Here is a 53040-nt window from a genome sequence, read left to right as displayed (position 1 = left end):
CCTTCCTGTCCTTGTGTCACCTCTGGGCAGTGACTCAGAGCAGCAGCAAGGCCGGGCAGCTGGCTGGGAACTCTGCAGTGCTCTCTGCCCTCTCCAGTGCCCACGCACAAAAGCACAAAAGCCACAGTTCAGGTGCACATGAACTCACAGTTTCCTCCAGACTCCTGCTAAACACAGAAATACACTGCAGGTGCACAGGCCAGCAGTTCACCAGTACCTCCAGGATACACCACTCTCTTCCCCAGCACCTGTCTGGTACTCACTGCATTGACCAAGTCACTCTACAAACCAGCAGAAAAAACCACTCAAGCCAACTGGAACTGTTTTAAGTGGAAAAACTCATGATGTGATCCAAAGAGTAAAGCTGGAGTCAGGAATAAGCACAAGAGAGAGTCCCTTTTCAGCACTGCCACACACCTAGAAGGTGTCAAGTGAAGCATGAAACTGTACCCTGGAGATTCACCCACCATGTTTGGCAGAGTCCATCCATCCACATCACACTCAGTTTATATTTATCCCAGTCTCTTCCAGCTCAACTGCTCCTCCTTGGGTTTTCTCCATAGTTAGCTGTGTGTTAAGCACGGACAGCTCTTAATTTCACATTAACTGCATTCCTAAATTTAGAGCTTCTGGGAAGCAAGGACAGGCTCTATAAAATGGATTGCCAGCAAGCCACATACTTAAAATGCTGAGCAAAGGTATTTTAAATCAGCCAACCCACACTAGTCTCTTATTTTATCCTGTCCTCCTTGGAGCTGTGTAGTTACCATTGATATCCCTAAAAAAACCTTACAAACAATTGTTTTTAGTAATCAAAGTTTTAAAAGACTTCTGGAGAACTCCACAATCATATCTGAGGGAATGTGAATATAAGACTCCTTATCTATAGGGGAAAAGGATGATTTTTAAGACTGTGAAATGGCTATGGCCTAAGTTTTTTATCATCTATAAAATAAAACAGTTTCAGTATCCCCTTGACTGTTCTAATGGGTCACTGGTAAAAAGAAAAATCAGCTTTTTACTACATTTAGGTGTCCAGTGACTAGAAAGTGTTCAAGGCATTGTTCCAGGCTCTTTCTGACCTCAGAAAGACTTTCCTCTCAAAATTCACTGAATGCTGCTCTTAGCTTATCTAAGATCCTTGGGTCAGGAGGCTGAGAGTAAGTGCAAACTTCATTAACATACAACCAAGCTGTCCTTAATTTTGACAGCATCACCTGGAGGTGCACAAGCAAGAGATAAAGACCATATCCTAAAAGCAAATAAGAACACCAAAGAAATGCTTCCTATTTCTCAGCTAACAATCAGCAGAGTAGAGCAACTTTCTGAAGCCCAACCTGGGATGACTGCTCACTGAAATGCAGCAATCTGTGACTTCAGGAGTGAGTCTGAGCACAGAGATGTTTATTGGAGTACAAACAACTCAGGAACTATCAGGGGTCACTAAGGTAGACAGGCTTGTTTCCTGGTGACACAAAACAGCACATGGCTTAAAGATTCACAGGGGAGGAGAGGATAACTGCAACACTGCATAACATGCCTGGCTAGAGAAGCATGCAACTCTGGGTTTTCCTTTGATTCCAAGAAGTGTTTTTGTCTCAGTCACTCTCTCTGCTCTGGAGGTGAAAATAGCAAGGTTCTGGGTAAGTCTGCTCTTGCTTAGCATCTCAGGTTGTGTCCCTGGAGGCACCTATGTGTGTGAAGCAAGAGCAGCTCCCATAGTGCTGGACACAGAACTGCAGCAGTCAAGCAGAGAGAACTTGCAGTTCTTGGGCTTTACTCAAACCAGAACTGCTTTGAGTGCTGGTAGGGCTCCCAGGTTCCCCCCTCTACCCTCTGTTTTCCCCCCTGCTGTCTTGGTTTGAAGACACCTGAGTACACCTGCACTGCCACAAAAGGAACAGATTGTTCAGAGAAGATGCTGTCAGGAACTAAAAGGACACATGTGTGTAAATATGCTGATCAAGGACACAGCAAGCACTGAGGCAAACAGAAAGACAACCAACCAGAAAAGAAATGAAGCTTATCTGAAGGCAAGATGCCTCCATACTGTGTTGTATGAGATCTCTCTCTCTATGCATATACACACACACTGAATACCACTCAAAAGATATTTTTAGGATTGCAATAAAATTCCTTCAAATCCTATAAATTCTTTCAGTAGGTTGGTGAGGTTTTCAACTAAAGTTGTTGTATCACTACATAAAATAATTCTTAAAACTTTATGCATATCTTTAAAGAACCATTGACCTTGCTTCCAGACCTGTTCAATTCCTGTACAGTTTCATAGGATTTAAGTCAAAATATATCCCCTATGAAATACAAAAACTTCAGCTATATTAAGGCATATCAGTGCTTGGGTAAAATGAGGGCATATCCAAGGAAACAAAAACAGGAAAGGAAGTCTGAGATTCCATGAATAGAGATTCCATGAATACCCACAATGAGTGCAACTTGGGGAATCACTTCTGAAATACACTTGCATGACCTTAGCAGGAGATTACACTCCAAATTCCAGGGGAAGGTAGAATCTGACAGAGGACATTCCTCCCCTGCCCTGCATTCAGTTGCACATTGCCTGGAGCGAGGGATCAGCCAGGAATCCAGAAATGACACTTTCTGGACACATGCCTGAGCACATGTTCACAGGAATGAGAGGCAAGTACTTCCGAGGGTAACTGGCTCCACCATCCGTGGGAAGTCAGGTCAAATTACAGAGCCTAAGCACCAAGAACTAAACTATTGTCTTCATGCAGCACTGCACACATTGCCAGCACCTCCAGGCATCTTCATTCCATCACCTCCTCCTGCTCAGCCCAACCATTCATCCAAGCTAGATGCAGGCATATCTCAGTGATTAGGAACAGATCACCACGTGGCTGTCTGCACAAGCCCTTCTGTTGTTGGAATTCTTAGCAGCTGTCTCAGGACCAATGTCTAGCCACTGAGTATTTGCTTTCTTCTGCCAGTAAGTGAAACAGATCTGAATTGTCTTCCATTATCAGTGTGCAGCTATGCATAGTAATCAGGTTACTGCTTTGTTTACTGAGAAACACTGAGGAGATTTAAGTTGGGTCCATATATTAGAAGTGCCTTCCTAATTCTTTGTTGCACATCTTCAAGTACAGGCACCAGAAACTGAATTCAGGACTCAAACAAGAATAACCTCCCTGTTTCCACTGATAGTGAAGGATCACATTCACTGCTGATAGCTCCAACAGCAGCTTTCTGTATATTGCTGTAACTTTAACACTCTTCCTCACTTCTCTTTAGGTATTTTGAGACATTGTGTGCCATAAAACCCCTGGTTTCTGTTTGACAGGTGTATATCCCAGCTTATTAGGAATAAAAAAATACACTGTGTTAGAAAACAAAAAAATCTCCCCACACAGAAAATTACCTCACTACAAATCCAACAAAACATAAAGCTCTGTGCTTACATAGAAGGAGAATTTACTAATAGTTCCAGGGCCTTTCCTGATCAGCACACACATATAACTAACCTGCAAATGAATCAGCATGAGAAACTCTTCAGAGCTTGTTACAAATACAAGTATTTGTACAGCAAGCCACCCTCCTATGTAAGGGAATTTCCAATAAATAGCAATTGTAATTTTCCTCCCCCTGCAATCTCCCATACCTAACATCCAGATTCTCAGGCTTCAAGTATTATTTGCTGGGCTTTAAAACTGATGCAAGTTCTTGGAGTTCTAGAGACCTCTAAGATCAGCTGAGCAGATGTGTTTAAAGGAGGAACATTTTTTTCAGCTGTAGTAGGGCTAATCTCACAGACAGCTGAGCCTCAGGCCAGAGCAGGGCTTTCCCACTCTGAACACCACATGACTTATGAGAAAAGTTTGTTTCCCAGCATGGAAATGTCTTGTAATTTCTGAGTTGTTTTGGAAAGGCACCATCCAAGGTTTCCACCAACATATTGGTCAATAAGAGCAAGAAAAACACATTCATTATGCAGGATAAAAAAACCTCTTTGACCTCCAAGTCTCTCTTTTTTTTTTTTTTTTTTCCCATTAAATACAGAGGTTTTTGTGGTAAAGAACTGATCTATGGCTTTAATGAAAAAAACCCAACTGACCACAAGGAGTTCAGCTCTTCAATCTGACAGAAAGCACACACAGCAGCAGGCCAGGCACCTCCTTCTGGACCATTCAACAAGCTGTAGCTACAGGTACAGATATGCCTGTGTGCACACAGTTGAATATATACACACTCACCCCAAACTATGGGCATGGAACCACAAAAGTGGGACAGAAACCACCACTTTGCTCAGTCAGTTTGGAAGGCAGTGGCACTTTGTGTCTCCTGCTCAAATGGAAAATCATTTATGGAGGATGCTGCTCAACTTTTCACCAATTTTCTGTCTTCTGTTTCAACCTTGCCTCCCAGTTACCATCACTGGGTAACAAACTTCCAGTTTGTTTGGGTTTTTTTGGATAGTCTCCAGCCAAGAGGTACTGTGGGAAAACACAGCAAAAAATTCTTCATCCTGCTATGCAAAGAAGCCTCAGTTTACAGCAATTCGTTATCATATTCTCTGCACTTGAAGCAAGCAAAACCTGTAAACTCCATTCAGCTCTAGAATGAAATCAGATTGAAGAAATAACAGGATCATGGGATTTTGCTGAGAAAACAACAAAAATTTCTGCTCCAAGAGAGGGATTAACAAGCTGAAGTATGTAAGAAGTGCCAACCCTCCTCCTCCTCACTCAAGTGGGTCCTGCTTTGCTACAGAGTGATAAGCAGAGACTATTTATGCAGACCAAGTGAAGGTCATGTTATGTGATCTACTGCCTGTGAGTCTGGATACAGTTCAGCCTTTTATATCACAAAGGAACTGTGAAAATGATGTATGAAGCAGTGTATTTCCAAAATTATTCTGGATCAATTTCTAGAATTGGCAAAATTCTATTTAAAGTTCTTGTAAAATTAACAATTAAGCTTTGCAAGTTGGTCAAAGAACACATAAGACTACAAAGTTTTGGTATAAAGGATTCCTTTTAAAAAACAGAGCTGTTTACTTGCAAGCAGTCATTCATTTTAATTTCCCTCTAAAAAGAGCAAATAAAAAAACCCTACAAAAGAAAAGGTTTCAGAAATACAGATGCATGAAGATTTAAAAACAACATGGTAATACCTTCCATATCATCTGAGAGACGGTGATTATTCCCACCTGTAAAACTCTGCCTCTTGCAGACAGCAACCCCTCAAGCAGTCTCCTCCCTCTGCAGTGACTGGGTATCACAAGTGAACTGCAATTTTTTTCTTCCAGCTGCATGCATTAAGTAGTGCTGAAGAATTTTAATAACATACATACACCACCCAAATACTGGAACTTGCTATTAAAATGTCAGAAAAAGAATCTCTGGACATTCCTGCCAATTGCTTCACATTGAAAGATACACACTTGGTATTACACTCATTTCTGTATAACCAACCAAAGTGAAGTGTTTCCCAATGTCCTGTAAGCCTGACATTAGAACCTATGTGCTTCAAAAAACATAATGGAATGTACCAGTCAACAAGTTTAGTGTCCCCTGCTACTGCACTTTGTGGAGCCTGCTGGAACAGGTTTGTAAACAGAAGTTAGAGATCAGGTAGACATTCTTACAGTAAGAGCACAACTCCAGATTTGAACAGCTGCCTCTGCTGAATCAGGTTCGAATTTACTCCAGATAATGTAAGAAGCAACAAACTGGCATCTGAGACTTTCTAGGAGAAGGCTGCAATAAAAAAATCTTCAAAAAAACCTTTAAAAAGAAGTGTCCAGAAGAGCTGCAGCCCCAGCAGAGCAGGCTGGGGTGACTGCTGCAGCCCCAGCAGAGCAGGCTGTGCACTCAGAAGCGCGAGTACGCCGTTCTCTGCTGCTGCTGCTGCGCTGGGGCCGGGCCCTGCTGCTGCTGCTGCTGCAGGCGAACCTGCTGCGAGTAGGGATCCTCCAGAGACTTGACAAAAATCGTTGTTTTAGGCCCAGTTTTCCAGACAATGCCGTTTGAGTCTATCACAGAGGACTCCACGGTGATGTTGTGGGTGCCAAGGATGACAAAGTTGAGCAGGAACTGGGTGCTGAAGTAGTCGTTGTGCGGTTCCACCCTCTGCTCCATTTCATTGGTCATGCTGTCAAGAGGAATCTGAGAACACAGATGGAAGGTTAGAACACCATAAACCTGCCAAAAATAAGTTTTCAGGTCTCCACTTGAAGGGGAGAGGAGAAAAAAAGGGAAAAATCTGTTTGCAATTCTCCTAAACCAATACATGTGCATACTTGGGACAGCTTGACAAGCTAACAAATCCTCTTCCACCTGAGGTTCTACTTTTCCACAAAGTAATGTGAGTCAAACATCACACACTTCCTAGCCCTGTTCTTTTACAAGTCATTGACTTTCTCCTATTCTCCCTCAAAAAACCCCAAAGAACAAAACAAACAAAAAGCTGACCCCACAACCCACCAAAACAGACCTTTCACTAAATATCACATGCTAGCAGAACCTAAACCTCAGCCATGCAGCCTTTGATAAAACTGTTGACTTAAGTTTAATATGTGTCTCCTCAGATGCTATTTGTTTTGGACAGCCTGTCCTCATGATTTCCACAAACAAAATAAAAGAACTATAAATTGACTATAAAAAATTCTAGTGACTCTGTGGCAGAGAGTAATATACTCCTGGTTTGCTTGTTTTGCCCTGTGGTGTTTTATATTGATATATAACTAGGCTATTTTCCTCATCTCAGGCAGATTCCTAATGACTTGTTCTGAACATCACAAAGCCTCTTTGTTTGGAAGAAGAGCTGTTACAAAAAGGTATTGACATCTTGCAGACTTAAAAATCCCAGATCCCCTCCAGAAGTTATGCTTGGCTCTGGCCAGAGCTTGGAAGTCAACTGGCAGGAGTGAAAGGATTACAGAAACACCCCCATTCCTCTCATCCTGGGAATTCTGCTACCCAGAGACAAACAAAAGAACATCAAAACAGCTTAAGGCTCCTCCTGGCTCTGTTCTATCCACACCTTATAGTCCTGTCCAGATTTGCTCTGCAGCACTGAAGAGACATTGAGACAGACAGACTGGATTTTACGGAAAAGGCCTGGTTTGGATCCGTGCTGAACCACTCCCTCCACCTTGAGGGCCAGCTGCTGGTTGTTCTGTACTGCTATAGGCTCTGCTGGGTTCCTTGGAGATGGGGACAGAGCAAGCTGGAACACAATAAACAGAGCAAAATGTAATTATAAACCTCCAGAAAAGCAAACAAAATTCAAGGATGAAACAGGACACCTTCTTATAGAAACATTTCCAAAAGAGGTTGGGTAGGAAAATCAGCAAATGGAAACACAGACATTATCAGGGACTCATGACTATATTATTTAATAAACATCATCAGCAATACCAGATATTATCAGTTTCATTTATTTCTTCAAAATATGTGGAAAAAAAATCTTCCATAGGTATATTAAGCTGAACAAAGAAGCAAAATGCAGTAAGAGTAAATATTAAAAACTTAAGGCTTTCACTTTTCCCAGAAAAAAGGAGCACTTGAGTAAAACAAAAAAAAGAAAACCTATGACCTTAGTCATATTTAGTCATTCTTAGTTAGTGAGCTGATATATAGGGCAATTTTCTTCCAAGATAGTGAACATTGCTTTTTAAAGGGAAAGGAAAAAAAACAAATACCAATCTATAAAAGCTGCCATTCCAGACTAGAATTATTTAGCTTTGCAGACTCAGAATCAATGAAAAATCCAGGTACATTTTACTTTTAAGACTTTGCAATCAAAGAACTGAATCGTACTTGCCTAAGTGACAGTCTAGTGGTTCTGAACAACCACGCACACATGCTATTCAAGTTACTCCAAACACATTAACCCAAATGCCATTTGCAGTTATGTATCTTCACTAAAAATCCTTAAACTTTGTGCCTTCAGTAGGGCTTTTCTCATGAAGTAAAGACTTTCTAAAATTTGAGGCCATATTTGAGCAATACTTACCTTAATACTTGTAGACTGCAGCTTTTGGAAAAAGTACCTTTGAAATGAAAGGGGCACCTTCAACAAGGCAATGACAGCATTGCACAAACAAGCTGTGTGCTGCAAGAAACAAGAGCCAAAACAACTGAGAAAAAATATCATTCATGACACAGGAGAAATACATGTACCTGAGCTACTGAAAAAGCAGGAATTTCCATTTTAAGTCCAAAAATATATTAATACAGTCATAGAATTATAGCCACTAAGATTACAATGACTATATTCAGCCTCTCTATGTTCTGCCCCTTATTGAAGGAGGCAATCTGCTATGGAAAAAAACAAGGAGGTCAAGCAAAAGAAAAATACAGATCTTTCCAGTCCTAGTGTTAGAGTTCACAGAGCAGGATCTGCTTGAAACACTCCTACACACAAACTCTCAAAAAACAACTCCCCTCCAAGCAAAAAGCCTGGCATCTCTCACGACTTCATGCAATAATTAAGTTTTAAGGCTCTTGTCTACTCTCCCTTTCCCTGCTGCTCCATGCCTCTGGCTCAGATGAACACAAGCAGTGCCACTGGAGTCACCAAGCTGCCCTGGTGTGCAGCCAGCCACAGCTAAGTGTACAGGCTTTACCTTTGCTGTGGTTTACATGATTTACTCCTCTGTTCTATTTGGAATTGGTGAGGACTGTTGGATTTAGAAACCAGGCAAACAGATGCCAACCATGCCAAATCACCTTGCTCTCACTAACATGCACTTCAGCTTCAGGATGCTCAAGAGCAGCAAGAGCCAAAGGCACCAGCCCTGTAAGGAGAGTGTTATCAGCTCACTGTTTGCACCAGCACACTCACTCTGTGCTCCCTGATGCCCTGCACTGATAAGAGAAACACAACACTCCCAAAGCACAGGGCTCACCCCCAGCAGCTCAGGGAGCAAAGCCAGGCTGCTCTGGGCAGGGGGACAATTCCTTCACAGCATGAACATGAACGAGGAGAATGTGCTGCAGGGTTTGCATGTGAGTGTGCTGAGGGGTCTGACAGCTCTTGCAGTGACCTTATCAGCACCTGCTGTGCTCTTAGGATGGGAACTTTAAAAATATTACTTTTCAGCAGACCAGCAAGGCTACAAATGTTTTAGCAAAATGATTTTTGAAGTATTGTTAAACAAGTGTGTCTCTGTAGAGACCATTTGAGTCAGTAATGTTAATCAACTGAGAATGCTTCCCAGTTTCTTGCCAACCACAGATATATGGAGCTCTGGGGTTTTGGCCCCTTTTCTCTAGACAATATACATTTAAAACTGTTACTTGCCAAGTAAGACACAGGAGCATACTTCCTGTTGAGGGATTCCACTTCCTCTAGCACATGATTAAATACAGACATCATTCTTCTTTCGTATTCACTTTCAACATGAGCTGTTCCATTTGAGCTATATTCCTGGAAACTAAAAAAAAAGAAAAAAATGAAACTTTTCATTATGTCTAACTTACTTTACTCATCATAACCTGGAAGGCACACTACCAAACAGATGTGACAAGACATTACAACATGAAATCCATTAAGAAATGTCTTTCAGAGTGTTTACTCTTACTTTATTTTTTTTCCACTAAAACACTTGCCCTTTACATTTAAATCTTTCTTACCTACCATTTATTCACCACTTCTTGTCCCCACCCTCTCAGCTGAAGCAGTGACAGGTCTAACAGACTCAGCATACTTACTTCCCCTGGCTTTTTTAACCCTGCAGTGCTTGTAACAGGCATGAAAATCTCACAACACAAAACAAGAAAGCTAGTCAGAATTAAAAATAAATCTCCAGGTTTATAATCTCCTATTTGAATAGAATTTCATCTCATTGACTAATACACCTTCTAAGCAATGCTTAATTCGTAATGAGTACTACAGTCACTTAGTTCACTTTTATTACCAGCTATAAAATCACTGAGAGATTTAGAGATTTTATCCATTTAATCTCAGCCTGGAAGTTTTAAAACAGTGATTCAATTCATCAGTACTTCAACATTTTTTTGTAGTGGATTTAAGTTCATTGTTAGAAAAAGAGCCAGAGATGATGGCTTTACATTAAAAATTTGACCTATCTTATTGCATGTGTTTTCACAACTTTGAAGGAAGCTAAGGTGCACTTACAAGTGCAAGCAACAGGCACGGGATCTAACACACAACAACACAAACTGAAACAAGTGGCTAAAGGAGAGATTAGAAATTCAAGTATATATTTAAGATAACTCCAGTATAGTGCTCTCAAGAACAAAATCAGTATGAAATGCAGAACCCAAGAGAGTTCTAGGTACATATGCCAGGTACAGCACAGCAGCAAAAGATCCTCAAGCCTGCTCAGAATACAATTAGGAATATCTACTGAGAAACTTTCTGAACATTCCTTGAATTCCTAGGTTTAAAGCTCCAAGGATTTATTAACAAGCAGAAAAGGAGTATGCAGTTAACTATCAAACCTACCTTGCAGATTCTGGGTCCAGAATCAGAGCTTCTATTGCATGTGAAATCAACAGGCAGCTCTGCTGTTGTCTGATATTAATATTAAGGAATTAAAAGACTTTCAAAGTTGGCACCTAAAGCAAGAAATGCAGTGTATTTGGTGGCACTTTTTCTTGCTTCTGTGAAGTAATCCTACAGTCATTACTCATTTAGTGAACAGAGAGCAGGAACTGTGAAAATACCAAGTTACAAGCTGCTCCAATTTTTGTGTCATAACTTGTTTATCAAGTAATTCCAAACAATAATATGGCGATGTTTATTTTCAAACAGGTTTTAAACAATTGGCAGCCAATTTTTACATTATTAACTTTCAAAATTACTTTGTGGCAGTCTTCAAAGAAAAGAGGATTCTTATGCTTTATGCTGTGCACATGAGAAGGAAAGTAGACAAACCCTAGTATTTTTAAAGGATACAGTTCTACATTCCTTAGAGTTGCTGAATCGGCATCAAAAGATGACTGATAGAGATCTCCATATCGTGTAGCCAAGTTTCGGAATTCCTCCATTGAGTGTTTCATCTGCAGAGACAATGTTACTAGGCAAAAACACAAAACAAAGCAAAACAAAACCCCACAAATCCAGAAAACCACTACACAGTAACATACAACACTGAAGGAATAAGGTGGCATATTGGAGAAAAGTTTATGAAGTTCCTGCTTCTTCACTCTGATAATGATTACCAAAGTGACAGACTGTTATCCATGCATTAAACAGGTATTTTTCCTGCACCAACAAAATCTCCTTGGGTTAAAAAGAAAGCAAAAGAAAAAACCTCCATCCCCCACTGGTAAATCAAACTGCTCTGTCTTTCAGTGACCACCCACTGGCTGGATTTAGAAGCAAACCTCCTTGGTGCTCCAAGGAGGTACAAGGCAAGTTTTGTACAGTACCAAGGCAGTTGCCAACTCCCAGCAAAAGGAGTTGCAGAATTATCCTCAGGGGTACACAATACTCTTCCTTAGTGTACTCAGAGTGTCTGAGGTGTTTCAAAGCAAGGTGTGAAAAGCCTTGCTGCAAGTTTGAGTGTACCAAGTCACTTGCTACGTGCATATCCCTGGAAGCTGTGTGTGTGACTGGGGGAGAAAACACACGTGCACATTCACCTTCAAAACACAGCCTGCTACAGGCAGGTGTTTTCAGAGCTACAGGTGAAAACCAAAACCCACTTCACAACTACTTTTCATTTCTTTTCTCAAAAATGTTTGCTGAGAAGCAGAATTCATACCAGAGTCACAAACACAACTGCACAAGAGTGGAATAGGACCACATGCCTGATTGGAGATGCGGCCACACCTCTGGAGATCATTTCCTGATGTCATAGCAATGGTTGTGGCAATAGCTGGGGGTGGACTCGTTTTTAGGCTGTTGCAGGTACAAATAAGTTGAGAAAAAGCTTGCAGAAGGTCAATCCTGAGTTTCACAAATCCACACTGAAAGCTCAGAGGATTAAGTGGTGTACTAGCAGCCTGAAACACAGTAATAGGAATGTTGGCAAACTGGGTCAAAAGCAAAAATGATAAAATTACACTGCAGTGTCACTGAACAGTCTCATCAGAAAAAACTGAACCCTCAAGTTCAATTCTAAAAGCTGTTTTTTTAAAAATTACATTTAACAAGTTTGCTCAATTTCAATCACACTAAATATAAATGACATAGAAGTTACATAATTGCTAAGTCATATTCCAAGCATGTCACCCTTGTAACAAATATGACTTAAGCAGTTAAAATAAATACTGTTAGGGCACATATTTCCTTTTTCCAAGGCCAAGCCATTAGGCTTCAAATGACATCAGGCCAGATAGTCTTTATCACAAGAAGAAGTACACTGAACTGGATGGCAAACAAGAAACACAAGGACTGAAAAAGTGATTCTCTGCATCAGCCACAAGAGAAGGAATTGGCTCAAGTTACCCCCAGCACAAGGAAAGGGTGACTTTTTGGAACTGTGAAATGGTGACTTTTTGGAACTGTGAAACATGATGAAGGCACTGAACCTTGCATTTGATGAAGGCAAGAGACACAGCCTAGTGGTAACTAAGAACAGTAAATAACAGAATTCCAGGAGGGTAGATAAGCTGCTATTGTTCAGAAAATACAGTTCTATGAAGCTTTGCTCCCTAAAAGCTTATCTGACTTGTAGAAGCATCTATGACAGCTTAGGACACCCAGGAGGGGGTAAACTGCAGTACTCGAGGTTTGATACTAGTTAAGCCAAAACCCCACTACTTATTTTTCTTAAACTGTTGGATTTTGAGAAGAACAAGCCCTCTCCAAAAACAAAGCACCAGTACTTCCTCTTGGACTCATGCCTGTCTTTGCCACTGCTTCTTATTCCTTACCAGGTCACTTCTCAAAGCAAAAAGTTATAATCTACCCCAAAACCTTACTAAGACCCATTTCTTTGCTGGCAGAAAACCAGCTAAGTGGCTTCACACAAAGCATCACATCCTCTGAGAACTGGCCCACTACTGACTAAAGTGAGGAAGTATCAGCCCACTGCAACCACTTTAAACTACTGAACTAGATTTCAACTGAAAAAGTAATATTATTTCATATTTAAACCATTAAGCCTCTCTTATCTATCACTTTGCTTTTCCTTCTCCAAGGGCACAAAAAAAAAACCCCTTTTGAATGGTAATTGTTCACTTTATTTTGCAAGGATGGTTTCAGAAAAGCCTCTGTGGAAGAGGGCTATACTGCACTGTAATTGCTCTACAGAGACTACATGCTTTTAAAGAGTAAAGTACTCATATCAGAATATACAGACTTTTTAGTAGCACAAATTGGTCTTGAATCTTGTAAATGGAAATACAAGCTTGTCTCATTAATACTGCAATTCACCTTATCTGCCATGGGCAGTGAGTGAGTTACAATTCTTTCTGAAAGTGACAGAAGTATTTCTTTGGCTCAGCCAAGTCCTTCCAACACCACCACTTGACATATTTGGAACTGGTGCTTTTTAACCAATGGCTGTATAAGTGCTTTGTTCAAGTTTTGTATCTTCTTTAGATAGATTACCAGCAGTGGAAAACTAAGCCAAATACATCCAACGAGACATAGGATCTGTGCCAGAAAGAGCAGGACCCATTCAAAACCTTTGCTAAGTGTACAACCAAGCACACAGCGAGACCGATGAGGACTGTGCTCAATGTGCTCCCTGACAAGTCCCTGCTCTCCCACAGGGAGAAGCTCTTATCCATAAAGCAGAGGGACTTTTTCCCTCAAGTGCATTAATTCCAATGAAAGAACACTCTGCAGTGCAAGACAGAGTTTTATGTTTATCAAGGAGGAATTGAGAAATTTTCCGACAAGGCACTGTCTGAACATTTCATCCTTGGTAAACTGGGCTGGCTGAACATCTGCAAGAGATTTACTGACACAGTGTTTCCCAGCTGCAGAGTAAAGCAGCTACACCAGGCTCATCACATGCACCACTGCTCTGTGGTACCAGCAGGGCTGAGCCATGCTCTGCACTCAAACAGCAGCAACAGGAGAGCTCCAGTCAGAGGAAAGAGAGCAAAAGCCTACAGCAGCAAGGTTGTCACATGCATTTTTTGGCACTTTGCTCCCCTTGGAGAGGCTGAGTTCTATAGACAAGCAGTCAGTGGCTCCTTTTCCAGCTGGTACACTCAAGCATGGCTGGGAAATTGTCCAGAGTGATGCAACAAGTCAGCAACAACCAGCAGTAAAACCCAATTTCCTCCCCTCTAACCTACAAATCCTGTACTCACTCCTCTGGACCACAACCACCCATAAGGAGGGCACTGGGCCCAGAAAAGCACTATGTGCAACGGGAACTGAAGTCAGCAGAAGAGATGAAGACAGGAATCCTTCAACAGAAAAAAAGCCCCAAACTCCATGGAAGGGGTAATTAAATTACTGGATCACAGTATGACCTATTTAAGTATGTTATTTTCCTGCCTGTATTAAATATTAACATCTAATTAGATGAGGTCCTTCTCTCAATGTCTTCTTGATGTAAGAGAAATCTTGAAGTGTTGAATTAAAAGCCTGATTCACTCAGCCAACACTTAAAGACAAACACTTCAGGATTGATGGGTCTTTCAGAGGACAAAAGTGGAAAATTATGTCATTGCAGCTTATTCAGGGACATTTTATTAATAAATACTAATATCTGAACTTTATTAAATGCTAATGTCTGAATTTTCATGACCCTAACTGTCCAGAAACTAAAGCAACGATGCAGCTTCACTGAAAAGGCATACAGAAACTGTATGTAAAGATTGCTTCATGGAAACTAAAATTTGAAAGAAAGTATTGTGTGAAGCTGGAACATTTTTGCTTAAGAAGCAACTTTACAGCAGGAACTGAAGGTCCCTAATCATTAATGCTTTTTTTTGTTTACGGTCACAGACATCACACAGCTTCTTGGTATTTTTACCACTTCAGAGAAGCAGAAAGTATTTGCATAAAAGCAGGTACCAGTTGGATTTGATGAAACTGAATTGTCTTTCCTTTTCTTACTAGATTGCTTTTAGGATTCCATGAGATCACATTGTCAAATAGAAGGCAACATGAACTCAGCAGGAGGGAGGAAGACAATTGAATCCTTCTCTATATTTCAAGAAGACAGCAGCCAATTCAGGCCAATTCTCAGGCTTGACTATTACAATACCTTTTATTCACCCAAAGCAAGGAGTGGAAAACTATAAGTATTGTCACTTTAATTAAACAAGATCTTTCACATTTCATTTGATCTGATCAAGGCAGGAAATGAGGGGTGGAGGGAGAAGAAAAAGCAAAGAGAAATCTAGCTAATCACACTTGGCTGAGTTACAGATGTTTCTCTCAAGATGCAGTGTATGATGCCTGCAGAGGAGAACCAAACAGAGTCTGGCAGATGCCAGAGATACTGAAGAACTTCTCAGAGAGCTACAACAGAACCCAAGGAGCCACCCTGCAGCAGCAGAAGCATCAGCAGAGGTGTGTGCTGACCGTGAGCGAGGCGATCCCTTTGTGGTAGGACTTGAGGGCCTCGGCGATGCAGGAGAGCGCGGAGCTGGAGCTCTCCTCCTGCAGCCCTGCCAGGCACTGCTCGGCCTGGGAGAACTCCTTCAGGCTGTTCAGCCAGAAGTAGAAGTGCTCTGAGGCCACCTGGGTCAGCAGGCTCTGGTACAGCTCTCTGGCCATGTCGTGGTTGCCCTGTAATGACAAGAATGATTCTGAAAGGGGATGTGAAAGAAGGCTGGGGATTTCTACAGAACTTACACAAGGAAGAAAACAGGAACATCTCCAGCTTTCAAACAGAAATACTGAAACTTTTTCCAATTATTTGATTGTGGCAATGCTAATAATAAATAAAAGAACGAGTGCTTACTTTATAAAAATACCAGCCTGTAAAAAAGTACAGTATTTATTTACACAAGATAATTCAATAAGATGAGAAAAAACCATGGAAATTTACCTCAGCATCTCATACTAGTGTTTCTGTGTAATTCTAACCCCAACTGTGAATTTACTTAAGGGAAAAGGGAAACAGTATATTTTTCTTCCTTTCTTCACACTGAAGAAAGAGAACCCATACATCAGGATGACCTGCACATTCTGAAGAGCAGTCAGACAATACAGATTAGGTACGTGCTCAAGAAAGCGCCATGACATCACTTACTTCCTTCTCAAATACTTCAAAAGGGTAAGTAAAAAAACATTTTGATGGGATGAATGTCCCAAATGATATATATCTGAATCTGCATTCCAGAGAATTAAGAGGCAAAGTGGTTTTTATTTCTTTTTCCCCCATTCACTTCTTTCTCCCAAGTCCTACAACTTTCTTTATTCCCTTATCCAATTTAAAGAATTCTCTGGCAATTCCTTTAATCACAGAAACCATTTTTCTGCAGGTATTTTCACTTACCATCCTGGAAGCTTGCCTGGCTATCCTGTAGGCTGTCCATCCATTGGAGGCATTCTCAAGCTGCTGTTTGATAACAGTTTTGATTTCTGTGGACAAAGCTTTCTGACTGGAAACAAATATCACTGTGGCAAGAGAAACCTAGTAGAGAGTGGAGGAGTGAGAAAGAAAGTTATAATTCAGTAACTAAAGAAGAAAAAAAAGCCATTTCTGTTTTATTTTGGGCTCAAAACTACATAGAAGATGACATATATATTTTTTAACTGCAAAACTTCTCAGTCATTTATCTTTTAAATAGTTACAGCAATCCAAGTATTTCTTGTAGATAAAAGTAACTTTCATTTAAAGAATCTCAACTCTGCCTTTTAGCTGAAATATTTCAAATGCTCCAAGTAAATTAACAGAAATCTTGTAATTTCTTTTTTAAAATTCAAATTCTTTTCCAAATATATGTGATGAAAGCATTTTTCTCTCTTACAGTATATTAAGTCATTTGCCTCAGAGCACCCTATATAAATGGAGCGAGCTGCCATTTGGCCTTTAAACACTACTTTAGAGACACCCCAACAATTTCAATAGCCAGGTTTGCCTAAGCAGTGCCATCTGCTGGAAAATCTAATGGAATACACTGCATAGCACAGCTCCATCTAGGAGATATTTCTACACTCAACACCGACATAATGAGTCAGAAGTTGAAAGAAAATCGAAACCAGTGGCTACAGACTGGCACATCAACCTGGACACATAACAAACGCCTTAGCTGCCTTTTAAAATACAGTCCATCCCCAATTGTTAATAAAGACTTTATCCATCAAGAGAGGTCTTACCAAGAGTTCCTGCTTTTTATCTGTGGCAGATTGTCCAATCAATTTATAGAGGTCCATGAGGTCTCCCAGCATGCCATCTGCCAGGACAGGCAGCTGCATGGCAATGGCTGCCAGGCAGTGGCACATGAGGATCCTGGCATTGTCCTGGGCACTGTGCAGCTGTGCCAGCAGGGATTCCACCACGGACTGGCTCAGGTGGGGGCGGCACTTCACCAGCTTCACCATGCAGGTCAGCGTGATCTGCAACTCACACAGCCCACAGGAACATCACCACAATGGCCTCAAAGCAACAAAGCCTGGCACAGCTACTTGGCTGCAAGCAGGACTGCACAAACACTCATCTGGTATTTTTACAACTATGTACTCTACAAAAGATTTTTCCAAGTCTTTGTCCCCGAGCTAGCAGCACTAAAACACATCACAAATTCAAGAAACATTAATAGTCTCTCACGCCACCAGCCTGTAAGGTAAATAACTAGAAAAACTACTGATGGTTTCTGAAGTGGGAAAATAATAATCATTTATAAAAATGCATCTCCATCTCCAAAAAGCAAGTTGTCTCCAAGATTCTCTTTGTCCTCCAGAGACACCTCAATCCAATGTTCATGTTTTATTACAGCTGTTCCTCTGAGAGGAATGCTCCCTGCCACCTGCAACAATCCTCTTATCCCAGAGCTGAGAGGAGTTGTACTGTGGCTATGCTCAGTTTCTCTACTGCTCTGAACTCTGATTATGGGCAAACCAGAAAAAATCATCTTTTACCTCCAGTCTGTTGTGCTTCCACCAGAAAGGATCTGGTGCACACCAGCCTCTCTGTCACACAAGCTGTTATTATAACTTACAGCTGTGAAGGGGAAGACAACAGTAATGTCACCTTTAAGGTTGCCTGAGCTCCTGGGCTGTCATCTTGACTACAGAGAACAAGTAGAGCTTCTAAGCCAAAAACTGCATCTTGCTCCAAAGGCAGAAGATCTACAAAAGGAAAAAGAGTTAGTTTTCTGACCATAGCTGGTGTAATGCTTGCACTGCTGTTGCAGTCATGACAATTAAGAATCTTCCTAACACTTCAGCTTTGCCTTACTCTGATGAGAAACAATTCTGCCATTCCACGTCTTGGGTAACTATTCAGCAGCCCCACTGACACTTGCAAAGCATGCATAAATCCTGGGACTAAGACTTCTAAATGCCCTGTTATTATTTTGCAACAGGCTCTGTGCAAAGGGCTTTCAAAGGTTGACCAACAATTCACTAATCTTACAGCAAAGGTAAAACAAGCATTCATTTAGCACCAGTTCTATTGTGGGCAGTAATTTTCTCTAAGTGAGACAAAGATGGAACCTTCCCAACCATTCATCATAAGGCCATACTAGATGACAGTCCCCATTCTCCCTAACCAGCCTAAGGGATCAGACAGACTTACAGCCAGGTTCACAGACAGGATGAGTTAATCTGTGCTAAGAGCATAAGCCTGGCTGCAAACAGAGCCACTGCACTGCCCCTGCTTTCCCTTACCTTTCTCCTGGCAAGAGGCTGAAATATTGGTCAGAATTCTCACTCCATGGGCTGCAATGCCACGGTTATTATGGTAACAGCACTCCTGTGCTAGTTTTACCAAATCAAATGACCTGGCAGTTGTAGCTGCTGCTCCTAAATAAAAGCAAGGCAAATAGAACATGAAACTGCAGTCCATAAATATACCACAGAACTTTAAGTACATTTCTGCAAAACTATTATATTGATTTAGGGTTTTTTCTTATGTTTAAACAATAGGATGAAAATATTGCTCTCTCTTCAGAAAAACCCAGAGACTCTCTCATTCTTGAGCACTACACAAGTTAGACACGTAAGAAATCAACCTTTAGCTCCAAATGTTCTGTTTCAGGACTCAGAGAAATACTGCCTTAAGAAATATTATGTCTGATTAAAAAAAGCTGGTGAGCCTATTAATTATTAAGCCATGCCAAAATGACTGAAGAGGATGTACTATTTTTTTTCCACTTCTGCAGCCCATGTATTTGAGCTCATAGCACTCATTTGGACAGTCTGGCTTTCAAGAAGAGTGAGATCATAATTTTGAGAACAAGATACCTTGAATCACTTTTAAATGTCTACTTTTTCTAAAATTTCTCCAGAATATTGTCACAATATTTTGGTGACACCTGGTACTACTGTCAAGCCCACAAGGGTGGAAGAGTAACATGCCAGTCCACTCTTACACCATGAAGCCTCCCCACTACTCAAAAATTATGCAAATCCATGGTTTCAAAGCACCTTAAGCAGAATGCAGGTCAGCCATCTGAGAGGCAATATGTTCCTTCACAAACTGAAGAAAACTTGAAGACCCAAAGGCACACAAAACACAACAAAACCATCATCATTCATGACTATACAGTGTCCCATTTTCAGCTTACATACGTGATGAACACAGTCTGACTCTCAGGGTTCTGAAGTTCAAAAACAGTTTTAGAAAATGCCACAAAGTGCTGAGATGAAACTGATCAGCAGCAGAAAACCAATCCATTAGAATGCCAAAGGTAACCATCTCATCCAGTTTTCTTACCTGGAGCACTGCTGAAGTACTGTTTAATGGCAATGGTCCCTGATAACGTGGAAAGAACAGATAACATGCCCATTTTCAAGCTGTCATAAGGAGTGTTTAGAGCAGATTCACAGAGTGCCTAAAAATCAGCAGGAAAAAAAAAATAGAGGTAAGAAGTAGCATGAGCTATCTGTATGAAGAATTTAGTTGCACTTCTCTGAGAAGTTTTAAGAATCAATATTCTCCCACAGAAAATACTGTACTAAAATCAAAAGCCAAGTCCTCAACATCTAGTTTAGAGGACTGAGGATGTGGCTTGCAGAAAAGTGACAGTGGGTCCCATATGCTAGAAAACATCAATTATAAGCCATTCATTTTTCATTAATTAAAAATTGGTGGCAAAAATATTATCTGGTCTCATTGATCCAATATTATAAAAGATTTTAAGACAGTTTCAGGCATGCTGATTATCTTGCATTGTAACAATGTGCAAGGTTTTATAAAAATACACATCTCTGAAGAGCAAGGTTTCAACTGTAATTTCCTTTAGCAGCATTGGTGTCCAATAGGAGTTTAAGATTCTTGATAAATAAATTAAAGTGTATTTTATGTTTTAACTCATTTGTAGTAGAGTTAAAACATAAACTCATATCTTACTTTTGTGGCTTTTGCCAGATTTTTATCACAGGTCTTATCACAATTTGGTTTGAATAACTCTGCAAATGCACGTTGTTCTCAATTCCTTGTGCCAACATTGCTCACAATTTAGTCATTCAGTGATTTTGGATGCTTTTTTAGTCAACAGAAGGGACAGTAGTATGAGACATAAATAGAAAATATAACTATATTCTGCTTTAGAGTGTGTCAAAACTGAATGCCAAAGAGCCAGTAATGCAATAAAGAAAAAGAACACAATTAGTTCCATAGAACATTAAAAAAACCCCACAGTGTTCTTATCAGGTATATGTAGTGTGTAAGGGTTAAATTCTAAACATATCTGTGATTTGTACCAATTAGTATTTTTCTAATCCACTGACTAGAATGGCATCAACAGACAGAGAGGATCTAATGGCTGGAGTAGAAAATGAGTCTTGATGTCTCCCAAGACACTGATGCTTTACTCCAGTGCTCTCAGATAAGCTCTCAGGGAATATCTGAAACACTGACTGAACACTGCCAGGACACAGAGTCAGCAGGATGGACTGCTCCAGGCAGCAACAGCTTCTGAGGCTGATGTCCAGAAATCAGTGAAGCCTCCACAGTGCAAACACCAAACTTCCCACCTGACCTACTCAGGACAGACTTAAAATGCTGAAGAAACTAACCAATGTTTGTTGGCAAAAAGGTACAAGAGGCAGGCCTTGCCATGAGAAAAGGAGAGGCTGTTCCAGTACTTGTTGTATAAGCATGGTATTTTGTTTATATTATCTCCCGTTGTTGGGAGAACAACTTCCCAACAAAATTGTCAACTTGTTATTTCAGAAGTCAGAAAAACTCTATTTCTGCAAGCTTCAGACAATTAGCTTCGTTTTCACCTAGCCAGTGGTTTAGTTCTGACATCAGTGGAACTTTTCCCTATGCATTTCAGCCATCAGGACACCCACTCTGCTTCAACACACTACATGACAATGAAAGCCACGTTATCAATGCCTCTCACTTGTACTGACATAACTACTACTGAAATATGGGATAGAGTAGCACTTTCTTCACAAAAAAAATCCACAATTCCTTAAAATTCCTAAAAGGAAATAAATTTCTGGAGTTAATCCATTATGAAGAAAAAAGCAGTTCACTAAAGCAAAAAGCTCTGCACACTCCAAACCATCATCTCCAAGAACTGGGGACAGAGCAGAACCTGCTTTATTTCTCACATGATTGTTAACAAAAACCTGCATAGTTTTTTCTCCCAGATGCCTTATGCTCCAACAGGACAGGATCCAAGTAGCTTCCAAGAGTAACAAAAACAAAGAAAAAATGACCCAGGAAAAAGTAGAGCTGTGACCCTCTGCCATTAATTTCCTGAAATATTTACTTTCCCATTAATCTAAACTGAAGTTATTTTCCATTTCTTTTCTACCAGAAAAAGGGGAAGGAGAAAAAATTCATATGCAACTGTGATTGAAAGAAGGCAGCAGTAACATCTACAACATAACACAAATTTCCCCAAATAGCACAGGTGCACTATAAACACCTTCTCACTGATACAACAGGAGTCACAAGGCTACTATTGCAAAAACCCCATTAATTCTAAGAAATGAAACAAAAATCCCATTTGTCCTTTTAAGTACCCCTTGCTGGATGACATGTTTTGACAAATCCCAGAGGCTGCTTTGCACCAGAGCATTGGTGTGTACTCACTGTGGTAAAAACATTCAGCTCTCATGTCTGTTACCTGAAGTGGGTTTGTCAGATGGAAAAGCTACTTCCTCATGGTACAGAGGCTTCCTACATGGCACATGCCTTCCCTTGGTAGTGTCAATTTATCCAGCTGAAGACATTCTGTGAGCTGCTCATTGATGCCTGGCTAGGCTGCTTGGCAGAGTAACCTAACTTAAGGGTATGGAGATGCATGTTACTCCTTCCTTAACCTCCCAAATCATTCCTCTGGGGAGAATTCTACAACTCCTTGGGAAGCTTCAAAATAAACTTTGGCTTAAAAACCATGAATATTTAATAGACCTGAATATTTTCTCTGCTCCATGTATGTGGTGTCTTGTTGGCCAACAACCTCAGATCCTGGATTGCAAGCCTCTTCACAGCCTTCCTGGGGTCATTTTTCAAGTACTGCAACAAAAGTTGAATCTGCAAGAAAATAAATTCATTGTTTAAAAGTGATGCTACTAGAAGGAAGTATTTTCTAAAGCACTCAGGAAGAAATGTTGAGCACACAGAGCCAAAACTAACTTGAGAAAGTATGAACATGTCAGCCATGGTTTTTAGTCTCCGTCAGTTTTATGCAGTATTGGCTGTTGTGCTGCAGAAATACAGCCTAAATCTCCATGTTTACTGCCATTAAAAAAAAAAAAAAACAACAAATAAAAGCAGCATATTAAGTGTTCTCATGTTGTTTCAGCAGACTTAGGTTCAGCACCATCAGAAGCATCATCTGAAATACAGAAGTGAGCCACAGCAGAGAGTTTCAGACAGATCAATGCCATTATCTAACAGACACCAGCCTTGCATGGCTGTACAGGGATGAAAGAAAGCAAACAGATTTTCATGACTCCTTTATAATGATTAGCTGGATGAGTCTCAAGTGACTCTGTGTCCAGACCTGCTCTATAAATCACATCCACAAAGCTCATTATCAGAACATAAAAAGCATTGCATTTTTCCATCACTGCTTTCCCATTACTTGGTTTATAGTCCTGAATTTAAGGAACTGATTGAAATTCCTCAAAATTCTCCAAGAAATACAATTTAAATGCATGAAATATTCATGTGCTTCCATGAAAGAAAGGCAAAAGGCACACCCACAACCCAAGACAATATACATAAGTGCAAAGTAAAGCCTGGCTTCCACAGGCCAGTTGAACTCTTTTCTGAAAAAATCAGGATGTTTATTTTCCTGTATGCTGGTCTATCCTTGTGATTTGAATCCCTGATTTAGTAAAAGACATGTTATGAACTGTAAAAAAGGAGTAGTGTGTTTGATACAGTCACCTGGAAATTGAACCAGAAAAGGTAAAAAACATGAAAGTAGCAGCAGTTTTTAGGGCATTCTTCCTTGACAGCACACAGGAGCAACCAACCCAGCCCAGGCATCACTGTTTGCTTTGATCAGCAGGCAGAACCTGAGTGCTTTTGAAATGTACTTTGTACTTCAACAGAAGGCATGCCTTAGGAAGAGTTACCTGCTTGGGAATGTCAACCAAAGAAGAAGCAGCAAGCAGAGTGAAGGTGTGCAGGGTGACAATGACCATCTTGGTGGAGGGGTAGGATGTCACCAGCTGCTGCAGCAGCTGCCTGGAGCTGGAGGCCAGGCTGGCATCGTGGTGCATGTGCTGCAGAATAGGGATCAACTTCAGCTTTAGGTCCACAGGTGTGGCCAAACCTGCAGTAAGGAAAGAAACACAGCCAGAGTTAGTCCTTGGGTTGGCTTTTTTGGCAGCTCTGAGGCACAGAGTATGTCTGGATTGCTACCACTGCTGAAAGGAGATTGTGCAAACACCTGCAGTGGCTTCAAATAACTCATGTTCTAGCCGGGTGTGAAATGACAGCACTATCAAGCACTTTCATGGCTGTTTGAGAAAGCTGCTTCTTGCTTCCCTGCAGGTAACACACAAAATAACTCATCTGAAGCAACCTATGAGAGCTCATCACACTATAGATGGGCTTTTATTCTGTACCAAACAGGTGCTTCAAAAACTTAAATTTTAGGAGGATTTAAGATAACCAGACAGATTATTGGTCAGCTAATTTAAAAATTGCAATCATCTAAGGGCAACAGCATTCTGATATCTAATATGTAAATATGAATAATAAAGAATTTTCAGAGAAATTAAAGCTTTTCCTCTTTATCACTCAACATACACATGTACCTTGAATCATCTCGCTGATTTTGTTACATATTCCGACAGCAAAATCCCTGTGGAGAAAAGAAAGTATCAGGTGAAATGAAAAATAAAAAATTAGGTCATTAAAAATAGAAAAAAAAAAAAAAATCAACTGAACTACCAAACACTGTGTTTTAACAATTAAAAGTTACACAGAAGAGTGCCTGCCAAAACCTGAGTCTTTTCAGAACCCCTGCACACAGGCACAACCAAATGAAAAAATGAAAGCTTTCAAAAACTGACAAGCAGCACTACATTTTACTAATATAATTTCTGTCAAATAATTCATGATTAAAGCTGCTATTCCAGTTCTCATAGTTATGAGCTTTCCATTTCAGAAAAAAAAAAAATCAGCTCAACTTGTATTCAGATTTCCTTACATCGTTATTGCATATAATTGTTTGCTATAAAGGACAGCACAACACAAAATAGAAAGGTTTGTGAATGTCAGTGTTAATGGAGTTTCCATTCTCTGTAATGTGAAAAAGTGAAAAAACTAGTTCTTACTTAGATTGTGCAGAAAAGTTGGCAGCAGCAAATATAGCAGCTTCAACCTCTACATTATCATGGGAATCCAAACTCTGGCGAATACTGTGATGGGCATTCTTCCTTTCTGGAATGATAGATGCCATGCTGCCCAACATCCTGCAGAAATAAATCACAGCAAAATCAGGACAAACAGTGAGCATGAAGAAATGATGAAACCAAATAAAAACGTAAAAAAGACTGGTTAAAAGGCTGTGTTTATATAAATATGTGCTCTTTCACGGCTATTAGAGAAACAAGCAAATGCTAAAAGTAAACATGTAATTATATGTAACAGATTTTGTTGTGTGGGTTGCATCAGTGGTTTGATAAAAATTCCATTACATTTTTATAACTTTCAGCTTGAAATTGATACAGTGAGAAACTTACCAAAATTCTTTAAAAATTCAAAGTTCACTATGGCATGATTTATTTCCAACATCTTTCACTGATCTAAGTTAAGGTTATTAGTGAAAAAAGTAGCATCACATTTTGTGTAACTGCTAAAAAAGTAGCCTATACTTTGCTAGAAATATTTCAAAGATGCCTTTCAGGCATATTTAGCATAATCCAGTTAAAAGAAGAATAAATGTAGGATTTATACTTATGCTAATTTTAGCTACAGCTCTGTGCAAATATTTACACAGTTATCTAGAAATAAAATTCCACAGACAAAGTTTTGTTTAAGCTGCTCTTTCTTTCAACACGTTCTTCCTTATTGACACTATTCAAGTATGACCAAAAAAAAAATCAACAGAAGCTTTTAAATTGAAACTGTTCAACCAACGGCTATTTTAATATTTTATTTGATGTATCCTGTGAATTTAGTAATTAAAGTACTTATGCAAACTGAGAGGACTCCTGGGACTTTGTAGCAGCCTGTGAAGATAACCCTCAATGCCAGTCAACAACTGCAATCTTATATTGGAGCACTGAACAGAGACTACAAAAAAACATGCAGACATATTTTATTTACAGATTTCTGAGACACCAGGGCATGAAAGCATAATCTCAAATGAAATATTCAAAGAAAAAAGAAGTGGACACATGACCTAATAAACCAAAGCCCTGCTAATGCCTCCCATCTCCCAGTAGTGAAATCAATAACAGTTCCAGATGGAGGTACAAAAAGAATATAAAAAGAGAAAGAGAAGTGCTCTCTTCACATTTGAATTCACCTGCACAGGGGCTGGAAGATGCAGTTAAGAGGATCATGTTGGATAGCATGAGAGACACAGACACCAAACCAGCAGGACAGTGGCATGGACGACAGATTAATTCTGTTTTCCCACTTGATTCCAAGAAGTTCAAAGCAATCAGTAATATAACAGCATTTCCTTAGAAGCTATTGATCAGATATCAACTACTTTTGGTTTCAAGTTAACAAAAACTATTTTGACACAAAAGGGAGCACTTTCACTTGGCCTAAAAATATTCTAGGCAAGATGTGATATATTGCATATAGCTACTGTCTGGGTTATGCACACTACAGATTCAGTTTTCTTCTCTGGTGTACACAAAATTTCAACACTGCAAATTCTGTGTTGCCTGGGACCACCCACAAAATTCTCCCCATCGTAAGTGGTTAATAACCTTGTTCTTGCTATCACTAATCCTTATCATTCATGCTTTTCAAAGACAGATGTCTCTGCTTCTAACTCTGTGAGGAATGATAAAAAGCCTCTTTTATTTCACTCACAGAATCACAGAATGGCCTGGGTTGGAAGGGACCCTAAAGATCACCCAGTTCCAAACCTCTGGCCATAGACAGGGACACCTTCTGCTTCACCAGGTTGCTCAAAGCCCCATCCAACCTGGCCTTGAACACTTTCATGGATGAGGCATCCGTAACTTCTCTGGGCAACCTGTTCCAGTGTTTCACCACACACACAATACAGAATTTTTTCCCAATATCTTATCTAAACCTACTCTTTTAGTTTGAATCCATTCCCCCATGTCCTGTCACTACAGGCCCTTGTAAAAAGTCCCTCTCCATCATTCTTGTAGTCTCCCTCAGGTACTGGAAGGCCACAATCAGAGTACCCCAAAGCCTTCTCTTTTCCAGGCTGAACAATCCCAACTCTCTCAGCATTTCCTCACAGGAGAGGTGCTCCATCCCTCTAATCTCAGCTGCCTCCTCTGGACTCTCTCCAACAGGTCCCTGTCCTTCCTGTGCTGGGGACCCCACAGCTGGGCACGGCACTGCAGGAGGGTCTCACCAGAGGGGAGCAGAGGGGCAGAATCCCCTTCCTTGGCCTGCTGCCCGGGCTCCTTTTGATGTAGCCCAAAGCACATTTGGCTCTCTGGGCTGCCAGTGAACATTGCTGGGCCATGTCCAGCTTTTCATCCACCAGCACCCCAAGTCTCTCACTGCAGAGCTGCTCTCGACCTGTTCATCCCCAGCCTGGAGTGACACCAGGGGTTGCCCTGGCCCAGATGCAGCACCTTGCACTTGGTCTTGTTATTCCAGACAAGCACATCGATAGTTACCTACAGGTTGGCAGTAAATCAGAACCATTCCCAGATCTGAAGGAAATGAGGATCCCTCCTGCCACACTCACCGGAGTGTAATGGCCCGAGCAACCGGATCATTGCTATGGATCACTGAGAAAACTCTCTTGACAAATTCATCCACATTCAGGATCTTCTCCAAGTGCTTCTCACTCTGCTGAGTAACTTTCAGCACACACAGCCTCAAGAAGTTGTTCCTGTTAGAAAATACAAACATTTCTTTGTCAGGCTATTTTGTAACAAAAATTCAAGCACTTTAAATACAAAATTACTTAACTACAGCGTTTGGGAGCAAATTTAAACAAGGAGATAGCTATGCTTTAGAAACATTTGAGTAGACTGATACAGTAAAATAGAGACTGTTAACATACTATTGCTTTATTTTCCAGTTCAGATAGTGCCAAACTAAAGCCCAATTCCAGGGAAATGAACCTGCTGACACCAGTGAGGAGGGGTGTAAGCAAATGCCTGTTTTGTGCACACACAGGGATCCAAATCTGCTGGAAAAACACATTCAAGACTAAGACAGAGAAGTCTTAATTACCACTGTCAAGTGCTGAGCAAATTTATTTTCCTTCCTGAAGACAGGAGTGAAGATTCCACAACAATAGCATACACCTTTGTAAGCTTTTAAGAAGCAGCTTTGATTCCATTATATATACATCACTTAGACAGCAGGCACTTAGAAAAGCTTTAAGTTTTATTAGATGTGAAAAACGCCAATCACTTGTTTTTAAAATTTTAAAAGTTTAATAGTAATAAAATGGTTATAAAAATAGTAATACAATTAGAGTAATAATAATTTGGACAAACTGAATTAGGACAATATGAGACAATAGAGACAAAGAGTTATGGATGTCTGGGTACCTTCTTCTGGGCGGCATGAGCCCGAAAAAGGGCACCACGTTAACAGAGGATTAACCCTTAAAAGCAATAGCCTGTTGAATATTCATACACCTCATACATGATGCATAAATTCCATTCAAACACAGGATTTTGTCTGGTCAGTGTCAACTTCTTCCTCTGAATCCTGACAGCACCTTTGAGGCGAGAAGAAGTTTGTTTCTTCTGATAATGGGGCAATAAATTATTTTTCTCTGAAAGATTTAGATGTCCTGTGGATGCTATCTGGTGTGAATGCCTCATTCCTTTCTTAAAAAAAAATCCCACTTACATAGTTCTTATTTTAACTACAAAAGTTACCTTTTTAACTACAAGTCTACATTCATCATATTATTAAAATGTTAATACAGCACTACTAATCAATACATCAAAATACATATAGTAAATATCTGCAGAGAGCCACATAATATGCACTTTTCACACTAGAGATTAGATTTGCACATGTGATCATCCATCCATTTATGAGTTATGATTTGGATGTGCTTATAGAGCAAAACTTACACCAGTGGACTTAAACCAGTCAGGGAGAGAATCCCCAAACCAGGAACGGAACTGTGTCGTTACCACTCACAGCCACTCACGCCCACTGAAGAAGTGGAAAACAAGTTCCAATGAAGCCCAACCACAACAGACTGGGTACCGCAGGGGTGTTGGCAGGCGAGCACGACCCGCCAGCCTCCACTGCAGGACACTCCAAGGCACGGCGCGTTCCCACGGATCAGACTGGAACAGACAGGAGCAGACGGGCAGCACTCAAGCACTCACCCCACTCTGAAAACATCGGCCAGCTTTAGGAACGCCGAGTTGATGAGAATGGGGAACGGGTATTTCTGGAAGAGCCTCGGAAAACGAACGACGGCTTCGCACTGCTCCCCGAGCTTGCCGGACCTGAGGCCTAACGGAGACAGCAGAATTACCGCAGGCACCTCCACCGGCCCCAGGTTCTTCCTCCGCCCCCCGTCCTCCCTCGGTAAAGCGGTACCGAGCGAAGCCCCCACCCCGGCCCCGCTGCCCAGGCCCGCGCGGGCTCACCTTTGTCCAGTTCCATGAGGGCGGAGTTGGCGTCCAGCTCCTGCTCGCCATAGCCCGCGTCCGCCAGGAAGGACTTGCCGCTGGCCGCCATTGCTGCCGCCGGCCCCGCGCATGCGCAGCCGCGCGCCTGACCCCGCCCTCCCGGCGCGGCCGCGGGAACCACCGGCGGGCGCAGCCTGGAGGCCCCGCCCACCCCTTACCGCCGCCCAATCAGAGGAGGCGGGCGCGGCGCTGAGCGCTCTCCGCTGGCCAATGAGGGCGCGCGGCGCGCTTGGCGGGCTGGAGGTTTGGCGGGAGCTGGCGCGGTGCGCCCCGGCCGTGTCCCCGTTGCCATGCTGTGCCGCGCGCTGCTCCGCCGCGCCGCCGCCGCGCCCGCCCGTGAGTACCGCGCCTTGCCCCTGAGAACCGCGCCTTGCCCCTGAGAACCGCGCCTTGCCCCTGCCACCGCCGTGCCTTGCCCCTGAGAACCGCGCCTTGCCCCTGCCACCGCCGTGCCTTGCTCCTGCCACAGCGCCTTCCCGCCGCCACTGCGCCTTTCCGCCGCCGCCACCGCGCCTTCCCGCCGGCCCTCCCGTCCCCATCCATCCCCGGCCGCCCGCACAGCCGCGGCGGCCGCCTCGCGGCTCGTGGCGCCCGAGCCAGTGGTGTCTGAGGCGCTTACGGTCCGTCTGTCCCGTTGTAGGTCCGTGCTCAGCGCTTCCCCTGCAGCATCTCTTGGAGAGCTACCAGTGCAGCCGAGAAGATGATCACCTGTCCTACGGGCAGACGGGAATGCCGGTCCCTCCTTTCGGCTGCACCTTTTCTACAGGTAAAGTCACCTCCTGAAAACCCTTTTGTGGGGCCGGGGTATGGGCTCTGTTGTTTTAAAGTGAGCTTACTGCTACAGTGTGCTTGCTCCTACACGTGATAAACTTTGGATCGTGGTGCACCTAGATACTGATGGAAAGTTTTCCCTCCAAGAAGCAACTGTAAAGCTTTTATTTTAATGTCTCTTTGTTTCATCTGTGTGTGTTTCAAGGTGTGTCCTCTTGGTGACAGTGTGAGGCTACATAGGTGAAAAACTGGGCTTTGTTCAAAATATGTAAAAGCTATAATAGGGTGGAGAGCATTAGGTAGAAATTAGATGTGAATGGGTGTCACCAGGCTGTGCTGTACACACGGCATTTCCCCATGATGGGAGAAGGGAGTAAGCAATGAAGCTCCTGGATCCTTAGGGCAAAACATCTTCATTTGTTGTGCTCTAGTTTTGGCTTGAGACTTCACATTTCTCTAAGGTGGCTTCCTGCTTTTCCAAGTCAGATCACAGAAAATGCTGGAAGCTGTAGATGATAGGTACTCTAGATACAGACAAATGTAACTGGAAAACTGTTACAGCTGATGAAAAAGGTGTTATCCCAAAAGTTGCTTCTGAAGCCATTTGATTGCCCATGTATAGTCATTCCTGAATGGAGCATCTAGAAAAATTGCTTGCCAGTGTTTCTCTATTTTAACACTTAGGTTGCTATGTAAATGCTGTTTATTTCACAGTTTTATGTTTGCTGCATTCCCTATTTAAAGCATCTATGGTTTTCACAAAGAGCATGGGCATGATTTTTTATTAGCTACGTAATATATTTCAATTTCTTTTCAGCCCCAAATTTGGAGCACATCCTGGCAGTTGCAAATGAAGAAGGGTTTGTTAGACTGTATGATACTGAAGCACAGACCACCAGCAAGGTCATCTTTAAAGGTAGATGTTGTACAGAAGGTGATCTTCATTTGATGTGACAAGTGTGGTATTTGTGGGAATCAAAGAGAGCTTTTTGCAAGTCCTTAAAACATAAATTGTAGGCAGTGCTTTATTTCTTCCACATAGTTTGCTGAGTCTTCTTTACAAAGCAGCAGCATGAATGTGCACTTAAATCAGCAGTAGTAGGTGAATTGTTCTGGGTTGTCTTTCATGCCTAAGGCAAACTGTTGACAAGATTTCTGATTTCAGTGTCTGATGTCATTTAGTCTTCTGCAAAATACCGTGCTACAATGCACTGAACTAATCTTGGCTTTTGTTTTCTTTTTAGAGTGGCAGGCTCACTCAAATGCTGTATTTGACCTCGCCTGGGTGCCAGGGGAGCACAGGATTGTAAGCAATCTTTTGCCATCTGACTTTTTTTTTTTCATGCTTTGGCAACTGTGTACAGAAAATGACTGAAGCTTTTTATTTTCCCCTCTGAAGGTCACTGCTTCAGGAGATCAGACAGCCAAGGTGTGGGATGTGAGAGCTGGTGAGCTTCTTGGCATATGCAAAGGTCACCAGTGTAGCCTCAAGTCAGTTGCTTTTTCTAGGTTTGAGAAAGGTAAATGTTGATACTGCCTGTTGTCTGTTTTTTCCCTTCTTCTTTACCTCTGGCAAAGTACTTTAAGGGTTAAAAAGGGGGCTTTGGAAGCTGACAGGTACCAATAGCACAGGCCTGAGCAGTGACCCAGCCAGGAAAGCAAAACTGTCTAGCTGGAACCTGATGGTGTCCTGATGCTAAAATGTGCACATTTCTGATCTTGGGCAAAGATAAGATCTGCTTCCATACCCAAGGGTGTGAATATGCTTTCCATAGGCTGGTTTCTCTAGTGGGAGTGAGAAAAGGATAGTAAGAGTAAGGAAACAAGTCAAAAGCATGGCAAAACAATGGCCTGAGTTCTGTATTTCCAGGATTGGCATCCCAAGTTGTTGGGACAGGAGAGACAGAGGTACACTGATGGCATTCTACTGCATTCACTTAATTAAAGAAATGCTTTTGGAAGCTAATAACACTTTTTTTCTCTCAGCTGTTTTCTGTACTGGAGGGAGAGATGGAAACATCATGGTTTGGGATACCAGGTGCAACAAGAAAGGTAAATAAACTTCCAGTTATGTATCAGAAAAGCTTGGTGTCTCATGTAAAAGAACTGCTCAGATGGGCTGGTTGGACTGATCCTTTTGATTACCATGTAGGCAGCAGAGGACTCTCAGATAACTGTACTGCTTTAGGTACTGTAAGGGGATGGAATAGCTATCTCTGCTATTTATGTATACCATGGCATTTCCCCACTTTGCAGCACTCCCAGCTGTGCAGCATCAAACCACAGGCTGGTTTGATAATTCCCTGTGTGTAAGTAAGGAGGTGAGGCTGTACAGAATGCATCCTGCTAGGGCAGTGTAAAAGCAGGTGAGACAGGAGAGATTGCTTAGGTCAGAGCCATCCAGAGGGGTGAGGAAAAGCTGGAAAGGCTCCTGCCAGCATAGGAAGGAAGGAAGGCAGAAAGTGTAGAAAAAAAGAGCTTGTGAGTGCTGGTAGCAACTGAATATATTGTGGGAACACTTACTATGAATATGATGTGAGCTCATTTTGCTCCTGTTTGTTTCCTGGAGTTTTTCCTTTTCCAGCCCCTTCCCCTTATGCCATTTCCCAGTTCCCTGCTCTGCCACAGCAGTTTCTTTGCCTGTCTTGCTCTTCCATCTGTCCCAGGTTTCCTGGGTTTTCAAACAGGCCAGTGAAGGAAAAGTTCACTGACTCCACATGATTGAAGTGGAAGGTGTAGGAAAAAAAAGTAAAAAAGTTGCCTTACTCTAGTAAGGCAGTACATTTCACAAGGTAACAGACAAAAGGCTGAACATGAAATTATAAAATAGAGTGGAAAAGCACCGGGCATGTTCCAGTGAGGCAGTTCTGCTTGGGATGAGGTGGGTTGAACACTCCAGATCAGCATTCATGTGAAAAAAAGACCAAGGGGTAGCAATTTCCAAAGGCAGCCTGCCTAGATCAGCTTTAGTTTCATTGTCTATGCTACACTGACCTCGGGGTTTTTGCAGTGTGTTCTTCTCACTGGTTTTGTGTGTAATTAGTTTTTGTTTTCAGAATACAGTAATGATTTTCAAGCTTAACCTAAGACACCTTTTAGGTCTAATCCCAAGCTGATGCCTGTTTTATTAAAGTGATAGCAAAATTGCATGTAAACTACTAATTGAGATGTCTTTGATTTCTTTCAGATGGCTTTTACAGGCAGGTAAATCAAATCAGTGGAGCACACAACGTGGCTGACAAGCAGACTCCTTCCAAACCAAAGAAGAAGAGGCAGAACCTGAGAGGACTTGCTCCCTTGGTGGTGGGTGTCTGGGCAAGAAACAAAATGTCTCTTCTGGGGACAGTGCTATTCACAGAATTCTTCCTAAGCAAATATAGTGAGAAATATGTGGTTTGTACATGGTAAATGCTTCCATTTATCTTTGCAGAGATAAGATTTTTTTGTCATGGTCATTTGCAGTGGCTAATTTTAGACATTGGGTAGTTGCCTAACAACCCACATGCCATAAAATCCAACTCTGGGCAAATGCTATGTGAAAATATATGTTGGTTTTTTTTCCCCTCCCCAGGGAGGAAAGCATTCCCTTTTTGAGGGGAGGGATAGGGAGAGTTGTACATTTTTTCTGTCTTTTTTTTGCCCCCTTAATTTGACCAGACAAATTACTGCCTTACTGGAGTAAGACCTGATCATTTTTGATCTATTAGACCTTGGAATGAAGGCAGCTCTCTTATCTGTGAGCTCAAAGATGTAATCTCAAACTGCTGCCCAAACACTTATCTCTCAGTGGCAATTTCACTGGAGGGAGTGTTCAAAGCATTGTTGTGTCCTAAATGACATCTGCTGTTTCTGTGTTCTGCTGCCTGCCTAGGAGGAGGTTTTCCCTGCATTCACATGGCCTTGAACTAAGATCTCGCTGACCTTAAAAGAAAATAAAGTTCTTTTTTCTTCTCTTTTTAAGGATTTCCAGCAGAGTGTAACTGTGTTAGTGCTTCAGGATGAGCATACTCTTATCTCTGCAGGAGCTGTTGATGGGTAAGGAGGGAGGATGCCTGCTTTCCTGTCTATTCTGTGTGCTCAGTGGCATAGAAACATTGGGAGATTTTCTCTCTAAGATCACTCAGTGGCCAACAAGGCCTAGAGCTACTGCTAGGTGGAATCAACAGCTATGCTGCCAGCTTGCATTGGCTTTACTCCCTTGCTAGAGATTGCAGTACTGGACAAACTGTGATATGTGGTAAATGCTCATTTTAGTCTTAGCTGTGGGGCAGAATGAGAGCAATTCTTCCCTCTCTCTGTTCTCATGGACCTATGAGACCACACATAGACAGGCTATTGTTAGACAGCCTGTATGGGTGTGGGTGTGTGGTCAGGGCCTGGACATGTGTAGGCATGCTTGAGAAAATGTTGCTTTGAGTTACAAAAGATGCATTCTCTTAGGTGCCAGATCCCTTGCAGCATCTTGGAGCTTGAGCAAACTGTCTTATTGATCAGCATGGAAATGATCCTCTTAGACTTGATTTTTTAGCAGGTTCCATGTGGTCAAAGCCTTTCTGAGGCAGAGAAGACTGACTGTCCTGCCTATGGTTCATGACAGAGACTTGCTACCAAAGAGCAAGTAAAAAAATTGGAAGACTTAATTTTTAAAACTACTTGTAAGAAGTATAAATGCATCCATATGTTTCCTTTTACTAGTTGAAGGAAGTTGGCCTCTAGGCTCTTGTTCTGTCTTGTGTTAGTTACAGAGGGCAGTGCTGCCTCCTCACCCACGGCCAGCAGAGCAATGTTTGGCTTTCAGCACAGCTCTGCTCCTGCTCAGCTGTTGTCTCCTTAGCACTGACACTCCTCAGTCATGAGCACCCTGGTTTCCGTGCTCTTAAAGGGCTGTATCAGCATGGGAAGGGAAGTGAGGAAGCTGAAGGCACTGGTGCTTTTCTCTTGCAGTGTGATCAAGGTGTGGGACCTGCGCAGGAACTACGCTGCCTTCCGCCAGGACCCGCTGCCCCTGCGCTCCTTCTGCTACCCTGGGACCAGCACTCGCAGGCTTGGTGAGGGCTGCACGTGGGTTTGTTACAGTGCAGAGTCAATTAAGTACTGTCTGTGACATTTCTTATCTTTATAGCCAATTGGCAAACTCTGCAGGGTATCTTGATTGCTAATATCAATTTTCAAGCTGAAGAGTGAACATGCCTGACTTTTCTATCACTGCACCAATGATAAAAAACTTGCAGAAGCTTCAGCAGTGCATTTTCATAAACAGAGTTGAGGAAAAGTACAGCTCTTGATGAGGAATTTAGCTAGTCATTTTGATACATGAATAAAATTCAGATTGAACTTTCTTTGCATTGTATCTTGCAAAGACAACAGACTGGACTGGGTTTTTTTATTATCACCTCTTGAAACTATTATCAAAAATGATAGTACACTTGTCCATGTTTCTCTGTTGTCGCAGACATTTTTTCATCGAAATCCTTTCTTTCAGATTTGTTCATCTTCTGGGAAGCTGAGGCCCCAGAAAGAGAATGTAAACAATGATTATCAGCTGCTGTGGCATGCAATAGGATGCACCTGTGATTGGTTCATGTTCCATGTGTACAATTAAGGGCCAATCACAGGGCAAGCTCTCTGGAACACAGTGACAGAGAACTCTCTTGTTTTTAGATTCTTTTCTATTCTATTCTTAGCTTAGCAGCCTCTGCAACTTCTCTCCTTATTCTTTTTAGTATAGCTATAATGTATTATATATCATACATCAATAAATCCAGCCTTCTGATCATCAAACAAGATTCTCGTCCTTCTCTCACCCTGGAGACCTTTTCAGGTCGCTGTAATACTCTGTCTTCTTTGTACCTTTAATACCTTACAATGCTCTGATGCAACACAGTAATTCCTGATGATTTGTCTCATCAATGTGGTAATGGTCAGTGTCACTCCCAATGAGGTAGTTGTGAAATAATTGGCCTGAAGGGAAAGATTTTTCTTGAACCTGAATCACTAGCAAATCAGAGAATTGTTTGTTCTACCAAAGCATGAGCATCTTTATTTTTCATCTCTGCTTCTACAACTGGTTGTTCCTGTTATCTGTTTGAAGCTATCACATAAAGCACTTGCCTGTTCTGAAGGTGCAATACCTTTCTAAATCCTTTCCCTGAATCCTCATGAGAAAATGTAGATGTTATTGTAGAAACATTTCTTGTTCAGCAAGTGCTGTGTCAAACATAGAAACTTTACCCTGACAGTCTCATACATTTTACAGATCCTTTCCAAATTTCCTTCTCTGGGCATTCTTTGAGACTATTTATTTTCCAAATTTTTTTTTTTCTGAAGAACTTTTCTCTTTCTCTGTAGGATATTCTAGCCTGGTTTTGGATTCCACTGGTGCTAATCTGTTTGCTAACTGCACTGATGACAGTATCTACATGTTCAATATGACAAGTTTAAGGACCACTCCAGGTAAGCATGATATCTGTGGAAATAGCTGCAAAAACTATAGATGTTACAGAGGCAAGTGTGTCCCTCTGACAGAGAGACAGGGACCAGGTTCAAAGCTTGAAGGAAACCTATTCCATGCTCTCATCTCCAAAGCTATGCAGGACAGATCCACATTTTATGTTAAGCCATTCACATGAAATTGATGGCAGATAGAGGTTCACCCAGACAGAGACTGATGGTAGTTTGCCTGTTAGCTCTAGTTATCCAGTGAGGAATGGCTACTATCCAGCCTGAAGCAAGTTTGAATCCTCTGCTTACTGGCAGTCACTGGTTTGTCAGACTTTTAGATATGAATTCACTCAAAGTAATCACCTGATATCTTCAGATATTTTAAGGTGTCTTTTCAATTTAACTTATACCACAGTTTCTGGAAGAAAGGATCCCCAGCATATTGAGGTGCCTCATCCTTTTGGTTTCCTTCAGCTCTGCAGCTTTGACCTTTACATGCACAAGATGGCCCTGAGCCTTTGGTGCACGAAGCTGCTTTGCCATAGGCCAGTGGCAAAACTTGTTAGATGCATTCCAGCCAGACACATAATTTATTTCCCATTTCCTTTTATCAGTCTCTCAGTTAACTGAAATGAGATGAACAATGTGTCCTTCTGTCTGCTCAGGAAGGCAGTCTGGTGGGTGGGAACACTTCCAAAGTGGAGAATTGCTGTGAGTAGTAAATATTAACATCTTGGTTGTGAGGTTAACCCTGGCTACTCTGTGGGGATGTGCTGTCTGTCCTGTCCCTCACAGGAGCAGGCTGTGGCCAGTGCAGCCCTTGGGCTCCTCATGGAGCTCTTGCCTTGTGTGTGCAGCCATGTGCAGCCCCGTGCTCCAGCTGGATGGAGCTCCTGTGCAGCCCTGTGCTCCAGCTGGATGGAGCTCCTGTGCAGCCCTGTGCAGGCCCATGCTTCAGCTGGATGGAGCTCCTGTGCTGCCCCATGCTCCAGCTGGATGGAGCTCCTGTGCAGCCCTGTGCTCCAGCTGGATGGAGCTCCTGTGCAGCCCTGTGCAGGCCCATGCTTCAGCTGGATGGAGCTCCTGTGCTGCCCCATGCTCCAGCTGGATGGAGCTCCTGTGCAGCCCTGTGCTCCAGCGGGATGGAGCTCCTGCGCTGCTCCTCGGGCCGCCCTCAGCAGAGGGCAGCGCTGCCTGCCCGCCCTTGGCCGCCCTCAGCAGAGGGCAGCGCCCCCCGCCCGCCCTTGGGCCGCCCTCACCGCGGCTGCAGCTGCTCCCATCCAGGACTGAGGCGGCTCTAGTTTGTCAGGAATTCCTCCTGTAAAGCACTTGCTGCCTGCTTTAGGAGGGATTATCTGTCTGATGGCCCCTGCACCGTGGAGCTGCACCAAGAGAGCTGTGGGCAAAAAAAATCAAAGGGTCTTGCAGCTCTTCAAAGGCCACCGAAGGCGGCCACGTGTCCTCTTGGTCTGTGGGTTGTTTCCTCTGTGAGAGCCACTGCTGAAACAGGGCTGGAGGAGAGCCCAGCCTGGGCTGCCCTGGGAGCCCTGTGCTTTGTGCCCCATGAGGGGACAGGACGTGGTGCAGCCAAGCGCTCCAGATCACACTCGGTTGTGGTACATCCATGTCAGCCATTTGGGGGGATGGTTTCAGGCCTTTAGCAAACACTACTGAGGCTTTAAATACTGGAGAGCATGACTGATGAAATACAGGTTTTATTGATGAAATAAAGCTGCTGGCAGTGGAAGGAGCAGCCAGTGCCTTTGTTGCCACCTGGCTCTCATGCCAGCAGAGGCCCTTGTGGTACAGCCATGTCAGCCATTTGGGGTGATGGTTTCAGGGCTTTAGCAGATACTATTGAGGCTTTAAATACTGGAGAACGTGAGTGATGAAATACAGGTTTTATTGATGAAATAAAGCTGGCAGCAGGAGGAAGGAGCAGCCAGTGCCTTTGGGCCACCTGTGTGGAAGAAGGCTTCTGCTGCAGGACTGCCCTTGTTGATGGAGCGGGACTGGTGATGGTGGTTGAGGGAGGAGGAGACAAGGAACCTGAACTAGAGGAGTGGGGCAGCCCAGGTGAGGGCTGAGCCTGCTTGTCATACAGGTCAAGGTAGAGCTTTAATAAAACTGCCATTGGTTTGTTTGGGAAGCCTGAAGGGCTCCAGTTGAATAACAAAAACTTCCTGCTGCCAGAGCCCCAGAGCAAGGGAGCAGTGCAACCACTTTCTCCAAAGGATAAGTGGCTAGGCAGGAAAAGCCTGTAAGGTCAGCCCTCCTTGCACAACTGACTCCAGGGCTATGCATTGAGTGGGGCTTTTACTGAGTTTTGTATTTTATTTTCTCTTCACAGTGGCAGTTTTCAGTGGACACCAGAATTCCACCTTTTACATCAAATCCAGCACTAGCCCAGATGACCAGTTCCTGGTCAGTGGCTCGAGTGACTGTAATGCCTACATCTGGAAGGTGAGGCAATGGGGGCAGCTGCTTTTGCTTTTCATGTTTGCATAGAACACTCCTTGCTTCCCAATCCTTCCCAAAGCAGCGTGGGGTTAGCTCCTGGCATGTTGTGTCTGGAGTGTGTATGTTGCTGTCAAGGCTTCGTGTAATTGTTTAATGTAAAACAGAGCTAACCTCCTGCCATCAGTACATCTCTCATCACTGCTGCTTATTGCAAATTGCTGTTCTTAATCTGGTTTTAATGGGCATTAAAATCCTTTTTCAGTCCTGTTGATTCAGGCAGCTATGACAAGTAGACAGACAGTTCTCAGTTCATAGTTAGCAACAGAGCACATTAGCAGAAACCTAAAAGTTTAATTGTTTTAAAGGGCACACTTTCCCTCCACCTCTCCCTTTTCCAGCTCCTGCTTCAGACATGGCTTTTTCTCATGCTTAATTTACAGTAGTTAAAGCCTCTGTGTTACAGCAAAGGCTCACCAGAGCCTTCAGCAAAATTCCAAAGCACTGTCTGACAGCCGAGGGCCTTCGTCACTTAACATCTTGCAGGGACGTGTAGGAAATGCAAATGTCACCAAGATAGCAGCAGGCACCTCAGAATAAGGCATGCCTCAAGTTCTGCTCTTCATGTTCCTCATATGGGAACAGAGTGGACTTACTGAGGCAGAACAGACAGAAACCACAGGTTTCTGTGCCACAGGTTTCACTGCCTATTACAGTTTTGGGATAATTTTTAGGGAATGTTGACTTGTGCATCCATTTCACAACGATTTTGAAAGCAAAATACAAATCTCTCAGAGGAGAGGGCCAGTCTGCTGAGGCTGTGGTTTGAGCACGTAGCCTCTTTATTTTGGAGAGCACTTGGAAGCAGCTGGGTGGCTCACTCAGTGGGGGCAGGAGTGTGGTAGCAGGATTGCTGTGCCAAGTGGTGTCATTCTAACCTTCCTCGTGTTCTGTGCAAATTCAGCAAAAATGCCTGTGTGAACTTGACTTGCACATTCTGCATTTGTGTGTTTTGATACTCTCTTGGAACACAGGCTGGGACTCAGTTGAGAGTATTCAAGGATGTCATTATATTTCAAAATTTAAGCATTTGAGCACATTTAAAATGCATTCATGTAGGGAAGGCTTCTGTTGCTATCACATATGAGTGACAGATTGTATTGCATATTTATAAAATAAATCATCAGATGATTACTTTTTATTTTAATACCATAGTCATATTAGTAAGTGGGACTTCCAGTGCATTTGTCTCTTTCAATATCTGTCATATTCAGAGGCTTCTTAATTTAAATGTTGACAGATTTGTCTCTGAAACATATGTATCTTTTCATGGCATGAGGACTTACTATGCTGTGAAGAAAACCATGGTTAGATGATGCATGAGTAGTTAACAGGTAATATTATAAGGACCTAAATTAAGAGCTCTTTCTGTATCTAGAGAGGAATGAAATGCAGTGGAAGACCTTTTCCACTTAAAAGATTTCTCTGAGAAACTTTTGCAGCAGTGCTAAGTTTGTGTTTGAGTGAGAAACACTGTGGATAGAAGTTATTGCTGACAAGGATGCTGTTTCAGTCTATTTTCATCTACAAGTTGTTTCCAGGCGATAAACACTTTTTTTGTGTTGGAATTGGTTTTATTTAAATTAGAAGTTCATCAATTGATGAACTCTCACTCTTGAGCGACCATAAGATTATACAAGCTGAAGAGCAGAGGTTTTTCTCCACAAAGATGGTACCTATCTGAGGTACCTTCCTGGTAATAAAACAGTATCATTTGTAGATTTGTGCTTCCATTGTTCTTTCAATCCTTTGATGTGGATCACTCCCAGGAAACCATATCAAGTTGTGCTTTGGTGTGTCCCAGCCCTGGACTGGAGGTGCTTCTGTGTCATATGGTGCACAAAGACATAGACACCATTTTAGGCTGCATCTTGAAAATGGACCTAACAGCTGTTTCCAGTGAGGAGAGTAACTAAAAAAGGTCTCATTTCCTAGGTTTCTCTTTTTAACTTTTCCACAATAGGCCTCACTTCCCCAACAATATCCTGTCAATTCTGGCACAAAAAGCAGCCTGTGCTGGGGCTAATCCTGACTTACCATGCAGACTGCCTGACAGTCTTCTGCCAAACACATGGACACAGCCATAGCTCTGCACTCTTCTTCACTTCACAGGAATAGTATAGTTCCTTTAATTTACACTGCTATAGTGCAAAACCACCGTGTCCTAGAAAGAGTAATTCCTTTCCTTCCAGCAATCAGTGGCTGCTGGACCACTGTTTTGGCTGCTATGAATGTATAATAGCAAGACTGCTATTAACTGTAAGTGAAGGTGTTCTCTGCACCAAGATCTCCTGTTTATTCCCTAAACAGGGATTTAATTTCCATTGCATGTTTTGACAGTGAAGGGAATGCTCTGAACAAGGCATTTAGTGCATATTTAGTCAAGTGATTGCCTCTGTCATGCCAGGGAGAAAAAAGTGTCCTGTTAAGATGAACCTGTTTGTATCAAAACTACTTAAGTTCTCAAGCTGCAGTTTTGCAGGCTGTTGTAGATGATCTACAAGAGAAAAATGTTGGTAAAGCAGAAGCCTTCCCCAAAGTCTGGCATCTTCCTTTGAAACCTATATGTAAGGTCTACTCCTTTTCCCAGACAGCAAAGGATCTGTTCATTCCCTTAGTCATTTATGCAAATCCTCTTGATAAATCTCCCTCATAATGTCACATCAATGATGGTGACTCACAGCTCCAGAAAGGATTGCCCGCTGAAAGCAAGCAAAACTGTGTGTGTGTTCATGTGTGTGTTTTCTTCTTTGGGCCACTTAGTGCTGGCTGCAGCTCTGTCTGTCACTTACGGGAGCTGGAGTCAAAGATAAGTAGCAATACAGGAGAAAGATTTTATGAAAAGTGTGAGAGAAGTGGAGATCAGTTGAATGGATGTGAGTTATTGAGAGAACTTTCCTATGAATCTTAAGAGGGTCTCTGGTCCAGCTGATAGATTGGAGAAGGAACAGGCACTTGGCAGTTGCAGAAATGCCAGTTCTGAAGCCAGTGGAGGTTCATGTATGAGATTTTGTTGGCAATGGTTTCGTTTTTTTAATAAACCATTGACCTGTAATTGGGACATTGGTAAAATAGCAGCAGAATATATTTGCCTAACCTGATTAAAAATATGAATTCCCAACATCTTACCTGGAACAGGTAGAGCTATTTAAAATGCTTGTGTCATGTTTTGGGCTGTCAGCTCTGGAGGCAGAATTCCTGTGTGTAGCAGGAATTGAACAAGTGTTTCCATGAACTGCTTCTTAGGACTTCCTCAGTTGTTGCCTCATGATGACAGGCTGAGAGCATTTTATGCAGGAAAGATGGGAAGTACCCATATGCTTCACAGGTGGGATATGGGGCTTTTCTTGGAGATGTACATTAGGCTGTGTGCCTTCTGACTGTTTGCCTGTTTTCTGTGGAATTTTGAAGGTTTCTGAGCCCAGCCTTCCTCCACGGGTACTCCTTGGTCACTCTCAGGAAGTTACCTCCGTTGCTTGGTGTCCTTCAGACTTCACTAAGGTTTGTCTTCCGCAAAATGGTTTTTACTGGGAAACAATAGGTGTGATGTGACAACATCTGCTTTTCAAAAAGACAGGAGCATTTGTTGTTTTGGGAGGAAATTTTTAGTCAATCAGTTCTAAAATGTTCCTTTAGAAGACAGTAATCCACCCTTGTCACATTAGCACAATGTATCAGAACCTTTTTATTATTTCCAAATAATTTTGGCTAATTGAGAAATCCTAAGAAATTGCAAATCAGTAAAGACCTCTCCTGATGAGAGCTTGATACTACCTATAAGAGACAAGACAATGAAATCATTTAATCAGGGCTTTCATAAGCCAAAGGCTTGTTTTGTTGTTCCATATTCACATCTTCCTTTCCCTCTGACCATTGATACATCTGCTTATCTTGTACAGAGTGGCAAGAAGTTCTGAATGCCCTTTAAAAACATATGGACTCTTTTCATTGTGACCTCTTTTCAAAATCTGAGCTGGTTTTATGACAAAAAGAACCTCCAGTGAAATTGGGTCAGTAGCTCTGCACCAGGTGTCACTGAAAGGAAAACAACTGGAGTAGGAAGTTGGCTCAAATGTTTGGCCTAGCTCAAAACTAGAAATAACCCTGAAAAATCCTGATCAGTGTCATAAGGATAGCCAGAGTTCCTTCCACCCCACAACGTTAAAGAAGTCAGCTTCTTCCCCTGGCTTCCATTGCAGCACCAGGGCTTTCACAAAAGCATTACAGTATAGGAGGGTGGAAGTCTTGGAGGGAAACATCAGGAATTGTTCTCATTGTGCAAGATGCACAACATGAGAACTGACATTTCACATGAAATCTGTGATCTAGAGGTAGCCCAGCATCCTGATCATGAGGTGTTGGAAATGCAAACCAGTTCAGCCTTTCAAATTGTTACTGACGCAGGGAAGAAATAGGCAGCCATTGTTCAGATGCCAATGCATGAGGAAAAGGGGAAAATATGGAGCTAACACAGGTCAGGAAGCTGCTTGGTGTGATACGAGGAGCAAGGTTGCTTTTGGTAGGGACAACACTGCTGTGACAAAAGTCAGAGTAGAGACACTTGCCCCAATCTGATTGCTGTGAACTTTCACCACAGCATTTCCTTTTTCTTTCTGCTGGTTGATTCCCTGCTGAGTCGCCAGCTAATCTGCCTGGAGCTAGCCATAAAGTGTGGGTTAGATGGGTGCTGCTCCTTTGGTCAGGATTCCAGAGATCTTTTTGGAGCATGTGATGCTGCAGCAGGGCTCTAGAGCTGTGTTCCTGGCAGAGTTGGGTTCTCTGCCAGGTACTGCTGACATCTGACTCTGGAGAGAGAGCACAGCTCATGCAGCAGCCATCCAGTGTCACCTTCTTGGTGTGCTGCAAATGTTTGTCCCCAAGCAGAAGATGTCCTCAGCAAAAGAGGCGGATTAAGGTGCAGGTGCACAAAGGATCATGGCTACGTTTGCTCACCAAGGGTTGGAAATCCCCAAATGTGCCATGCCCTGAGCAGAGCAGTGTCTCTTACATAGCCATGTGAAGCAAATGGTTGGTGGTGGCTGAGATTTCTAGAGCAGAAATACATGGATGCAGCAGCCTTGCCTGCTTTAAAACAAATACTGGTGTCTGGTGCAGTAATGAAACAGAGTTGGGTTATTTTCACTGTTCAATGGTCTGTCTTGTACCCCTTCATTCATAGTGGTGTGGTGTGTTGGATGAAGCTGTTCCAGTTCACTCAGCTAGTGATCCATAGGATGTGCCCTGGTCACTCTAACACACACATTTATACTTAGATTGCCACATGCTCTGATGACAACACTGTGAGGATTTGGCGCCTACAACGTTGTCCTGAGGAAGAGAAATCAGTATCCAGGAAAGCCAACCTGGTGGGCTGGGTCACTCAGAAGAAACCAGAAGAACAGCATGGAGCAGGTAAGGCCCCTGCAGAGCTGAGGAACCTTGCTCTGCAACACAGCTGCTGAATTTTGTCTGTTCTCTGTACCAACAAAAGCCTTTGGCTTGTCTTACTAGCCTTCTGAGGTTTTTGTCATATTGGGCATATGTAATTACTCATATAGCCAGACAAGCACTTCTGCCTGTAAATACTTCTGCCATCAACAGGACAAGCTGGCTGAAGTAGCTTACAAGTATGGCAAAGTCTGTATGGCCAGACTGCAAAGCAGATATTCATTGACACAGCTTGTTGGGCAGCCACATCTTCGGTGGGTTTCAGCAGGGTTTGATAATTGAACAGCTGAAGGAGATGTCACTGTAGCAAGAACTCACCTTTATTTATTTCCCTATCAAGTACTAACCAAGAGCAGTAAGATCATGTGCCTTTTCTAGTTTGGTAGTTTACCCAGCAAAGGGCTGACAGCACATAGAGAGCCTTGGAACTCTGACCTGTTTACTTCTGCCCATAGCTGAACTGTGCACAGAGTTATTTCTCAGGTGCAGTTATCAGTGTTGTCTCTCTTTCTTCAGCTTCAGTCAGTGCTACTCACCATGTACAGCCAAATGAAATGCTGTGTGGTGAAAGTACTTCAAAAAAACATGTAGACAACTGTGATGATTGTAATGTCCCAGAATTAATCATCTATTCATGAGTGAACAAATGCAGTACCTTTCTACAAAGCCTGGGCACTCAGACAAGTTGTGCAGCATGCTCTGAGCCAGCAAGCAGATGTGGGCTGTGTAGAGAAGGGGGTCACTAAGCAGGTGACTAGAGCAGAATAAAGGAACCCTGATCATAATATTAACTTTGATTTGTCTGTAACCTGTGTTTTGTTGCAGTAGAGTAGGTGAAAGGAGGAGGTGCCCTTCCCCCAAAGTGAAGTAAGATGAGCTTCTCTGTAGAGTAGCTCTAAACTGAGAATACAATGGCTTCCCAGCAGCTGCTGCTGTGACTTCCTGCATTCCACCTATCTTTTTGAACCACCCTCCAAATGAATTTCATCTTGGCTAGCACAAATAAAGGCTGAAGGTCTCCAAATCCCACTAATGGGATAACATTACCTCTAACCTTTTGCCAGTGAGTAACAAGTCTAGCAGGAAGTTTGCAGGACAATGGGAGGGAGAGTGCCAGGACCACTACATAGCTGGTAATTGTTTTTTGTGTGCAAAATTCTTTTGTATTTTGAGCCTCCTCAGAGAGGGCTCAAAAAATATCTTTGTGTCCTAGTGAAAAAACAGAAGTAAGCATAGATTTAGACCAAAAACATGAGATCTAAAGGATCTTATACACTAAGACTTTACAAGTCAGGTTTGGCAATAATACCAGAAAAAATTACTTATTTCTGCTTGCTCTTGCTGCATGAAAGTAACACAGGAGGGAAGAGGAAGTACACAGACACTGCAAACACAAGAGCAGGCTTCCTGCTGACCTTGGCTCCTGAACACAAAACACGTGCTGGTAGAATATAGGAGTTATCTGCAGAGACTAATTCAGAGCTGGCAAGCAGAGGACTATTTCAGACCTGCTGGGATGAATCTAGGTAGTTCCCCACCCATTTGTGACGAGCAAATTAGGAGATTGAGGTTGTGTATTGATTGTTGACCTATTTCATCAAGTGTAGCAACCAGAGTTTCCTCTTTGGCAATTACTTTTGTGGTTTCTGTAAGTTGTACTACTTTCTCTGTGATTTTGTGTAGCCAAATTTCTAGAGCAGGCCTGTGCATGGACAGTTTGTGAGTCTTAAATCTGGAGATTGATAATACCACTCTAGAAGATTTGTGGCAGAGAAGGTAGGAAACATTCAAAATAACCTGCTTTGGTGTGATGCAGGTTGACTGCAGGTATTTGCAGTATTGTACCATGTGCAGTGGCAGCATAAATGGAAACAGCTTTAAACTAGCTTGGTAGAAACCTGAATAATGAATGCAGTCTTAGGAAAAAAAAGCCTGATCTTCATGTTCTTTATCTCAAATTTGTGTTTGCTTCTTGCCATGACACTCATCCTACTCCCAGGATAACACTTTTTCCATCATCCAGTGTGTCCACAGCATAACTTTCAGACCAGTTTGGGATTCAAAGTGCTCATACCCAGCTAGTCATGCAATATTTCTGCTCAATGAATTTGTAGTAATCATTATGGATCAAGAGTTGCTGAGCTTGCTGTTTTCTTCCCCCCAGGAGCTTAGATTTTTGAGTGCAACTAATTTCCCAGCTGAGTTATTATTGTCTTGTAAGTGCTCATTAAACCAAAGATTAGGAGAAGAAATCTTGGCAGTTATATTTGCATAGCCCAGATAGAAGCAAGTTATTATGAAGTAGCAAATTTTATCAGGAAAGGAGCCTTTAACTCTGTTTTTTGTGTTGAAGTTATTGGTAGTGGGATCCTTTAATATGGGGTCCTATTCAGTTTTGCTCTGATGCAGCAGTACTTGTATTTTGGATACTAGTTAGATAATACAGTGAAAGGGTCAGAAGAGTTTTAGGATGGTATATAACCAGGCCTGTAGGTGCTCACTCAACATGTTGTTTGTGAGACTGCCCAGCACTGTAAAGAACCTGGCAGGTTGTTCACACTAGACTTCTCATTGTTCTAATGAAGTGCTTTATAGTGCAGTGTGGTGCTCAGAGTGGGCAGCTTGGATTAAACCCCTGGTATACACAAAAATTTTAGTGCTCTTGTGCCCAGCAGTGGAAGTGCACAGAGGAACTTAAGGCACTACCCCATTTAATTGCATCACTGTGAGTTAGGAGAATGAGAAAGTATTGGATTTGTTGGGAATGTCCCAACAAAGGCAGGAATGAAGAATCTGACTCCATGTTCTCAGAATGCTAATTTATTACTTTATTATACTATATTATATTAAAGAATTCTATACTAACTGTACTAAAGAATACAGGAAGGATACTTGCTAAATGCTAAAAGGATAATAATGAAAACTCGTAACTCTCTCCATAGTTGTGACACAGCTTGGCCTTGACTGGCCAAAGAATCAAAACAACTCACACCAGAATCCAATGAAACAATCGCCTGTGCGTAAACAATCTCCAAACACATTCCACATGACTAAAACAGAGGAGAAGCAAATGAGATAAGAATTGTTTTCCTTTTCTCTGAGGCTTCTCAGCTTCTCAGGAGAAAAGTCCTGGAAGAAGGAATTTTTTCAGAGAATGTGAATGCCATAAGAAAGCCGGCATCTTACAAACCTACTAATGTGTTCCCTGTGGAAGGGGGCTGGAGATTTGAAAAAATTAAAATAATACTCTCTAATTTTGCTGTAGACTGAGATCCTTGCTATGTGTGATTCCCACTGTTGTTAGTGAGGTCCTTATGTCCCTACCTATGACTGGTGTTTTCTGAATATTCAAAATTTCTCCTTTACAAGCAGGGGCATTTATATCTTGGCTAGTGAGCTCAGAAGCCACTGTGAAATACCTGCTTGGGAATCATTTGTTGAGAGATTTTATTTCCTTTGGAATTAAGTCCTTGTTCAGCAGGTGAAGAATTTCTCAAGCTTCCTTGGGTGTGGTAAATAGCTACTGGCTCCATTCTAATACAACACTGCAGAAAGTCCGCCAGCAAAAAGACAAGAGAATGAAAGAATGTTCTTCACTAAAAAAAATATTTAAATCTGCAGCCAGTAACACCTGGAGCATTATTCACATGCTAGGGCATCACAGTGTAAGGCTCCCTCGGTACTGTAATTAGCCATGGGACCTGCTTGCAGTACCTTTGTCCATCAGCTCACTTATGGAGCTGTTAAGGATGCAGGGCAGGTGGGGACCAGCCTTTTTGCCAGGCAGTTGTCTGGAAAAGCAAAATCCAAAGCTCCAGCAAGGCTAGATACACTTGGAAGATTCAAGATTTGTTTTGTCTGTTCTTTTTGGCTGTAGCTCATGTAAGAACTCTCACTTCCAAAGGGATAGATGTCAGACATTACACAAATACACTGCATTATGCTTTATCAGTGTGATACAGGATTTTATAAAGGACTTGTACCAGTTTAACCAAAATCAGAGGGATTTATACAACTTCTTAGTTCAAAAAGGTATATCTGACTCACAGGGTCAGCACTGATTCATCTCCTCGTTGGAAAGGGTGTTTTTTAAAATGACTGTCCTTAATTTGTTGTTCTGTGTTTCTCATCAGACTGCTTCTTTCTCCCCTCCCAGGGCCAGCAGCCAGCCCACAGAGCACTCCTGCCAAGGCCCTGACAGTGGGCAGTGCGTGCATTTCCTCACCCCGGCCTGCTGCCTGCGCTCCCACGCAGTGCGGAGACCTCCCGCTGCCCTCCTGCACTCCCACTGCTGCTCCCAACACCCCGAGTGCCACAGCCTCCACCCCAGCCAAGGCACCTGCAGCCAGCCCCTCTGCGTCCCCCAGACTGATCCCTTCCTCCAGGATGTCCATCAAACACTGGGTTACAAGGACTCCCTGCTCTTCTCCTCCAGAAGTGGAGAAAAAGGCTCCTTCTCCTAGAAAAGCCCTGGCAGAAGTCACCCAGGTCACCCAGGGCCTCCTGGAATCTGCTTGCCCTCCTCAAGTGCCACACTCACAGTTTGAAAAGCGTGCCAAGAGAAGGCTTGACTGCAGCAAGGAGGCTGATGCAGGGCAGAAGTGTCTGCAGGGCTGTAGCTGTGTGACTGAGCTGGACCATGCAGCTAAGAAATCCAAGCTGAATTTATGTCACTTGGTTCCAGACCAAAAGGCTTCTGATGAAGACTCTCTCAGCCTGGCTGACTTGTGTAACGACCATGAAGGCTCCAGCCTCAGCCCAAAAGAGCCTTCTCTTTCTGGAAGCCATATTAATCCATCAGGCATTGAAACTTCCCCCCATCTTTTCAGATCTCCACGTGGGAAAGACACTGAGGTAGTAGATAAAGAAAACAATTCTCCTGAAAGAAAAAATTGGTTGTCTGCGCTGGGAGAGAAGCTACGGACTGGCAGAGCTGGCAGCCAGAGCAGGTCCAGCAGCCCCCTGTCATCCTGCAGCCCTGGTGCCAAGAGACTCGAGTCTGGGGCAGTGGCCACTTCACCAAAAACTGTAAGTAGGGCAGCCAACAGCATCCTCATGAAATAAGTTCTTCCTAGCTGCCACTCTCCCTTTGTTTGTTCCCTCCTGCTCAGACACAGAGAATTATCTGATCCCTGTGACTATGGACAAAAGGGATGATTCTGGCCTAATAAGCCAGATACATTAATGCTGTTATCTGCTAATCCTCTCCATGCAGGAACAGAATTTTTATGATATGTCCTTCATTTTCAAGGGACTTACAGCACACAGGAGCTCAGAGATCCTTGCAGCTCCCAGCTGGATGTTAGAAGGACGTAGCCATCTTAAATACAGCTCTACTCTGAGAGGCACAGTAATGCCAACAGCTTTCCTGGCAGATCTCCTGTTTATGTGATCACCATCATATCTGCCTGTTTATGTTACTGGAAAGCCACTTAAACACTGGAAAATGAGCTAAATTCTCTTCCAGCTCAGGTAGCAAAAGAATTTGTTACCCATGTTAAAACTGTGGGGCATTAAATTATGCCTTCAGTTCCTTCAATGGAAAACTAGAAGAAAACAAGAAGTGTGCAAGTGTGAGAGGGCAGGATTTGACCTACATCATCCTACTTTTGGTGTACAGGAAGGCTGGCACAGAGCTCACCCTACAATCTGAAATTAAAGTTAAGCTTATAAAGCAGCTAAAAATGTTGGCATGAGGGCTTAACTAGGAAATTACAATTACATTTTTTAAAACAAACCAAACTTGACTTGTCCCTGAAACTGGACTCCCAAGTCCTCCAGTGTCTTTGTCTGAGTCTCATTTCAGTAAATGTTAGGTAAATTTTCAGGCATCAAATTTTAGTTGTACTCTTGAATATCTGATGCTAAAGTTGTTGCCATCATTGAGGCTTATCTCTTTTCTTACCTGATTTCATCCCTTCCAAGGGATGAAATTCCACTTTTATCAGATACAACCTGGGCAAAGCACCAGTCCTGAAGTTATTCATAGCAGCTGGACTCCTCATGTTGGGTTGTACCAAGAAACCTTGGCTATAGGAAACCTACAACTGCTTGTGACTACTTGTGCTTTATGCTGTACATGTTTAAACACAAGACAGAGAGATTTGCCCTGGAGGGAGATTACTATAGAACAATTACCTTTCCTGCCCAGTATGCCCTGATTCAGATTTTGGGGTGCTCCTGTGTTGTTCCATAGCCTGAGGAGACGCCAGGAATACCCAACAGCATTCATTGAATTTGCTGTATCTTGGAAATCTGCAGCTCTCTTACCTGCTGTGGGGAAGCTGAAACTGCAGCTGGAGCGCATTTCTCATGGCAGTGGGACAACCCCAGGATTTAGACAGTGTTTCCTGTAGATAGAAAGCCTCTTACCTTGGAGACAGATTGTAGTAAAGAACCTTTCATTTACTCTCTTAGTTGGGAAGCCGAGCAAACTGGAGCAATGATGGAGGGGAGACTTTTGAGATTCCTGCAGCATATGAGCTGTTCACCTAAAAGTGTTTCAGGCTAATTTTGGTTTTATTTCCTGCTAGGCTGCAGCCCCTTCAGTTTCCATGAGGAAGATCTGCACATACTTCCACAGAAAGCCACAGAATGACTGAAGCAGCGTGCAGCACTTGCACCTGAGGGATGCTGACACCAGGCTATCAAGACCAGACTTAGCAATGCCAACAACAATGCACCAGGATTACACAATTTGTTGTCAGACCTTCATAGACTTGAGGTTTTAGTCTTCCCATTTTTAAAGTTGTTATCAGTTGCAGTGAGCTGAGTGTGTAAAATCTACGCAATACTTACTCGTGGTCTCTTTCTGACTTAGGGTACGTATTTTTTTTATAAACAAAGTATTTTTTACGTGGCAACTGTTCTAGTCCAAAGACAGACACAGCTCTGCTGTGTATTGTTGGCAGGCACATACAGCTTGTCAGTTCATGTTACTAATCTGCTGTTCTACTACTTTAGAGTAGTGTGTAAATCATTACACTCTCCTGAAAAGTGACTGTTGGAATGTATGTACAGAAATTTACTGGAGGTACACCTGAGCCTCTTCATGCTGAATGGCATTTCTACAGTTATTCCTCTAGTACTGCAATGACTGCCTGCTTCCAGCAAGGAAGTTAGCTATGTGTTAATTAAATCTAAAAACCTTTTAAATAGCCCACATCCATTTGATGGTGACTATGGTGTAAGAAGAGACAAAGTTTTAATCAAGTATATAATGCCTATACTCCCCTTATTATCCCCCTTCTTCTTCCACCCTGGAAACTACTGTATTTTTTTACCTACTTAGCTGGCTCTTCAACCATCAGCACTACAGCTCTTAAGACCAAAAGTTTATCTCTTTACTGAAATAAAATACTGGCAAGGTGTGTTCACAAAATTAGTTTGATCTATCCTAAACAGGCATCCCCTAACAGCCCATTGCCAGTCAGCTCTTACAGGTTCAGCCTGTAGCAAAGGCATTAGTAACTGCTTATAACTTAACCTTCATAACAGTTTTATAATACAGTAGTTACAAAATAATACCTTGTAAATTGTGGGAGAGGCAACTGACATTTTAGAAAGCACTTGAGAGCATTTACATGTTAATATTAAAGGCTTTGTTGTTGTTCTCCCCAGTGCTGATAGAACAAAGTCATTGAAATGAGATCACTGGCTAATGACACTAATTCCTCAGCCATGCTTTCCCTAGGATCTTTTAGCAGAAGACCTCTATCTTATCTTGTAACATTTACTCTGTTTTCTAGTGCAATCATTCCCATGAACTTCAAAACCAATCAAACCCTTTGAATCCGTATTATGTTTTTCCACTGCAGAAGAATTGAAGTATATGAAGGGGATATGATTCCACTAACTTATGTTTTCTATCTTCAATTTTACCCTCTACTTTACAGTAACATTGGAAAGTATGATAGCTGAAAGGGGTTAGAAGGAAACAAGCTGGTATTTTATGTGGTAGATTGTATTTTGCAAGGAAATAAATTGCTTGAGAGAAAATGGCTTTTACAAAAGGTATGCTACAGCTATGAAGCAAAAGGAAATGTGTAGTGTGCTTTTTTTTTAAAAATAAAAGTAGTTACTATCATGTTGCATCTTTTAGCATGAGCTCTTGTGTTCAAATAGGGGCCAGGACAGCTTTCTCTTGTTTCCTGAATTACAGGCCATCATCCTATGAATGCTTCAGGCATTTTTAATAGTTCTTCTTTAAAAAAAAGGATTTTTAAAAAGTGACTACCCTAATAGATCTAGTATCTTAGGCAAAACAGGAATATAAAAAAATCTGCTAGTTTAATTTTAACCTACTTCTGGATATTGAAGTAGATGGAAGTAGTAGAAACATAAACTAAAATTGGTAGGTTTGGGATTTAATTCTATCTTAATTTCAATTATTATAGCAGCTTTGTGGGGTACAACCTGCCTTGCTTCAACCAGATTTTCATGCAGGATTCCTCCATGCAGTTTGTAAAAAACGTTGCAGAGTAAAGAGATATGAACCCTATTGAAGTACATGAGAGTCATCAGACACATCAACAATAGGATTTTGTGTTTCTCCACTCTTTC

At 42.3% G+C, this 53040-nt stretch overlaps 2 protein-coding genes across 3 annotated transcripts; one reads left to right on the top strand and one right to left on the bottom strand.

Annotated features, from left to right (window-relative positions):
* Nucleotides 1-5828: 5828 nt before the first annotated feature.
* On the bottom strand, nucleotides 5829-29353 carry INTS7 (integrator complex subunit 7). 2 transcript variants are annotated; one of them, XM_058021279.1, is made up of 20 exons: nucleotides 29260-29353; nucleotides 28993-29122; nucleotides 27375-27521; nucleotides 24796-24933; nucleotides 24274-24320; nucleotides 23587-23786; nucleotides 22412-22534; nucleotides 19754-19871; nucleotides 18706-18840; nucleotides 18068-18165; nucleotides 17194-17433; nucleotides 16370-16507; nucleotides 15451-15657; nucleotides 11766-11960; nucleotides 10909-11012; nucleotides 10456-10524; nucleotides 9289-9421; nucleotides 7999-8097; nucleotides 7024-7209; nucleotides 5829-6146 (listed from the first exon to the last, which is right to left on the bottom strand). In XM_058021279.1, exons 1-20 carry the CDS (start codon nucleotides 29348-29350, stop codon nucleotides 5853-5855), a joined length of 2892 nt encoding a protein of 963 aa, XP_057877262.1. In that variant the 5' UTR covers nucleotides 29351-29353; the 3' UTR covers nucleotides 5829-5852. The 2 variants fall into 2 exon arrangements, 1 of the variants encoding a protein (XP_057877262.1); XR_009114288.1 differs by lacking the exon at nucleotides 5829-6146 and having other exon boundaries at nucleotides 7122-7209; nucleotides 9311-9421.
* A 238-nt stretch (nucleotides 29354-29591) lies between these two features.
* Nucleotides 29592-51165, top strand: DTL (denticleless E3 ubiquitin protein ligase homolog). The gene is made up of 15 exons (XM_058021013.1): nucleotides 29592-29637; nucleotides 29942-30067; nucleotides 30890-30988; nucleotides 31317-31378; nucleotides 31472-31592; nucleotides 32059-32124; nucleotides 33260-33375; nucleotides 34034-34107; nucleotides 35017-35120; nucleotides 36421-36525; nucleotides 38864-38976; nucleotides 42442-42531; nucleotides 44304-44442; nucleotides 48635-49506; nucleotides 51012-51165. Exons 1-15 carry the CDS (start codon nucleotides 29592-29594, stop codon nucleotides 51078-51080), a joined length of 2202 nt encoding a protein of 733 aa, XP_057876996.1. The 3' UTR covers nucleotides 51081-51165.
* The last annotated feature ends 1875 nt before the right edge of the window (nucleotides 51166-53040 follow it).

This window comes from Melospiza georgiana, chromosome 3, assembly GCF_028018845.1.
Source record: "Melospiza georgiana isolate bMelGeo1 chromosome 3, bMelGeo1.pri, whole genome shotgun sequence".
In the NCBI taxonomy this organism is placed as follows: Eukaryota; Metazoa; Chordata; class Aves; order Passeriformes; family Passerellidae; genus Melospiza; species Melospiza georgiana.
Note: the sequence above shows the minus strand (reverse complement) of the source record. Positions and strands in the feature narration are given on the sequence as shown.

What these genes read in the sequence shown, in the direction of transcription:
- INTS7 (XM_058021279.1), bottom strand. Translation starts at nt 29,350, where the DNA reads ATGGCGGCCAGCGGCAAGTCCTTCCTGGCGGACGCGGGCTATGGCGAG. An exon ending in CCTCATGGAACTGGACAAAG is followed by an intron (nt 29,123 to 29,259) that starts GTGAGCCCGCGC and finishes TGTCTCCGTTAG; the next exon opens with GCCTCAGGTCCGGCAAGCTC. An exon ending in GCCGATGTTTTCAGAGTGGG is followed by an intron (nt 27,522 to 28,992) that starts GTGAGTGCTTGA and finishes ATTTTCTAACAG; the next exon opens with GAACAACTTCTTGAGGCTGT.
- DTL (XM_058021013.1), top strand. Translation starts at nt 29,592, where the DNA reads ATGCTGTGCCGCGCGCTGCTCCGCCGCGCCGCCGCCGCGCCCGCCC. An exon ending in TTTTTCTAGGTTTGAGAAAG is followed by an intron (nt 31,593 to 32,058) that starts GTAAATGTTGAT and finishes TTTTTCTCTCAG; the next exon opens with CTGTTTTCTGTACTGGAGGG. An exon ending in TACCAGGTGCAACAAGAAAG is followed by an intron (nt 32,125 to 33,259) that starts GTAAATAAACTT and finishes GATTTCTTTCAG; the next exon opens with ATGGCTTTTACAGGCAGGTA.